Source organism: Pelmatolapia mariae, linkage group LG22, assembly GCF_036321145.2.
Source record: "Pelmatolapia mariae isolate MD_Pm_ZW linkage group LG22, Pm_UMD_F_2, whole genome shotgun sequence".
Classification (NCBI taxonomy): domain Eukaryota; kingdom Metazoa; phylum Chordata; class Actinopteri; order Cichliformes; family Cichlidae; genus Pelmatolapia; species Pelmatolapia mariae.
Window position 1 is genome coordinate 30747860 of NC_086245.2, and position 72089 is coordinate 30819948.

At 39.8% G+C, this 72089-nt stretch overlaps 1 long non-coding RNA gene across 1 annotated transcript; it reads left to right on the forward strand.

Moving 5' to 3' along the window:
• The first annotated feature begins 30396 nt into the window (after positions 1-30396).
• On the forward strand, positions 30397-32438 carry LOC135932435 (uncharacterized). The gene is made up of 3 exons (XR_010573524.1): positions 30397-30576; positions 30915-30991; positions 32272-32438. It is a non-coding gene; the product is annotated as an uncharacterized LOC135932435 (long non-coding RNA).
• The last annotated feature ends 39651 nt before the right edge of the window (positions 32439-72089 follow it).

The window sequence follows — 72089 nt, forward strand, 5'->3', positions numbered from 1 at the left end:
GCATGACGGTCTTTGCAAGTATAAGGTGTTAATTTAGGGCTTGGATACCACTTTCATTTTGAGAAATTATTCAGTGATAAAGTTTTAATTTTTGAATTTAAGTATCAATTTAGGTTGAACTTGAAATGCGATTTTATTGATTTTGATATGATTTGCTTTAACCATAACATTTATACTTTTACAGTTGCACACGACCACAACGTAGTGGAGGTGGCAGATCACCTCCACTACGTTCTTTAGAGTAACTTATACTTGGGAATTTAGGCATTCCTTGCTACATCTGTGCTCCACTAAAAGTACAGAGAGTAAATTAAATAGAATTCTGAGCATGCTTCTACACAGGAGATAGCATTACAGTTGCTGGGAAGAATTTTGTCATTTTTAAAATTTCACTCAGTGACTTCGACATAATTTCACAAAATTACACCCTGAATGACTTTTAATGGGAATGGCTTTTAATAGCAAAGAGCATGCTTTGCCAAAGATGGGGAATAAACCACTGATTTAATGTGTTATACAAAGCACTGGATTTATAGATGAAGTGGAAAAAAATATGACGGAGGAATGTAGTTGGTGGAATTACTCTCACAATAACAAGCAGGTTATTATCCATAGTGAGCCACTGTAAAAGCCTGTGGATGGCTGGCTTCTTTCGCGAGCATGATATTAGAAACAGTCATTATTCATCATGGCAATGCTGTTATGAATGAGCTCCAGCTAGACACAGAAGATTTCCTAAATCCCAAGTCACCATGACTTCATGTAGCAGTGCAACCTACTACAGCATTAGAAAGATAACTGACTTTTGTTTAACCTTAAGAAAAGTGTGCATATGGTAGTTTTTCAGAACATTCTCCCTCAAAACAGTATTAAATATGTCATTAATTTTCTAAGTAAATATAATTGTAAAGGTGCTATTGACACAAAATTCTCCCCAGATGCAGGTAACAACCCAGGAATCAAAAGAACCAAACCACAGTGTGTCCATAAATTAGATTATGTGAAATAAGGAGACATAACAAAGGGAAAAAATATTGAACAAGTTTAATGAAATTGAGGCTACTAACTTATTAATCAATCTTGATTAACCTATTAGATAACATCTTTATATGACAACATCATAATATGGCCATTGGATATGGCTCAAAGAAAACAAAAGTCTTCATTAGGTTTCCCTCATTTAACATCAGCATTGTAAGAACAAAGATAATATCAAATAAAATATATGCAACAGCAAGATGAAACCAAGCTGCTTTACAATAACTTCAAATATTTTCAGCGTTATCATAGACGAGCTCACATTAATTTAATAATGAAAACAAAGACTGAATCTTCTGTAGTGAAAACTGTGCAACTGTATCTGACGGACAAAATAACACTACCAAAAGATGTGCACTCTGTTGTGAGAGCTTATGACTATGAAAGCCACAGCATATAATTCTTATCATTTGGATACTCATCAGACTGGCTCTAAGGAGACAAGCTGCCCCAAGACATCTCAGAAAGCATGCCCCCACAGGGTAAGAGAGCCTTTTTAGTAATACTGAAAAGAAAACAATTGTTTTATATTTTACACTGGTTGGCTCTTTGTGTAAACATAGTAATGAAAGCAAAAACAATGGCTTACAAGATGTTTTTTAAAGTTCTTGGCAGAATTGAAAAAAATGTGTGTGCTAATATGTTACTAGAAGCCTGTCAGTGCAACAAGGGTTGCCATAGCAGCCACTCTTTCACAGTGGGGCTTTTGATCAACATCCTAAAGAAAAAGAAAAAATATTAATAATAAATAAAAACGTGTTTTTGGTTTTATTAAATAATATTTGAATTTATATAACTCAGTCAACTCAGGACATTTTAAATGGCAAAGCCTTTACATACTGTAGAAAGAGAAGGCCACTGATGAAACACAAAGCAAAAATGGCTGCTGTACAGGTTCTTCATGCTAGGGGACAGTTGCATTCACTTTACATCTTGAGAGATTATATTTGCAGCAGCCCTAAGAACTTACTGAATATCAGAATCAGAATCGCATTTATTGGCGGAATTTGGTTCCGGTCGATGGTGTCTCTCAAGCACAACAATGTAAAAAGCATATGAGCGACACAATGTAACACTATATATACAATATACTACAATATAAAAACAATCTAAATCCTTATAAACCAAAAATACAGGATTACAACAATGAATACCACAGAACGTACATAAAGTGCAGTTGCAGTCTGGCAGTGTGAAGCAATGTGACAGTTCAACTATTAGGAGGAAGATGGCGAGGGGAAAGAAACTGTTCCTGTGTCGGGTGGTCCTAGTCTGCAGGCTTCTATATCATCTGCCAGGAGGCAGCAGGTCAAAAAGGGTCTTTTTGAGGATGGAGGAAATGTTAGTCTCCCACTTCAGGTCCTGCGATGCTCAGGAATTTCACAGTAGACTTCACAGTAGACACCGAGCTGCCTGATATGGTGAGAGGGAGCAGTGTTGAGGGATGTCTCCTGAAGTCCACTGTCATCTCTACAGTCTTAAGCTCAGCTATGCTGACTGGACCAGAGTACCAGACACTCAACTTTCTGTCGATATGCAGACTCATCACCATCCTGAATGAGGCCAATGACGGTGTTGTCATCTGCAAACTTCAGGAATTTAACAGCCGAGTTCTTGGAGGTCCAGTCGTTGGTGTAGAGGGAGAACAATAGTGGTGGGAGGACACATCCCTGAGGGACAGAGTTTCAGAGGTGATCTCTGGGGCGATCGTGGCTCAAGAGTTGGGAGTTCGCCTTGTAATCGGAAGGTTGCCGGTTCAAGCCCCGGCTTGAACAGTCTCGGTCGTTGTGTCCTTGGGCAAGACACTTCACCCGTTGCCTACTGGTGGTGGTCAGAGGGCCCGTTGGTGCCAGTGTCAGTGCGCCCCAGGGTGGCTGTGGCTACAATGTAGCTTGCCATCACCAGTGTGTGAATGGGTGGATGACTAAAGCGCTTTGGGGTCCTTAGGGACTAGTAAAGTGCTATACAAATACTGGCCATTTACCATCTCCCCCACCCTTGCTTGCTGCTTCGTATCTGTCAGGAAGCTGGTGATCCACTGAAAGATGACTGGTGACACACTGAGCTGGAAGAGTTTGGAGGAGACACAATAGTATTAAAAGCCAAACTAAAGTACACAAACAGGATCCTGGCATAAGTTCCCGGACGGTCAAGATGTTGCAGGATGTAATGCAGTCTCATATTCACTGCATCATCCACCGACCTTTTTGCCCGATAGGCGAACTGCATGGGGTCTAGCTGGTGTCCTGTAATGTCCTTCAGCACCAGGTGTTCAAAGGAGGTGTGAGAGGTGTGTTGGGGGTCAATGTCTCTGGGTGAGGTGTCACTGGAAAGTCCGTCTCAAACCTGCAGTAAAATGTATTCAGCCCGTCTGCCAGGTCTTTGTTTGCCTGCTCGCAAATCTGAATCATTTAAAAAAGGAAAATTTTATTGAAAAGAGACATTCATGATGTTGGTTGTTTTGTAATTTGGTAAAAAGTACTTTGCTATTAGTCCCAGTTGGACTAATGTATGTTTAATGCAGTGGAAAGAGAATCAAATCAAAGACTGGCTGTTTGGAACCAGCATTTGATATTGTTGTTTTTTGGAGGATGTTCTCCCTTTTGAGAATATTTTTACTTGTCTTGAACCTAACCCAAATTTATTAAGAAAACAAATATCAAAAAACTGGATTAAATCACTGCATCACTGCACGTGTGGCTGAGAGCGGCCGGCCTGGATTCAAATCCGACCCGCAGCCCTTAGCTGCATGTCTTCCTCTCTCTCTCTCCCTCCACTTTCCTGTCACTCTTTTTCTTTTCCTGACACTTGAACACAAATGCCAATATATCTCTGATATACCAATAGCAACCAGACCAACTTTCATTCAATACAGTCAAGCAGGTTGTAAAAATATTGCACAGATTCTGCGCCTTCATCTGAACCTGGCATTCAAACTGTCCCAACTTTTATCTGCTCTTCTCCAAGCTCTGTCTATTGACTCTATTTTCATTAAGAGAACACAGAGCGTCTGAATGCCTGACTGAAGACAAAGTGCAGTTATACCATGTCATGGATATTCTTTTGTACTTCTTGCGGTCACTTTGCTTAAAATCATCAAAGCACAAAAAAAGAGGTTTGATCTTTATCCAGCACCCTTACTTCATTAAATTAGAAATAAAGAGCAAAAGGATTCTAGAGATACCAAAACAATGAGTTCTTTAAATTGCTCATCCCAAGCTATCACCCAAGTTATTTGCACAGCAGCAGTTCACTGTAATTCTAATAGACAAATTAAATACTTGTTAACTGAGTCTTTGGTCTACCCAAACTGAGGCCATAACGCAAGTGACTCTTAGTCATACATAAAGTGTGCAGTTTAGTACAGAGGCGTAGTTGCTAACACACACCCAGGCTAGCTATATTTGTAACAAAGTCAAATTCAAGCAGTTTTCAAGTATTTCTAGGACATCACAACTGTAATATACTACAGATTCAATAGTGTGTAGTTAAAATGATTACCTCACTTCGTTGTCACATTAAATTAGACTCTTTTGTTATTATAACATTCAACAGGGCGATAGATACAGTGACAAAATTGTGAAGTATTCCCAATTCACACTCCTGAATGAGCTTTATTAACATATCAGTACAGGTGCGCCTTAACCAAAGCAATTTTTCAACTTATATTTACACATTAATCTGCAAATACACAAAAATTGAACTACTACCCTGCAAGTAAGCTCTAAAACATAACATCTGTATGATATGAATTATTGTGCTCCAATATGCATGTATACTACTCGTGCTGCTACAGTGCATCACCTTGCAATCAACTGTTTACCCCATTTGCCCTGTAAAAATAACATAGCTCATGCAAACTTCATCAAAAACACCTCACCTTTTTCATGTGCTTGATTTTACCTATTGCAAAGCTGTACATCTTGTTGACTTTACAAAAGGCCACTTCAGGATTTGGGCCTCCTTTCAATAATGCAATAATATTATTAATTATAGTTGTATTTGTCATTTTCAGATGAATGCACTTTCAATTAGCTAAGCTGTGTGACGTCCCATCTGTTCCATCAATCGCGAAATATCATAAAAGACTGGCAGATTAAACTATAGCCACACTATGGTGCTAAGTAAGCTTAAAGCAGAGCTGTCATCATTTTATGCAAGAGGCAATAGCAGTTATATTAGACTAATTCCAACTTATTTTACTTCTTTTTGAAGCTGTCACCATTTTCAAACTATTCAAATGGTGACAGCTTCAAACACCTTCAAGTAAACAAAAACCATGAAAATAGTTTTAAGGATTCTGAGTATCTCTTCAACCTGAATCCTCCCCAACCACCACCACCACCACCTCCATCTGTTGAACTGCTCATATTTTTCCATTTCTGACATCAAAGTGGCTATTGGAAAATGGTGAACAAGAGAAACTTCAGTTACTCTCTTCTGATTTCAGTCTTCATTTGGGTAGAACATGTCTTTATCAGCTCTGTACATCAGAATTTTATCACATTTATATTCTTCATAGAGCCAGTCAAAGTGTGTCATGTTTTGCAAGTCCTGTTTCTGAGAACAGCCTGTCATATGTAAGTGAACTTTAAATGTTTGAGTATTTTTTTTTCAATGCCCGTATCCATCCTCTGATTCGTGCTTGTCAATCACATTTTCTTGCAGGTACATTGATTTTTATCTAATGTGTTTTTTTTTCTTTCAGGAAATGTGTCTTTATGAGTGCCATCTATCCAGCAGTGTCAAGCTAATTTACAGTACTGTCACACAGTCCCCAAAGGGATCATGCCATCATATCATAATGACAATGAGCCAAAACATTCAGCAAGAGTCATTACAAACTACCTTCAGCCACAAGGACAACAAGAAGCAACCTACAATTGTTTTGCTTCCACATATTCCTGATCTTAACATCATGTCGCAACATCAATCCAGGAGAACAACTGTGGAAAGCAGTCTGTGATGCTCAGGATCAGCCTGCCTTCCATGTAGCTTAAAGAACTAGGTAAAACTACCTAGAAGAATTTGTGGTTTTTTACACTTTGTGTAAATTTAATTTATACAAAAGACTTATTAAAGGTGCTAACACTGCTGCAATGCATTCTATGACGTTGGGTCTAACTTGAAAAAAGAGAATTCAGGAACCTTAGCACAGATGTAATTTCTCTGAAATTATTTTGCTTCACCAACCTGAGCTTTTAATGTATTCATCTACCAAAGTGGAATGAGCAACAAACTAATTAAAAATTATAAGACAGATATAAAAGGCAAGATTATGTGATTACAGGATTTCACATTAATTAAAGTTGTAAATTATTCTTAGACCACACTTCTTTTCTTATTTTCAAACACATCATCCCAACCTTTTTTAATGAACTCTCTGAGGACCAGTGTGAAATTCACATGTATGTTTTTCACATAAATGTATTGAGCAGAAAATATTTTTCTTGATCAGCCCACAATTATAGATAATAGTTTGAGCTCATCTTGCTACTTCTCACTTTGCAACTTTATTTCCACGTTTGCCTAAAGTGCTTGTGTATAGATGTGCTATATGGGTCTATTTCAGCCTTTAGTCTCTCAGCGCTCCTTTGCATTTTCACCTGCACATAGGACAGGAATTCATAGTTCTTATTAACTGAATGAAAATAATTCATTTCTGCTCATTCAATATCAGTTTCTCTCAGTCAGAACCCGAAATAAATTACTTGAGAGAGAATGACTTTCACATGCGCTGTTTCAACATGTTGATGTTTTAACACGTGGATGTAATGCTAGCTTCTACAGTTTTTATTCTAATGAGAGATTCAACTAATTATTTTGTTCATTACATTCATTGATAAGGACTAGACAGTGGATGCTTTGATCATTTTCTCTGTCAATCTTTTGGGTGGTGAAATGTTGATCAAAGTTTCCTAGAGATAATAGACTGGTTTTATCAGACACACAACAAACTTCATCTCAAGATCAAATTCTCACCAGTGAACAACACACACGCACACCTTGTATAGAAAGGTAAGATGGTTTTCTTGGCCATACAAGATAGAGGTGGTGCTTTAGAGACCTACAATCCACATGATTAGGTTGGAAGGTTACCAGTTGTAGAAATGTATTAAAATTTCAATTAAAAAATGCAGTGGGCTGGCTCAACAGGAATCTTGCTGGCTGGAATATGGGCCAGCTCCCCTCCAGTCCAAGCGTTAAAAACAAAGTTGGCTAGGTGCTAGTTCCACGCTAACCTCTGCAGAAAGGACAACAGAAACCCAGCCTCTGTTTGTCGCTCTGCCCATGGCTGCTAATACCAGACCTTTCTCTACCTCTCAGTCCAAGGGATTCCAAGAAACTGTTATTTCCTCCCTGCTGGCCACTGATTTCCTCCTGAGCCAGATAACTTGAGACCATGTTCACTGTCAGTGGATCTCCTCACTGAGTTTAATGGTGCTATTACAGCCCATGAGTCCAGAGGTGCCTAAACCGGTTGTGGACCCTGGGTTTTGAGTTTTTCAGTTCATATTTCTTTTTAGATTGTGAGACTGTTTTATGTTTAAGTTTTGTTCCTTGTCTTGTGGGTGAATAAGTTTGTCAACTTCTTTATTTATCGTCACCTTTTTCCAGTGGCCTAGTTGTGTTTTGTTTTTTGTTTAAAATCATTCATTTTTTGTTATCCTTGGGTTTGAATTTCTATATTCCTTGGTTATCCAGTTTATATGGCTATTGAGTTGTTTTATTCTCCCTTGCATTAAGTTTTTTTTAATATGTACAGATTTTTATGGTTTGTTTTTCTAGCCTCTTTAGTGAAGTCTGGTCTTTTGTATATTCCATTGTTTGTCGAGTTTTCAGTTATTGTTACTTTTAGTTACTGTTCAGGTTGCCTTTTGCTTTGAGTTAGTTCACTTTTTGTGTTAGTTTGTGTCCTGCTGTCATCTGCATTTGTCTTTTGTGTGTCTAGGTTCCACTATCACTGTTCCACTGTCTAGAGGCGACTGTTGTTGTGATTTGGCCGTTTATAAATAAAATTGAATTGAATTGAATTGTCTAGTCTTCCACCCTCCCTTGTATCAAATTCTTGTTCCCTGATTAGGTGTCTTCTGTTTTATTTTGGTTATGGTTGTTCTCTATCACAACAAGACTATCTCTCCACTTTGATACATCTTCCATATGTACAGGGAATGGCCTCCATTTGTCAGAGTGCATGGATACCTTAAGACACCCGTTCATGCTCCACAGGTTATCTATAAAACAGGTGTGCAGATGTGAAATCACTGATTATTTGATCTCCACTTACTATCAGGTGCAGTGTGTGTGTGTGCTTTGAAAGAGTGTGTGGTACAGCGTGTGTCTGTTACCTTTGTGGTGGCTCACGTGTCTGTTGGCAGCCTCCCAGGATTATTGTTAGTTTTTAAAAACAAACTTACACATCCAATGGGACCTTGCTGTGGCTGATTTCTGTTGGCTAAGTGAGCAAGATGTCCTCTCTGGCCTGCTAGGAGGGCCCTGGCTGTTTCTCACAGTCTTGTGAGCTTCACTCTATGGCAATCTCTGCATCTGGCTTAGTATAATCTATTGCAAAGCACCCTTCACAAATATAAGCATAAAGCAGATTGTGTGAAAGGCAGTCAGAAGGGGTAACACAAAGAGAAAGAGGAGCTGCTTAGCTTTGCTCAGAAATAATCACTGCTTGTCTTCCTGTTTCTGGGTTAAGACTGCCTCCACTTTCAAATGAGTATGGCAAACCAAGTGTGCCACACCTGTGTGGGATATGGCATCTCTATGCCTGTGGAGGATAAGCCTGATAAGTGTGTGCTGTGGCTGGATCACCAACATTCTGGCCAGGAAAAGTGCTCGCCAGCCTCTAGTCCTCTGTTGACTGTTTTATATTGCTTGTATGTACCAGAGAAGCCCGTGCTCATTATTCTGGCTTCAAGCATGCAGGATCTTCACTTCCCAATATGCCCAAGGCCAAGGGGGAATGCCCAGGCCCTTGCCAGGTATCTCTGGCTCCCCCTGTTGCAAGACCAGTTAAAGCCCCACCCTTCAGCAGCCCCCTGTGGCTCCAACCCCAGGAGGGAGCCAGTGGAGGGCAGCTATCAGGAGGAAGATGTCGACATAGAGACCGTTCTCTCCTCTGATTAACCCTCTGGGGTCCAGGGTATAATTGGCCGTTTTTGACTACTTTTGATTTTACCTCTATATTTCACCTTCAAAATATGTTTTTCTTGCCTTCTTTGGTACCATTATTTTCAGCACAACCTCAAATATCTGAAATTTGAGTTATTTTTTTCATTTTGGTATACTATATTAGCACAGTTGATCTAAATTCAGACAAAAAATTCAAAATCCGAGTAGAAAAAAGTTATATTTTTTACTGTAAAACCCACAAACATGTTTAACGAATCATTTTCATAACTTGAAATGCAAATAGAAATTGTATATTTCTAAAAATTGTGCACAAGTTTTGCAAACAACAAAGTTATATGGTATTATTTACCTAAAAATGCAGCCAAGGCCTCAGGCGTTTTTTATATAACCATTTAAATCTATTTACAGAACAATCAGGTGTTCTGCAACAAATAAGAAGGCACACAAATTATTTGTGCCAGTCCAAAAAATGTAGTTTGTGTTCAGTATAAGACAGAGGAGAACACCACAGGCCTAAACCCTGCAGGTCTGACAGCAGGAGGTGCATCAGTCCAGTTTTCCATGTGGGAACAGCGTTTACACTGGAATCTGCCTTTGACGGCTTTTTTTGGAGAAAATGTGAAATTCAGCAGTCTAACTGACACACAATACAAAACAATAACTGCACAACAAACTAACTACAGCCTCCAAACACGCTAAACGTCACTAATGTCTCACATATGAAAACTCGCTCTCTCTCTTTCTTTCGCTCGCCCGCTTTCCGTCGCCGGTGTCACTCCTAAAAACTTCCCCTTCTCCCTAAACAACCAGGTGTCACATGTTGCCATATCATTTTTTTGATTGGCTGACATGGTAAACTCTAACACCAATAGGGAAGGGGTGTTTTTTCTTTTTTCACTCGCAAAGGGAGAGTGTTTGCTAGCGCTGTCTGTAGAAAACGCTGATTTTACCGTTCTTCCCGCTGTAAACACCACTGTTTTGTTCAGAAAAAAACATCGCGTGTATTTTTTATCATAACTCTGGTTTTACGTGGCTCATCGACACAATTCAAAAACTGGTATATAGTTTGAAGTCCGCACTTTCGACCCAAGTTGAAATGGAGACTCTGAGTCGCTGCATCTTTTAGCTGTGTCGTCTTAAATTGGTCATGTGATTTTGACGCGCCGGCGCGTCCAGCGACCCCAGAGGGTTAATATAACCTGTCCTGTGGACAGCCTCCAGCTAGATCCTCAGGGACAGGACTAATGGCAGGATGTCTACGGCTCTGGATATCGCCCTCCCTGAGAGCCCTGTGGCAAGGGGACATTGGGTAGCCACAGCCTTCAGAAATGTAAATGCCACTGCTGCTTGACTCTAGGGACCTGATGAGCTGACAGTTTGACTCTTCTGCTGCTCTGCACAGGTGGTCCTCTGCCTATAAGAGGTTCTTTCATGTGCATAGTCGGGAACAAATCACATGTGCACACTCACCTCAGTGGTCTCTCCTTCTAGCTGCTTTCTTTGCAAAGTCATGTGCCCTAGCAAAAATTCCAGGATCATCAACTCCCTGCTGGCCAGGCTACACGGCGCCATGTCCACCCAGGCCTGTCTGGCTAATACAGGGGGCATTATGTCCCTGTATATGCGTCACGTATCTCACCAGGTGCAGTCAGGTTCTGAGGAATCCAGCATCCTGTATCCACTACAAGCTGCTGACAGCTCAACTGTCTATCTCTATAACTCTGGCCTTTATCCCACTCGGAGACAGTCATTGATGTGTTCAGGTGTAGAGGGGCCTGTCCAGTCACTCTGCAAGTGCTAGGAGGCTCAGGGCTTCAGTGCATCAGGTGGCTCCTGGGATCCCAGTATGGGGCCCCAGAGACCGCAGGCCTCAGCTGGAGGCCTTTTGTAAGCATAGTAACCAGCCACAGAGAAAACGGGAACACCCACAGAAAAGCTTCAGGTGTCCTCCGGCCACCACCCTCCCTCTGACCTTTCCTCCCGCCAGGGTGGTCCCATTCACTGCCTGCCCAGTGCATGGTAGCTTAGTTGGCTCTGGGGGTGGATCCATGGGTATTATCCACCATGACCCAGAGTTCCTTCGCAGATCCCTGTGACGACCAACTACAACTTTACCTCAGTAAGCAACCTCCAGCATGCACAGATACTGCTGGAAGAACTCTCTGCCCTCCTGGAGAATGGTGCAAAGTGGGAGGTGCATGCTGGGGATTTCCAAGCTTGGTCCTTCTCCAGCTATTATGTAGTTCACCAGCAGGATGGTGGACTTCACCCCATTTTGGACCTCAAATTTCTCAACCACTATCTTTTGCCTCTGAGATGCATCCTGGGAGTGTGACAGGCCATCAACGCCAGGGACTGTTTTGCCAATATCGACCTCAGGCATACCTATGCCTATTTCCAGATACATATCTGGCAGGGTCACTGCCGGCTGCTGAGGTTCGTGTTCAAAGGGAAGGTATTTGGGTTCTGAATCCTTCCCTTTGACATTTCTCTGGCTCTCAGAGTGCTGAGCCACTCAAGGATGCTAATTTAAAATGGCCCCAGAATGGCCCTCAAAACGGCCTTTTTGGAGGCCATGATATCTGCCAAGAGGATTACCTATCAGTGCACAGATGCTGCAGATGGTTGCCGTATGGAAAAGGGATGATCCCGTGGCCCAAGCCTGCATTCTGAATAGGCCCTGTTTGAATTCGACCTGTCCCAGCCATTGAGCTATGATCAGCTCCCACTGGGGGCTTGGACCAGTGGGACCCTGGTTTAATTGCTGTCCCATTGGGTTTTTTCAGAATCAGAATCAGAATATTTTATTAATCCCGAAGGAAATTATAGGTTACAGCAGGCAGCATGCTAATGGCGCATGTGCACTTACAAAGGAACCTTCTGACCAAACTTTACACAAACATCACATTGGGAAGACATGTCAGAGAGGTAGGCTGATAGGAAAAAGTTTGAGAACAGAAAAAACACCCCAGCACAAAAGGCACATGACTGTCAATACACCATAGAAACACAAGACAGGCAACAGGGATGGGCAAGGGTAAGAGAGAGCCGGTGTAGACAGCGCATCCGGTCCTGCAGCATGTCTGCGCTGGTCCAGTCAACCCGCCATCTGCCCCAGGAGGGAACAAGCATCGAAGGCGTTTGGAAAGGGAGGGGGAATGAGTGTGTATCAGTGTATGTGTATGTGTATGCGTGTGTGTGTCCTGAGTTAGTTGATAGAGTGTCCTTCGACCCTGCCAGGCTAAGTAAACAGTCTTCCAGCCGACCCAGGTGGCCTTGTGTAGGATAGGAAGGAGCAGTCTAAACACTGTCTGTTATCAGGGTGAATTTGTTTTGTTCAGCTCCAGCCTTGAGACCACAGCTGGCGCCGAAATGGTAGCTGCATGAAATGATGGTGGTTTTTCCTTTAGTGCGAAAAACTCATGTGAATTTCAAAGCCGTTCTAGCAGTCCGACACTGGTCTCTCAAGCTCCCGTTGGAGAGCTGTGAGCTTCTCCGAGATGTTAACAATCTTGCGCTCAAAGAGCAAATTCTGAGAACTTACGACCACCGTCAGCTTCTCCAAGATGTTATCCAATTTTCGCTCAGAGGTCTTAGTCTGAGTGTTCACGGCAGCCTCAAGCTTCTCCAAGATCTTATCCGTGCTGCTTTCAGTGAGCCCATTTTGAGAAGTCATGACCTTTCATGAGCTTTCTTTAATCTTTGATAAGCCAGGGCCAAGCCAGCTCCGATCAGCAAGAACCCTGTTATCATGGTTCCGAAAAGGTAGATATCTTCAAAGTCCTCAATCGACAGTCCCGCCAGGCACACGACCCTCCAGTTATCCCACCCGTCCATCGTGTATCCGGCAGGGAACGTCCCTCCAGGACACTCAGGCTCACCCGAGCCCAGGCTTCTCGTTGAGAAGAGGGTGTCAATTGCATTCAGGGACCAGTTGATCAAATCCATAATTCCTCTTTTAGGTTTGCGGCTCGGGCAGTGGCTGAAGCAAAAGCTCGGGTATGGGAGTAGTTCGGAGAGGCCATGGAAAAAGATTTTCGGACTGCCTCGAAGAGATTCTGGCAAACCATCAGGCATCTCAGGAGGGGAAAGCGGTGCTCTACCTGCACTGTGTATAGTGCTGGTGGGGCGCTGCTGACTTCGACTGAGAAAATTGTCAGGCGGTGGAAGGAATACTTCGAGGACCTCCTTAATCCCACTGACACGTCTTCCGAGGAGGAAGCAGAGTCTGGGGATGAGGGCGATGACCCGCCAATTTCCAAGGAGCGAGGTCACTGAGGCAGTTAAACAACTCCTTGGTGGCAGAGCACCTGGTGTGGATGAGGTCCACCCCGAGTTCCTGAAGGCTCTGGACATTGTAGGGCTGTCCTGGCTGACACGCCTCTACAATGTTGTGTGGAGATCAGGGACAGTACCCCTGGACGGGCAGACCGGGGTCGTGGTCCCCATTTTTAAGAAGGGGGGCCGGAGGGTGTGTTCCGACTACAGGGGGATGACACTCCTCAGCCTCCCTAGGAAATTCTATGCCAGGGTGGTGAAAGGAGAGTTTGTCCGCTAGTCGAACCTCAGATACAGGAGGAACAATGCGGTTTTCGTCGGATACTTGAGGGCACATGGGAGTTTGCCCAACCAGTCTACATGTGCATTGTGGACTTGAAGAAGGCATTCGACCGTGTCCCTCGGGGTGTCCCGTGGAAGGTGCTATGGGAGTATGGGGTGTCTGGCCCATTGCTACGGGCCATTCGATCCCTATACAACCATTGCAAGAGCTTGGTTTACAATGCAATAAGTCGGACTCGTTCCCGGTGGGTGATGGGCTTCGCCAGGGCTGCCCTTTGTCACCGATTCTGTTCATAATTTTTATGGACAGGATTTCTAGGTGCAGCCAAGTGGCGGAGGGCTTTCACTTAGGTGGCCTCAGAATCTCATCTCTGCTTTTCACGGATGATGTGGTTCTGTTGGCTTCATCGGGTGATGGCCTCCAGCTCGCACTGGAACGGTTCGCAGACGAGTGTGAAGCAGCGGGAATGAGGATCAGCACCTCCAAATCTCAGGCCATGGTTCTCAGACGGAAAAGGGGGGGGTGCCCACTCCGGGTCAGGGATGAGTTCCTGCCCCAAGTGGAGGAGTTTAGTATCTCAGAGTCTTGTTCACAAGTGACCGGAGAAGGGAGTGGGAGATTGACAGACGGATTGGTGCTGCGGCTGCAGTGATGCGGACATCTACGTCCCTACCCTCACCTATGGCCACGAGCTGTGAGTAGTGACCGAAAGAACAAGATTGTGGATACAAGCGGCGGAAATGAACTTCCTCCGAAGGGTGGCTGGCCTCTCCCTTAGAGATAAGGTGAGAAGTTCAGCCACCCGGGAGGGGCTCAGAGTAGAGCCGCTGCTCCTCCACATCGAAAGGAGCCAGCTGAGGTGGTTCAGGCATCTGACAAGGATGCCTCCTGGGCGCCTGATGGGCGAGGTGTTCCGGGCATGTCCCACCAGGAGGAGGCCCCGAGGCAGACCCAGGACACGCTGGAGAGATTATATCTCTCGGCTGGCCTGGGAACGCCTTGGTGTTCCTCCGGATAAGCTAGAGGAGGTGGCTGGGGAGATCGAGGTCTGGGCTTCTCTGCTTAGGCTGCTGCCCCCGTGACCCGATCCCGGATAAAGCGGAAGAAGATGGATGGATGGATGGATGGGTGGATGGATGGATGGATGGATGGATGGATGGTTTTAGAGAACAGACTGTGAGAGAGTGTTCCAGGGCAAGAGTAGAAAATAGATGAGAGTAGACAATGACACAAGAAGCTAAGTTAAGCAGGGAAGATAAGGGAAAGGGAGAGGAGAAAAGTGTGACCGCCTTCATCAAGAGCCAAAGAGGGGGCAATTCGTAGGCAATTCAACAGGTGTAGGACTACTCAGGTGTCCCCCTTCCTTCAAGTGTGGGCCCACTCAACCCAAAGGGTGGCCATCTCATGGACTTCGTGGAGGGGTGCCTCCCTGTCAGACATCTATGCGGCTGCAATAGTCATGTAAATCTAATTTCACCAAGTTCTATGTGTCTGTTCAGCTTTTCTGCACTCTTATGACCATGAATATAAAAAATTGTGATCTCAGCTTAGTAATTGGGATAGTGGACAATGTACTGAAAAAAAGATATGGGAGGACATGTTAAATTGGACATAGGAGGGCAATACGGCCTAATCAGATGGTGAGGCCTTTAAGATCATTAGGATGATCATTAGGATCATTCATTACCACACTAGGTACAGAAGGATAAGAAGGCTCCAGAGCAGGGAAGTGGGATGTAATCAGTCAGTCACGTTGAGCAGGCCATTGGCCTCCATCCAAGTCTCAGGAGGTGTCAAGTCCTCCCCATCACCAGCCTCCAGAGGGACAAAGTTTACATCACCAGCATCCAGCCAAGTCATCTGAAGGAATCTGCCATCTTCATTGCCTCTACCTTGCCTTCTTGTGACCAGCCTCTTTCCAAGCCTCCAGATGGGTCCTGTTGCCCCCTTACCCTAACCACCTAACAACCTTGCCTCCACTCTTGGCTTCCTGCTTGCCTTCCAGTAAGGATTTGGTCAAAAAGGAGTCCTCTAGAACAATCCCTTTGACCTGTGCCACCTTCAGGTTCACTCACTAAACGAAGCTTCTACTCTGTCCTGCATTCGAGTCAACTCTCTGAATTAGTATTCTGCTATTCTTGGCCTCTAGACTGATTCCCAGAGTTGTTTCTTGGCTCTGGCCTGTGGCTGGCTCGATGTCTTAAACCATTATTACTACTTTTCTCTACTCTCCTGCTCTGTGATTTTTTGTTTTTGGTTCCAGTGTTTACTTTCTTCCTTTTTTAATTTTGATAGTGATTGGTCTAATGCACCTTTTAATTTTACTTCCTTGGCTTGTATTTAAACCCCACCTTTCCTTTTAGTTGTTGTCATAGTGTCTGTTTTAATTGCAGTTTGTTCCACTCTGTTTTGGATTAATTTTTCCTTTGCATGGATGTTTGTGGATTTTATAGTTGTAACAAAGGGCTGGCTTTTTGTTATTCTGTCTGTCTCAGAGTCTGGGTTTGGGTCCTAAGCCCAGAACTGTTGACAGCACAGTCACATAGTCTGCAACAGCCTCTGCCATCTGTTGTTTTTTATACTGTATAGTGGGGCCTTTTTTAAAGGCTGTTGCAGCTGAAAACAAAACTATGAAAATATTTAAGGTAAAGAATTTGATTGTTGGTGGAAGAAGCCAAAAAACCAAACAAACAAAAAAAGTCTAGTTTAAAAAAGAATTGCTCATTACGTTTTTAAGATTGGGGAAACCTGCAGTCAGCTGAGACTGAAGAAGTCGCTTGGATAAGTGACGAAACGTTTCTCCCACAAAACGCTACGTCCAGATGAACAGAATCAACTTTTGGAGATGCTCATTAAGTTATATAATGTTAATATAAAAAAGATACCATTAAAAATTATATTCAGGGGTAATATTTGAGACATTTTTAGGATAACCTGCTTTCAACTCACACCAAGAAACAGCAGACTTTTTTCATCAAACTAATTTAAAGCACAAAATTCTCAAGAGCCTTCATTTCACACATAGCTGTGAAGTCCTCTATCTTCCTCCTTCTTTGGTTAGTTTTGCTCCCTTGTTAGAAGAGTACCAGACACACAAAAGCAGATAAAACTGTTTTGCTAAACTGCTTTTCATTTCAATAATGCCAGCCAACCTGCATAATTACCTTCATCACAGGCTGGGAATAATTATTTTGCAAACATGGTTCAAAGAACATATTTTTCTTGTATCTCTTCCTCTTTAGGCTTTCACATATTGTTCATTTGCAAATCCCATTTGGAATATTTATAAATCTGAGGACAGCCACAAATTATCTTGAAACCTTTTGATGGTGTCATTACTGCAATGCTCAGAGATTGTTCACTGGATTTACTGCTATCATTGAGTTTCCAACACAAAGACAATACTCTACCGCCATGAAAGCTATAATATGTGCCCATGGCCAATGCTGGCTACAGGATTTGTTAATGCCACGACTAATTGGCTTTGAAAGGATGCCGTGTCATATACAGGATATACAGATACACGCCACTCTTGCAAAGATATCTTCTCCTGCCAAGCAATTTCCTTTGGGGCATCATGCATGATAAAAGTAAATCAATAAGGGGAAAAAATACCAGCAAACTGTTCAAAACAGTCATGATGTTATCGCTCTGAGGCACCTCAGTCATTTCTTCAAATGTCATCATCAGAGTCTGAGCTGTGATAGTGCTGTAAGGCTCCCTTAAATTTGTCTTTAAAATGAAATTCAAAGCTAGGATTGAATGAAGGGTTACAGCTGCTCCCCCTGCTGATAACTACTGATTGAGGGCCTAGCTATAAAAATTAATCTGACTGGTGTGCGTCATGGCACATCTGACATGCAGGCAGTTCAGTTTGTCAGTTAAAGGGTGAGAATGAATAAATACAGGCCATAAGTGTATCTTATGGGGTGCAATTTCTTTACAGTGGAAAACGAAAGAAAAAAAACTGCAACAACTCTCTTTTGTATATTTTTTGCAAGGTGCCTCATTTATCTGTCATGGCAATATGGCATTTCAACTTGATCGTGGCATTTTAGAAGTATAAAAAGCAGTCACATCTGTTTGATGAGGTAAATGTTGTTAGGGAGAGACAGACTGCCCCATGCAGGCACAACACATGCAAGTAAGGTACAACATTTCAAAAGAAATTAGCTATTTCATGATTTTTTAAATAATGCATGCTCATTTTCAAAGCAATATATTTTTAAAAAGACTGAAATTGTCATGGTCCTGAGTCTGGAAACCCAGTGTGTGTGTTTTCTGATTTATGGCTATTCTTTGGTTTAGTGTTTTTCATGGTTTAGTAATTTGTATTTCTAGCTTCCTTAGTTATTTTCTGATTCTATTTTGTGGTTTCTAGTTTTTCAGTTTTGTTCCTGTGCCTCCCCTGTGTTTCTCGTTGAGTTAGTTATGTTCTCATGGCTGTTCTTCCCCGGTCCCAGTGTCGAGTCTGTGTCTTGGCTTGTTTCTCACGTTTCCTGTTTTATTTTGATAGTCCCAAATCTGGTGTTTAGTGTGTTCAGTTTTGCTTCCTCCCTGTCACATTGTCTCTGATTAGTCCCAGCTGTGTTTCCTTCCTGTTTCCCATCCCCTTATTATCCTTGTGTATTTAGTCCCCTGTTTTCCCTCAGTCCATCTGCTTTTCTTCCTTCATAGTCCAAGTGTCAGGTTTTAGGTCTTAGGTTTCTAGTTCTCTGTTTCAGGTTGCATGTACTTAGTGTTTTGTGTTTTAGCTTTTCCCACTATAGGTTTTGTTAGTTCCATCTTAGTCCTTCTTTGCTAACCCTTGTTAGCCAGAAATAAACTTCTCACTTTCTGTTCACTTCATCCCGTCTCCGTTGTCTGCATTTGAATGCGCACTCTTCACTCCATGCTGTCTGCCGCAGCAGACGTGGGAGAAAGAGAAAGAGAGTTTTGTGGTTCTCAATATTGTCAATTTGTAACAAGCTTCAGTATAAAAGAGCTTCCCAAAGTGATGCTCTTCAAATAAAATACATGGGGAGAGGTTTATATGCTGTTAAAAACTGTGGAGAAAGAGTTACGCTATTTAGTGCTTCTTTAATTCTTGTAGAATGGGTTCTGGCGTTTTGTTGTACAATCTCCTTCACTTTATATCTTAAAGTGTCCCTGGGCAAGATACTGAACCCTCGCCCTTTATATGTGTGTGTTAAACATTAGTTCTTTGTTTCATTTCCTGTTTATTGATATTAGTATTCTGGTTGAGTGTTATTTACAGTTGTACACAGTAGCTGTCTCTGTTATTAGCCATTTTTCTTTTGTCTTTCTATACCAGTTTTGATTGTTTCTCATCTGTGTAGTCTGTGACTTTCTGGTTTATTTTGGTTATCTGTTCGTCTCCTGTCCCTTGATCGAGTTATACTCAGCCAGTCTCATTGTTCCTGATTAGTCTCAGCTGTTTTGTGTTACCTTTGTGTTTCCACTCCCCACTGATTTCTGTGTGAGTCTTTTTACTGTTACCCACCTGTCTGCTTCCCTGTGTCTTTCTTTGGGCTTTTTGGATTTTGTTATCTCAGAGTTTAGGACTCCCTTTTGCTTTCACTTTTATTCGATATTGCTGTGGACTTTCTAACAGCCTAAATAAGCATCTCAAATTTTGTTCCTGCACTTTACCTTTCAATTTCTTGCATTTTGATCCAACCTTGTTACACTCCAAAATGTGACAAAAACTTTAGGTTTAAAAAAAGTACAGCGCAGAGGCCTGTACTACAAAGTAGGAGGTGGGCTTATCCAGATGACTTCAAGGTTAACTTTGCCTTGTCTATGCTGGACGTTCACTTCTTATTGAGGTAAATTGCCATGGTAACTTATGTTAACGTAATCTGTTTCGGAGCAGGTTACGATGAGTTCCAGATGACAGTAGATATAAAATCATCATCTACTGACAATTCAACAATTTTACAATAGTTTTATTGTTTCATAAGCGTTAATATGATCATAAAATGTGTGCGTGTGTGTGTGTGTGTTAAGCCCCACGCCCCCGGTACCGGGGGCAAAAAGGAGGGGATCACGTTTAATCGGTTATAACACGGGGTGAGAAATATAGGTCCAGACATGTGTGGTATCCACAGAAACCTCTGAATCTCAGCTAAAATGTCATATAAACCATTTCTACAACCACCAAACACACCGAAAACAAGCCACGATTAAATGAGCAGTTACGTAAATGCACAGAATTCCGCTAAACAAAACCAAACAAGAAATTCTTCAGACTTCATGTAACCGGCTAAAGAAAGGCTGGTTATCTTCCAGAGCTATTACTGACTCCAAACACCAAGTTTCATCACGCTCTGACCAAAATTCACTGAATGAGCCGCAAAAGAAGACCACAAAAACACACAGCGGCGCAAATGCGCTAAGACAGAAATTGGTGTACCGTCCCGATTTCCTCCGTTATTTTTGCCGGTAGCCTGCAGCCACGTGATTATCAGCAGTTACCATGCCTACCTAGCCGCATCAGAGCTGTTTTCCGTCAACAACCTCCATTTTAGACCCACCTACAGACACGTGACTGGACAGACGCCACATGCAGTAAATTTGGGCCCACGTGGGTTTTGGCCTTGCAATGTCTGATTGGTTGAAGTGACACGAATGTGGCATTGTTACTGTGATCCTATTGGCTCAAACTATTAAAAAGAGGTGTCAATCATGCAAATTGACCAAAAGAAACCAAAGTTACACCCCCTCAGAGTTTAAAGGGCCAGATGCCAATTAAACGCATGGAGCGTTTAATTGGCCGAAAAGGGCCATTGCCACGTGTGTGGTTATTTCTTCAAAAATATATTTTTTTAAAAAAGAATTTTTAGGCCTGTTAATAAAATTAATTAATTTCTGCTCTTTAATACCTAAAAAATTCAACTGGCATGGTGTCCAATTGTGTGCCAAAATTGGACATTTGTGTACAATGTCTAGATATTCATGTACTGACAGGGCTGTAATTTTTCACTGTTTCACTTTAGAAACATAAATCTTTGCACAGATGATGTTTATATGTTGGTTACTGAATTTCTGGAATGAAATGTGAACTGAGGCATATTTTTAAAAGGGTTATATGCTAAAAATTAAAAAAAAAAAAAAATAGGCGAGGATAAAATCTACTTACTTTTTCTGTGTTCCAGTCTCAGTAACTTTGACACAGTAATATCTGCTTCAATATTTACACATCTGATTAAATTTCACAAGTGTTAGCTTTATTTTGATACCAAGATTGTAAGCACAGAGTTTGTAATTGCAGAGAAATAATCAATTACATTTGGGCATTACATTTTCGAGCAGGAAGCTCAGAAACCCCTTTGGGGCTTAAGAGGTTAAAAAGAGATGAATAAACAAAGCGCCTATCTACCCCTTTTCTTTGCTGCCTTGTCATTTTACATTTGCGTCAATAATGTTTTTGTAATTTGTACACTTGACTTGACTTTGATCAACATCAGGTGTATCAGTCTCTTTGTCAACTTCAGTATGATTTGCTTGTCTGAGAGAAACTCAATTACGCTCCCACACATGCAGCCCAGACAACTGATAGAGAACAGATTTCAGGGCACTCCAATCACAAAAAGCTAAGACCTATTAAGATAAGACATAGATGTAACGATAGATATAATGAAATTTAAACAATCCCCTTTGGGAAATTAGGTCAGAGAGAATTATGTGGAGATATAAAACTGAAAAGCATGAAATTTGTGGATAGCAGCATGATTAAAGCGTGCCAAAATTTAGACAGTACAACACTTGGAGAAATAACTTTTCAATAGGTAATATAAGGATACATGAAAGTAGCCCTTTGTTCAATTAGTGTACAGTATTGGTCCCTAAGTTCTTGTTGTGCTGTCCTGCCATTTCTGTCTATTTTCCCTCTCCTGGTTCTATACATTGTTTCTCCTTTCTCCCCTGTGTGCGTGTGTGTGTGTGTGTGTGTGTGTGTGTGTGTGTGTGTGTGTGTGTGTGTGTGTGTGTGTGTCCATCTTCAATAATAACCTTTCAGAGCTTTCAAGATATCTCAGCAGCAAGAACCAAAACAAAATGGACTTTATTTTGGTTCTTGCTCAAGTAGTTTATGCAGCTGCACTGCAGTCATGGTTAAAAGTATTAGCAGTAGTGCTGGAGCAGTCATTTTGGAGATGGCAAGACTTTACAGCACACAGGAGGCTCTGTAAATGGTTATGCACTGTGAGTGTGAAGATGGTGCCTCATCCTCCTCTGAGGACTCTGAGGCCTCCTCCATGTCAGCCTCAGGGGTAGAAACAGACCAGCGTGAGTGTGGAAAGGAGGTGGTTGAAGAAGTGACAGAATGAACTTCTTCATCTCCATATTTTGGTCATCCCCATATTTTGGTCCCCCACAAACACTGCAATGTTCTGCTATGTCCCAGCAGCCAGAAGTTTGATCCCGGGACCTACAAACCATGCCGCCAGCTATGCACTGCTGCTAATAGATGAAATTTTACAGCCATGACAAACCTGCATGTGAAACACTCAGTGGCTTATGAGGACACAGAGGAACTGCAGGCTTATGTAGAGATGCTCATTTTCGATGGTGTTTACAGGTCAAAAAATTAATCAATTCAAATCTGCTGGGTGCTGTAAGGGCAGTGTGACTTTTGCACAGACAGAAAGAGAAGAGCTGGCAGCGCCATGTGGGAGGCTTACATGCGAAGACCATGGTCTGTCCATTTGCACTCTCTGCTCCACCTCAGCTGGAGTCCCTCTTCTTTAAAAGGTTAAAATCCAAAAATTAGCTGAAGCAGTTTTAAAAAACTGAGTAATTTAATTACTAAAATGTTATAGTAATATTTTTACAGCAAGTTTTGGGAGGGTGGCATTTTCTTTGTCCTTAGGGTAAAAAGACTCAGGATTTTTAAGGATCATCTAGGGGAAAAAAAAAGAATGCTTGGACACTGCTAGCATAATGGACAGGCTTTTGATGGGGCTCCCACACAAACGCAAAGCAGGAGATGAAGCATCGCTGAATATGTTTCCAAACCAACTTCATTCTAAGCCAAAGACTAGAAAATATGATGAAGCATGTCTTCCCTTTGACTTCACCTGCACAAGTGCCAAGGTAGGTCTCCCCTGCAAAATTGGTGTTCCCTGCGTCGGGAGCATACGCTGGGCTCTTCAAATCACGGACAAACAGTATCCCACATTCTGGATTTTTAGGTCACAAACACTTCTTGTAATGACTAACTACTCCTGACATTTTGGAGATGTTACTTCTTATACAGTAAAGTTACAGCGGGATACAAATAACATCAGGCCGTTCCTGCCACGATTTGTTCCCTTGGTTCAAATCCCGGACAAACAGTATCCCACAGCTGTTTATGTTTTTGAACCCGTTTTGCACAGAGAGGCATTTTTTGAAAAATGTATTGATAGCAATGTTGAATATTATTACACAGGAAAAAAACAACTACACTTAAAATAATTACACCGTGACGCCTCTGCCTTTCTAAATGGAGGGACAGTAACTGCGTGTGTATATGTCAGCGTGTAAAACCTGAAGATAGTCAGATTGACAATAACAGTATTGTGTCTCTATCTGCCATTCTGCAATTCATCTCATGTAAACAATAACGTGCGCACAGCGTGACGTGAAAAAGGCACATATCTTTGACGTTGTGTGACAAACTCTGTATTCCTCGTCCACACGTAAACGCAAAAAAGGTGTTTTAAAAAAATTTCCGTTTTCGGTGATTCGAAATGGTGATTTACGTGTGGACGAAAGGTCCAAATGCACAGAGACAGCTGCGTTTTCAAAAATACCCGTACGTAGCGTAAAAGAGTTAGTAGTGTATTTTATTACTACCTGTAATTTATTGAAGATTACTTGTATTTGCTTAATTGTTTACTAAATGTTTGAGGTGTGAAATAAACCGCAATGGAGTTTGAAAACAAAATATGGGTGTGTGTGGTTGGAGGATGTGTTTGTGGGGGGCTGTGGTGGGGGGCGCGAACATTTTTCTTGTAAAACAAAGGGGGGCCTAGCAAAAAAAGTTTGGGAACCACTGATCTAAGGGTTAAAAGAAAAATTGAAATTAAGAAATTCAATATTCTACCATGAGCCATGCGTAGAAATGATGTCTCCTTGGATGGCAAATCGCAGGAAAAAGTGCTGAAGTGTGCTCCTGTTTGTTGTCTTCAAGGTTATTCCTTTATTCGCTGTGCTCATATTCCATTTTAAACTGACACAAGTCACAACATGAAAATCAGATGAGAGCAACTCAAACTTCAAACTGAGACTGGAGTTATGATTTGAATGCATTGACTCCATCCTTTCCATCTCCTGAGACTCTTGATAATTTAGTCAAGAAATTGTTCTGTGTTTGTTTGTGAACCCTGCAGTCCAAGGTGGGGTTATTCCAAAAAGATACAACACAATAGAAGGTTGCACAACATCAGAAATGACAATTCTTAAAAGCAGTTGTTGTATGCTGTTGTATTCGCCCATCTCCATTTCCACTTCAGAAAATTAAGGTATGGTTATCACACACACAAAGAGTGGCCAGCTCAGGATTCTGAAATTACTCATCACCTTTAAATAGCATCCAAGCTTCAAGGTCTCTTAGACCACCATCCTTTTTATTATGTAGATCATAATCCCTCATCTGCTCATGGAGGGGCCTATTTTCTTGTAATGCAGACAAATGGAAAGGTGATCATAGCACTTAATCTTCGCAGGGATTTCCTCTTGTTCTCTATGTCTGTCATTTATCTTCAAACACCAGAATGACCTTTTGGTGTTTGGGCTTGAGGGAGGATTCATCTGTCACCCTATAAATGCCTCCTTTCTGTTGATTGGAACACTATTTGCATCTAAAGCTGAGCAATAAAACTTGATATTGTACTATATTGGACATAAAAAATCCACTGAAGTATTGCTAATGAGGGCACCAAGGTGGTTTGCACTGTTGCCTGACAGCAAAAAGGTCCTGGGTTCAATCTGTATGGAGTTTGCATGTTTTCCCTGTTTTTGCGTGGGTCCTCTTTAGCTACTCGGGCTTCCTCCCACAGTCCAAAGACATGCAGTTACTAGGGTTAGGTAACTCTAAATTATACCCATAGATGTGAATGTGACTGTGAATGGGTGTCTGTCTCTTTGTATTAGCCCTGTGGCAAACTGGTGACTTGTCCAGGGTGTAACCCCCTCCTGCCTTGTGGTAGCTGAGATAGACTCCAGCCCCCCTACAGCCCTGATTTGGATAAGAGGATGGATGGATAGTGCTAATGTCTTTTATATACAAGATATTTCATTAAAGTGATATAAAAAAAAAAAAAAGATATCTTGATAATACCAGAGAGGAGAAAGTGTGGTGCATCCCAGTACAAGATTTGTTTATTCTGGATTTATTCAACTAGATCATTGTACACACATTATAGCACCTTTACACAAATAACAATGTAGGTTGATGAATGGTGCACTGTAAAATGTAATTCTAGCTGTTTGTTATTTAGTGTGAATGCTTGTAAAAGCATTCACAGTATTGTTCTTCTAATCTTTATTATTCTATTTTATTAGTGTGAATGCTTGTAAAAGCATTCACAGTATTGTTGTTGTAATCTTTATTCTATTTTATTATCTATTCCGTACGTTTTTTGTAGTCCTACTACTTCAAAACCGTTCAACTTAGAAAAACCATTCAAACACTGTTAGATTCCTCTTCTTTAGGACATGACTGCTTCTATTTTTCTCATTTTTAACATTTATATTTTTAATTTTATTCAACTTTTTTCAACAAAAATTTCCCATGTATTTCAATGGGGAGACCCTTCAAATCCTCATTCAACTTACTCATTTTTAAACTCCTACTACTTCCACATACGTTGACATAGAGCCACCATTCAAACTTTAAAACGAAGACAAGACATTCAACTATTCAACTTGTATTTATCTTTTCAATATCTTTTATACTTTTTCTTCAGTTCCAGTTTAAGTTTCATGATGTTTTTTCAGCCGTTTCAGAGTTTATAATGGGTGTGTATGGGACGGAATGTTGGGGCCAGAGTGAGACAGCTCAACTGCTACAGTGAGAGAAGCAAAAAAATTAATCTTAAAATCTTTTTTAAAACTGCTGCTGTGTCCGCAGCGTTAGCTCTACCGGTCTGATTTTACCCTCAAAACGTAGCCATCGCTGTCCTCTTTCATCCAATGTGTTTACTATTGTACTAGGTGTTATGGTTCTTTCATAAATGTCACCAATGCGCAGCCTACTCCCTCCAACTGCTCCATAGACTCCAATGTTAAAATGGCTCAGAAGGTTCGTTTGAAAATCAGAAGAGCATGGTGTCTTTCCACTGTCACCACGTCCATATAATAAACTCCACCGCCATGAAAACCGAGAATTAGGTAGACTAGACGTTGCCGTCGCTCACGGTGAAAGAATTTTGTCAATACGACCTGTACTTTTCATTTGGGAGCGATTTGTTTCGGCCTGACTTTTCTGTTCATTTTAAGCAGCAAAAGTGAGGTGCATGTCTGTGTCCGTGTGTATGGAGCCATTGGGTGCAGTCACTATAGCAACCAGGCTCACACCTGCCTGCTTAACGAGCTCTGTCTCTCACTGTGCCAAGATTCATCTTAAACACTTCTCTTTCAACTGCTGCTGTGTCCACAGTGTTTGCTCTACAGCCATCATTTTACCCTCAAAACGTCGCCGTCGTTGTTCTCTTTCCAACACCGTGTTTTTCAAAGCTCAGACATTTAAGCTTTTTAAACTGTGTGGATCCAAGTGGAGGGATCACATTTTAGTCATTCAGTGATTTAAAGAATATGATTTTTTAATATTCATTCAGATGTTTTCTGACTCTTAATAGTCCTTTCTCATTTCTTATGTTTTTCTAATTTACAATTAAAACGTTTTCAGCTATTTTCCAACTTCTTCTGTGTGGTTTTCAACTTTTAGCAGTTCAGCACTTTTGTTTTCAGGTGAAAAGTTCTGTATTTTTCATCTCATTCAACATTTTTAACTTAAAATTCAGCAATTAATTCATTTCAGTGCATACATTCAGATTCAAGCATTCACACTGCAGTTTCTTCAGAAAATGCACTTTCTAGTTATTATTATCTATTCCGTACGTTTTTTGTAGTCCTACTACTTCAAAACCGTTCAACTTAGAAAAACCATTCAAACACCGTTAGATTCCTCTTCTTTTGGACATGACTGCTTCTATTTTTCTCATTTTTAACATTTATATTTTTAATTTTATTCAACTTTTTTCAACAAAAATTTCCCATGTATTTCAATGGGGAGACCCTTCAAATCCTCATTCAACTCACTCATTTTTAAACTCCTACTACTTCTACATACGTTGACATAGAGCCACCATTCAAACTTTAAAACGAAGACAAGACATTCAACTATTCAACTTGTATTTATCTTTTCAATATCTTTTATACTTTTTCTTCAGTTCCAGTTTAAGTTTCATGATGTTTTTTCAGCCGTTTCAGAGTTTATAATGGGTGTGTATGGGACGGAATGTTGCCCCCAGAGTGAGACAGCTCAACTGCTAGAGTGGAAGCAGGTCGAAAATTAATCTTAAAATCTTTTTTAAAACTGCTGCTGTGTCTGCGGCGTTTGCTCTACAGGTATGATTTTACCCTCAAAACGTAGCCATCGCTGTCCTCTTTCATCCAATGTGTTTATTATTGTACTAGATGTTATGGTTCTGTCATAAATGTCACCAATGTGCAGCCTCATCCCTCCAACTCTTCCATAGACTCTAATGTTAAAATGGCTCAGAAGGTTCGTTTGAAAATCAGAAGAGCATGGTGTCTTTCCACTGTCACCACGTCCATATAATAAACTCCACCGCCATGAAAACCGAGAATTAGGTAGACTAGACGTTGCCGTCGCTCACGGTGAAAGAATTTTGTCAATACGACTTGTACTTTTCATTTGGGAACGATTTGTTTCGGCCTGACTTTTCTGTTCATTTTAAGCAGCAAAAGTGAGGTGCATGTCTGTGTGCGTGTGTACTGAGCCATTGGGTGCAGTCACTATAGCAACCAGGCTCACACCTGCCTGCTTAATGAGCTCTGTCTCTCGCTGTGCCAAGATTCATCTTAAACACTTCTCTTTCAACTGCTGCTGTGTCCACAGTGTTTGCTCTACAGCCATCATTTTACCCTCAAAACGAAGACATCCATGTTCTCTTTCCAACACCGTGTCTTTCAAAGGTCAGAGTTTTAAACCTTTAAAACTGTGTGGATCCAAGTGGAGGGATCACATTTTAGTCATTCAGTGATTCAAAGAATATGAACTTTTATTATTCATTCAGATGTTTTCCGATTCTAAATTTTCTTTTCTCATTATTTAGGTTTTTCTAATTTACATTTTAAACATTTTCAGCTCTTTTCCAACTTCTTCTGTGTGGATTTCAGCTTTTAGCAGTTCAGCACTTTTGTTTTCAGGTTAAAATTTCTGTATTTTTCATCTCATTCAACATTTTTAACTTAAAATTCAGCAATTAATTTATTCCAGTGCATTTATTTAGATTCAAGCATTCACACTGCAGTTTCTTCAGAAAATGCACTTTCTAGTTCAACATATTATTCTATATCAGTTTGACGATAGATGACTGAAGTTGTTGTTATAACATAGAATTACAAGTTAAAAACGTCCCAATTACACCAAAAAAAGCTAACTTGAAAACTCATGTCCAGCTAAATCAGCAACTTATGTGAACTTGACAATGTGGGTAAGTTGAGCACAGCAGGATTCAAAACTGCCTCACGTGACTGCTACCGAGGTGCATCATGGGGAATTGGCGGTTAACGACATGCTCACTTTACTTGGACGTTTTCTAATCGTCTTCTTTGGAATATGCTTTCAAGGTGAGTAACATTGGTTATAACTATAAGGAAAGAGAGCTACAAAAGTTGGAACATGTTTTGAATCTATGGCATGATGTGTGTTTTTCTCTTTTACCGAAATGTTTGCTTTAGCTAATGTAACTTTAGCCGACAAGGTCCAGCTTGTGTGTCATGACCAAACTTGACCTAATAAACTGACACATGGCCTTTTTTATGGGTTTAATGTGGCACTGACCAAATCACAAGTATTGTGCCGCTAGCTTTAAGGTTGTGCACTCAACCACTGTTGCGATATTAGCAAGCTAACTCAGCTAATTAATAAAGCTTATTTCATATTGTCTCTGTACTTGTAAATTTCTTTCAAGTTCACAGGCTGTTGTATTTTGGTGGAAGTTCATTTTGGCAATATTTCCAATAACTGGCTGGGTTCAAAAAGAACTTTTTGGCAGGACTCCGATGCTTGTTGTCATCTGTTTACCCCTATGTAATCACTTAAGTTGTTATTAACTGCTGCATGCTAAGCTGCAAGAGTGCACTGAGGACTGAGACAAAATATGGTCTACAAACCAGCATTATATTAGTTTTTATCAGATAGTCCTCCAGTGTGCTTATTTTTTGCTTTAATTCTATTGTGCAGTTATTTGTTACCCTGAAATGCTTTATGCTTAACAACAGTTCACTATTTTGACTTATTTTTGAACTCTTGTGATCAGTATGACTAGATTCTGTGAGTTTCCATACTAAAAGAGCTGTAGTGATAAAATAATTGGCATCAGAGACACTGATTTTTGGCATGGTATACTGCAGAAGTTTTTTTTTTTTTTTTTGCATAATTTACCTTTTAATTAAACTGCATTCTCTGTATTGTAACAAAACTAACATTGTTTATATGTCAGAAAATTAGCAAACATGAATAAATGGCGAAAACAATATAATTATAACATATATTTTTATTTTACTTATTTTAGGTCTGTGAAGCCAAACTTGATGCTGGGGATTTATTTTTGTCAGTGGAGTCAAATGGTAAGTTACAATTTGTGCATTTTGTCATACTGGAAACACCTCAGATTATATTGTAACTTAATAGCTCTGTAGAACAAATGATATAAAGATTGTAGTGTCAGGGTACTTCTTAAGAAGTAATATGGCACTATTGATGATCACATGCAGGTGGCATAAACTAAATATTCAGACGTGTTACCAACAAATGATTCATTAACAAAAGCAATGGAGCAGACTGTTTAGGTTCTTGTGGTTGTAATAACATCCATAACTGCAAGTTTGTCATTAATTTATTTTCACAGGTCTAGATGATCACATCTGACTTTGTCATTTAAATGAGGTGGACTTGCAAACTTTGCACTCTTTTGGGTAAATTGCTGTCCACTACATATACACAGAATCTGCACAGTATTTCAGATCTAAAAAGGGAGTATGTAATGGACTTGCTGGCTTTAATGTAAAAAGCCTGTTGTGTAACTTTAATGAGGCAGTTGGACTAAAACAGTATTGCTCATCAAGGTAAACATCTGAGGAATAAGGAAACTGTTACTTGTCCTTTTACTCAGTGTTCTTTTAATCGCACGTTTACTAAAGTTTTACATCACATAAGTCATTTTCACAATCATTCTACTTTAAAAGATTTCAAGACAGAGCTTATTGTTCTCTGAACTTCCTTGTTTGCTGAACGGCAGGTAAAGTGCATCTTTTTGTTTGTTTGCTTTTGTGCGTTTGTGTTTTCTCTAATGGGCCTCAGATGACTGTTTGCTTAAATTTGGGTCTCAAAGAATCTTTTTTTTATTCTGTCTGTACTCTCCACCCCTCTTCTTCTATTGCTCAGGTTGAAGCAGAATTTGCCCGTCTTACATCTGTTGACCTGAAAGGGTTCCTTTTTGCTGTGCTTGACCATTATGGAGAGGTTCGTGAAGCTGTACAAAATCAAGAGCGGCATAGGAGGGCTAACTAGGCTCATAAGATGCTTCGGAGATGATGTAAGTGTTCAACTGCGAAATCTAATCCTTTGTTTAAGTTTTAGGTTATCCAGTTCAACTGATGAACTCATTGAAAGAAAGCTGATAAGTAAAGTCTGTCATCATATTTCACAACTGGACATTTAGTGTGGTAACTTTTACAGAATCTGTGTATATTGGTGGTAGGTTGGATATCATATTCTACTTGAATGTCCTGATAAGCCTGATTCAAAATCTCCAATGATAATCATATATTGATGGAATTATGTATCAAAAAGCTGTGAATTTGGAGCTGTCTACATGCTTCATAAACACTGTTTAAAAAGTGTTTTTGTTTTCTTTTTGACTTCTTTGACCAGAGCCCTACACAAAGGAAGAGGACAGAGGACCTCATTTTCTAAAGGAAGATCCCTCACACACTTTCAAGACTGTGAAGGTTAGCATTGTTTCTTTTAGTAAATTTAATAATGACAGCACCACAGTGGATTTTAAATTAAAAAGTACATGTGTACTTTTTCCTCACCAAATGTATTATTACGAGATCTTTGACACTGGAGTTGGTCTGGGTTTCAGAGAAACTAACTGGCAAGCTAGCATTGATATTATTAGTGTCTTGTGTTTATTCATGTCTTCACCAGGGTCTTTGACATTTCGCTGCTGTACTGTTCACTTCAGCTTTACGTTTGATTTCTCACATTGTATATTGTAATGGCAGAGATATTAGGATATTTAAGGGGCTGCAGTGGCTGCTACAGCTGTGGGGGGCAATACTTTGGTGAAATGTCCTGGACCCTGGAAAAGAGACTGTGTAGACTGGGTAAGCAATTAAAGGTTACTGGCCGAGAGTCATTGGGCAGCTGGGTAAAGGTGGATGTTGATATTCAGTGCCAATTATGCAACCTGTTCAGCCATGTCTATATGCTCTTTTTTCATGCTGTTAATATAGGGGGAAAAAATAAACTTTAATCAATAAACTGATTAAAGAAACATTGTCTATGGAGCCACAATCTGATCCTGTAGTGTAGCTGCAGTTTGCACATTTCATGTATTCTCAGCCAGATTTGGTTTAGAGCACAGCCAATATTTAGCATAAGTAGATTTAAATTCACACACTGGTGATGGCAAGCTACATTGTAGCCACAGCCGCCCTGGGGCGCACTGACAGAGGCGAGGCTGCCGGACACTGGCACCACCGGGCCCTCTGACCACCACCAGTAGGCAACAGGTGAAGTGTCTTGCCCAAGGACACAACGACTGAAACTGTCGGAGCTGGGGCTCGAACCGGCAACCTTCCAATTATAAGACGAACTGTCAACTCTTCAGCCACGATTCAGTGATCCACCCATGCGTGTGAATGACTGAATGTGTAAAGCGCTTTGGAGTCCTTAGGGGACTAGTAAAGCGCTATACAAATACAGGCCATTTACCATTTAAATTGAAAATTTTGTTTGAATTCTGCAATTGAAGACATGCTCAGTTATTTATGAACATGGTCTTTGTTTAAAGCAAGAAATGGATTTGTAACATGGGGGTGCATATCTCATTCTGAAAAAACCTTTAACAACTGATAAGTGTTACCCAAAGCCAATCACCATCATCCAAAGCATCAGTATGGCTCTTCTTTGGAAAGACATGAATTGTTAAGCACACGGGATATTGTGTAATTGTAATTGTGTAATTATTATTTTTTTTTTTTGTCTTTGAACCCTTTTATAGCCGACAGGTATTGAAGACACGTTTTCTAAGAGGATGAAAGTTGGCATTGCGATGGTGAAAGAAGAAGACATCATCGATGTGTTGGTTGTCCTTGAGGCGGCAGTAATCCTGTCTAATCTGAGCGATGTCTCAAGTGCCATTTCCATGCTGATGGGCCTTCTTTTTGCCCTCACCATAGACTATCCAAAGGAACTTAAGGACATCTTTGAAGTCATTCAGAACATCCTAATGAACATTGGTGGAAGGCAGTGCATCTCACTAGTGCATGGTCTAAGAAACAGACTCTTGGAGAAAGCCATGCAGAACTGTAATTGTATGCTCCTTAGTGTTAAGGACAGTTTTTATTTTACTGTTTGTTTTTTTATTCTTGCAAGTTCTCATTCTCACTTTTGTATGTCACTAAATGACTACACTTTACAAAATTCCAGATTAGACAATTACTCATTTGTTCATGGTTTAAGAAACTTATGTGAACAACAATATGCTGGACTTTGCAGATGCTTATCTCATGCAAGTCAGTAGTTTTTCCTTTGTTTTGCAATTGAGCAGACTCAAACTGATGTTTCTGAAATATTCATATTATCAAATGTTTCAGAAGCATGCACTCATTTTCAGAGATATTGGTTCTGTGGAATTTGTTGCAATTGTAAACGAAGACAAATACAAGAGTTTGATGTCTTACTTGTTATAAACTGATCTTTACTGTCACTTATCAAAGGTTTTGTACTATTTTAATATTTCAAGTTTTATGCTAACAGGTGTGACTGAGCACAATGAAGTTTAAAAATTTTGTAAATGTAAAGAATAACTTTTCTAAAATAGCAAGTGTTCCGTTGATACATTACATTAATGCAGACTTTATGTTGTTACTTCACAAGAATCACTACTGCTCCTAGAGTATTGGTCAGAATTTAATCTTCACCCAAACTGGGCTCAAGACCAAGTTCAAATTTACTGTTTCACAGGGAGCAGCCTTTGAGTTTTGATGGATTGTGAGCCTGATGAGCTACGTCACTGATTTTTCTGTTTCTCAGATGACTAAGATGGCACAATAAATGGTGAATGTTGGGTGCTCATGAGTAATTGTCTTGTCATGTTCTTAAAACAAACTTTCTGTATGAAATGATCAGATAGACTTTAATGGAATCTGTGGGGTTTTATTTTTTTTTCTGTAAACAACAGAAAATTAATTTAAAGGAATGTAGATATTTAAACCTGAGATCTAAGATAAACCTAACAGGTAGTTTTGCTGAAATGGATGTTAGAAAGCTAAAAAAACAAAACAAAACTTAAGATGTTTAATACACATTTTTCTTTACATCCAGTCAATCAACTCTGATAATTAAAATGAAACTGATTTACAAGTTCACTCAGCTACCTTAAGGAGCTCAGGTAATTAATAAACTTAAATCAACTTAGCTAACAGATTATGTTAGTTAAGCTAAAATAGATTCCTAAGTTAAAAGAACTACTAAAGTATTTGAATTAACTAAAAAACCCAAGTCAACTGAACTAGGACAAGAGTTTAAACAATAGATTATTTTAATTTAGCTGAAAGAGTTTTCCCAAGTAAAAATGACAATTAAAGGAGTTGAACTGACTAACAAATCTCAGTCAACTAAACTAAGATGAAAGTTTAGACAACATGTGATTTTTCATTAAGATAACAATTGGTTGTGTTATAAGAACAAACTCTATTTCTTGACTTAACTTAAAATTTTAAGGCAGCCCTTTACCTCATATTTTTAAGTTGAAACAACAAGTTATATTTTACAGTGTGGGCTGAATCAGCTCTCTCGAACTGCCTCCAATGTGGGGATACAGATGCATAGATCAGTAGCTGAAGACACTTTTATAAAGTTGTGATTCCTGTTATAGTTCTTTAAAACTGAATTGAATGAAATTCTGTTTAATTAAGGTTTAATTATAAAGCACAAAATCACAACAACAGTCACTTCCAGCAGCTTTATTTTGTAAGGTAAAGACCTTAGAATAATACAGAGAGAACTCCAACAAGAAGAATACCTCCTATGAGCAAACACTTTGGCGACAGTGTGAAGGAAAAACTCCCTTTAACAAGAAGAAACCTCTGGCAGAACCAGAGTCAGGGAGGGGCTAGTTGGGGTGAAGGAAGGGAGGAGAATAGACACACTGTAGAACTGATTCAGAGATTAGCACATAGTGAGTAAAAGAGGTGACAAAAAAATCAACTCAAAGTTTGATTGAAGTCTGCTTAAAGTAAAAAATGAATAGTTGGTCTATTGCGATACTAGAGCCAAGCCTCAGGCTCATTGTCTAATGACAAAGTTTACATTACCCAGACCCAAGGTGGTCCTGTAACAACAAGAAGGTGAACGATACCCATGTTTTGATGAATAATGTGTACATGTAGATGGAAAGGTCTGGGCTAGAAACAGTGGGAAAGCAATTTTTTCACGCTGCATGATCTCAGTCGTGGCAACGTCACCCTGGTGTAGAGATTCAAGAAAAAAACTCAGTTTTCCATACCCTTAAAAATTCTACTGTGAGAAGAAGGAAAAAAACATAAAAGATACGAAAGAACAAACCATTTTTGTAAATTTGCCTGTTTTACTACCACAGAGGATTAAAAAAAAAAACTTACTGTTTGCAGTAAGTGTCCTGATTTCAGCCTGATAGAGCATGCATTTAATTTTGAAGACTGAAGGTAAAAAGACACACAGAAAGTAGTAAAAGGATGGCAGAGCATCTCAAAGAAGGAAACAGCATTTGGTCATGTTCACAGGTTCTAGACTTAAGGCAGATATTGACTGTATAATCCTCATATCTAAAATGCTGCTAGTTTAACAAATACTTTTTTAGCCTCTGAATTTCATATTTTGTATAAAAATGAGTTTAATTTCTAAACAGTTAATGCAGTAGTTTTGTTAAACACCTTGAATTAAAGCTGAAACCAAACTTAAAATTATCTTGTTATTCAGTCTCTCTGATAGCTTTGGTGCCAAAGTCCTTATGGCAGCTCTGCAGCCACAGATGTGAGTGGTTATAAATGGGGACACATTGCAAAGTGTTTTTAGAAAGTGTTTTTAGATGCAGCACATCTTTAATTTGTGCTGCTCAGCTGTTTGCTTCTCATGGACAAATCTCTTTCCTAAGTTCCTTAGGTTGTTGGTTATATTTGTCACAAATTTGCTTTGCCTCGAGTGACTCTCAACACAGTCTGGAAGTGTTTCTGAGAAGCGGCATAACCTCTATCAATGCATTGTTTACTGGTCATGGCAATGGTCCCATCTATGCATTCTGTACACCCACACACTGAGGCAACTCAGTTTGATTCAATTCTAAGTCCTTATCTAAAATTCAATAAATCATTTCGCTTTAGTTCTACCTTGAATTGCTTTGCAAAATAGCTCCACAAAGTCCTTCTCATTCACTAAGCAACATGTAAACTATTGTGTAGGATTAGATGAGGAAAGAAAAGCACTGTCTGTGCTTTCATCTAGCTATTGTGCAAAAAACACTTGGACCAGAAGATAACATAACATGTCTAGGGTCACTTTACAGAACAAATTTACTAATTATCACACCATCAGCTGAAGGTACACAAAATGAAGAAGGAACAAAAAAATTTATATGGCGTTTTTCTTGGAAAACAGCTTAAATCACTGACATGGTACTTTATATTACCACCGGTAATATAACTTGTGGTATCCAATAGCAGCTAATAGGAGATAGACAAGAGATAGATAGATAGATAGATAGATAGATAGATAGATAGATAGATAGATAGATAGATAGATAGATAGATAGATAGATAGATAGATAGATAGATAGATAGATAGATAGATACTCAGGTATCTGACTACCTTTTCTCCGTTTTTCCTGTCCAAATGACACTCTGAAGTCATTGCTCAAGATCCTACTCATGTGAATCGATGTCTGTGTCACTCCTAGCATACAGCTTGAGTGGAGGAGGTGGTTGCTCTGTACTGTAGTCAGTATCTGTAGTCAGTCTTGTTAATGATCTGGTGTGTGTGTGTGGGGGGGGGGAGGGGGGGGGGAATCATTTCCTTGGTAAATCCTGTGCTTGATGGTGACTTGTGCAGTTTACTTGAAGGCCCCATCAAATTTCTGATGGTGGCTCTCAGGGTCTGCTAATCATTTGCATTTCTAGACATTCAAGTATTCATATTGGAGGCATTGAGTCATAATCTTTTTCTTTACTCACAATGCAAAAGTGTGCTTTATTGTAACGGCATGTCATTATGTGTGATAATCAACTCATATAATCAACTGTGGATTTATAAATCAGCCACAGTCAAGTTTATGATTGAAGGAATAATCTCTAAATTCTGCTCTCTATTGTACAAAGTTTGATTTTTATCTTGCTGTGCTGTGTGAACTTACGTGTTACATAAACCCTCTGAAATTAACACTCTGATACCTAATCAGCTGTGATTTAATTTCTGCTAATACATTTCAAGGTAACAAGTAGTGGTCTCAAATTTGAAAACATTTACATTATAATTACAGTTAGGGTATGGCTCACACATCACGCATGCAAGCAAGCTTGTTGTTTTTGAGCCGCTGATTAAATTAATTATATCTTGTGAGAGACTAAGACATCATAACTGTGCACCTAACTTAAAAAGGATTCCTTGTTCTGTTATTGATGAACAGAATATAGATAGGTGTTTGGCTATCCAATTCTCCGTCATCTGGTGGTGGAGATGAAGGTGGCTTAAATGGACCTTGAGTGATGAGAGGTGGAGATGGGGAGGAGGTGGGTTGCACAACGGCGTCTGCAAAGGAGAATGACCACTGTGCAGTGAAATTTAAAGTACACAGCATGAATGCTGATTGGCCTGGAGAAGGCCGGGAGAATGTGAAAGGGCAGATGTGAGACCATAGATCTTCCTTATTGAACTTACACATAAGCTTAATTAATTTTATTACAAAACAGAACTACAAAATTCACACAGTAAAGTCTATTCTAACTATTGATTAATAGTTTTATGTTTACATTGCCATATCTTAAACGATATTATAATATGAAGATAAATATACAGCCAAGATAGTACCATTTTTAATATATTGTGAGTGTATTTGAATCTTAGTATGTCTATCCAGTCATATTTGTGATGTACATATTTTCAGTATTTTATAAAGTAGAGGGTCAGGCTTTTGCATAGGGAGATCATATTCTTGTCAGTCAGTCACCTAATGTTTTTTTTATATATATATAAAATGACAGATCACAATCAGTAAATTTGGACATTTATTCATATCATGTTTAAGTATGGTCCTGACATTTGAAATTGTCTGTATACATGAAACTGTCACCTGACAACCTGTAAAAAGAACATGTAATACTGCTTTGAAGTTTCAGATCATTTCAGTCAGATCATCAATCAGATCATTTTTATTTTTAAAGGTGATCTGATTAAAAAATATCTAAACACAGGAAAATACTAGCATGAAAATAAAAAAAATCTAAAATGACACAAAGATGATCTTAATTATAAAATGAATGTAAGTATTATAGTATAAGTTGGCAAAGTTTTTTTCTTTGTGTCAGCAAAGCTGAATATTTGTTAGAGAAAGTGTCCAGCTGTATGTCCAGTAAGAGATGCAAAGGTGTGCTGCATTTGGAGCTTCAACTGCCAGATAAATCCAGACTGTGTCTTAACTCAAACTGGATTCAAACTGCAACAGCACTGACAAATTCTGCTGGCGAGGTATTCAATGTGCAAAAATGATGATAATGTAATTACTTTTCACTTTAACAGGTCAATCTATGATGGCTCAAATCAACAAAACTCACCAATAATGATCATATTCATTGCTCTAAGTTTAAAAATAATTATTAACAAACCTGAGTGTGTTCTTTTGAGATTATTACATAACAGCAACTTTCCATAAACTTCTTTAACGCCAGTAAGCAGCATGCATTTATGCATAAAAAACCAAAAATCCTCAATTACTTATAATAAATTATCCCTTAAAAAATAGAGTCAGGGTCAATCATGAACCAGCAGCAAATGGCAGCTTACTCCAGACAGGTGATCTGTTGAACAAGTGCCTGAGGCATTGGCTGCATTTTTATGTAAATAGTTTTATTTAACTTTAGTGTTTGTAGCCAAGTTTTTGAATTTTACCATTTATATTTATAAGTTATGAAAATGATTGTTTAAAGAAGTTTGTAGTTTTCACAGTAAAAAAAAAAATCGTACTTTTCCCTACTCTTATTTTATGTTTTTTGTGCGACTTTTAAGGTCAGTTTTGTTTTTTTAGTTACAGCATGTCAAAATGAAAAAAAAAATAACTCTAAAATCAGACATGTGATCTTGTGCTGAAAAGAATGGTACCAAAATAGGCAAGGAAAACATCCATGCACCCATCCATCTTCTAACGCTTATCAAGTGCTGGGTCGCGAGGGCAACAGCCAGGCTACGTCTACACTAATCCGGATAAATTTGAAAAAACGCTCTAAAAACGGTCCGCATCCACACTGTCATGTTCAATCGTTTTCATCCATACTGAATACACTACGTTCCTGTACCGTGCATGCGTGAAATGCAAGACGATTGACCTGCGTCATTTCCGTCTGCCTATTATTTACTTTCCAGCTCTTTGAAAAGTCGTGCAAAATGTCAAGGAAAAGTGCCGAGTTTTATCTGGAGCATGTACAAACTGATATTAATCTTTAATAGGGCTGTCAAAATTGACAGCAAACGGAAAAACTGCTGTACAATGCCATCCACCATCTTAATTGAATTGGTGACATGACTGCATCATATGACTAAAATGTGTCATCATTTTCGCAGTCCACACTGCAATGCGAAAACTGCATTTTCAAATGTATCCACTTTAGAGAGCGTTTTCAGAGAGATCAGTTTTCCTTGACCAAAACACTGTCTCTGTTTGGACGGAAGGCCAAAGCGGAGAGAAAAAGATGCATTTTCAAACCAAAATGCATCAGTGTGGACATGGCCTAAGCAGAGAAGTCCAGACCTTCCTGTCCCTGGGCTACCTCCTCCAGCTTGTCCGGGGGAACACCAAGGCATCCACAGGCCAGCCGAGAGGTATAAAGCCAAGAAATATAATCTGTCCAGTGTGTCCTGGGTTTGCCCCGGGACACCCTGGAACACCTCACCCAGGAGGCATCCTTATCAGATGCCTGAATCACCTCAACTGGCTCCTTTCGATGTGGAGGAGCAGTGGCTCTACTCTGAGCCCCTCCTAGGTGGCTGAACCCTATCTCTAAGAGAGAGGCTAGCCACCCTTCAGAGGAAGCCCATTTCCACCTCTTGTATTCACAATCTCATTTTTTCAGTCACTACCCACAGCTTGTGACCATAGGTGAGGGTAGAGATGTAGACTGGTAAATCAAGAGCTTCGCTTTTACACTCAGCTCTCTCTTCACCACGATGGACCGGTACAACGTCCGCATCACTGCAGCCGCAGCACCAATCCATCTGTCAATCTCCCACTCCCTTCTCCCGTCACTTGTGAACAAGACCCCGAGATACTTAAACTCCTCCACTTGGGGCAGGAACTCATCCCTGACCCAGATTTGGCACTCCACCCTTTTCCGGCTGAGGACCGTGAACATATTTGGAGGTGCTGATTCTCATTTCCACCGTTTCACACTTGGCTGCGAACAGTTCCTGTGTGAGCTGGAGGCCATCACCCAATGAAGCCAACAGAACTGTACAATATAAAGCGCCTTGAGGCGACTGTTGTTGTGATTTGGCGCTATATGAATAAAATTGAAGTGAATTGAATTGAATTGAATTGAATAGAACCGCATCATCTGCGAAAAGCAGAGATGAGATTCTGAGACCACCCTAGTGAAAGCTACTGGGCTATGCCTAGAAATTCTGTCCATAAAACCTACGGATGCGAGTGCAATCCCCCTACACTTGGAAAGTACCCTCTGGTCCCCCTTCTTAAAGATGGGAACCACCTCCTAAGCCTGCCAGTCCAGAGGTACTGCCCCTGATCTCTACACAAAATTGTAGTCAAAAACGGTCAGTTGTACCGTAGACAATTTAGTAAAAGTAAATCTAGTATAAAGCTAAAACCATCACAGATTGTATCCTTGATAAGTAAGAATATGAACAATAAAATTACCAGATTTAAATGCATGAGTTTTAGTTTACAGTACCATACCATACAATACCATACCACCTTTATTTATAAAGCACTTTAACAAAAAACCAAGGTTCACAAAGTGCTGTACATATACAAATATCATAAACAAAAAATAAAATCAAACATGTTTTTTTTTTAAAAGTAGCAGTAGGATTAGAGGATTTGCATTTTCAAAAGATATTGAATTTTTTAGATTTCAAAAATGTTTTAAATGTTTAATTGAGATTTTGTATTTTTTTTGTCTTAGGCATAATTCATTTAGAAATATATGTTTTTAATAAGTCCTCTTATCCAACTTTATAAATGATTAAATAAATAGATAACATTAAAAGGTAAATTATACATTAATTTAAAAAAATATGTTTTCTTGCACATACATACATATTTTTCTTTAATTTACTATCAAATCAGGAAACATTTCATTTCAGTGCAACGCTATTGGTTCTCCATAAAGGACAGCTCATGGAACACAACAAACCACTTAAGTTGGCTCTTTAGATTACTTCAAAAGATTGAAAGGACAGGTCTGTCACAGTGGCTATGATTCCAAAAAAACAAACAAAAACCCCAAACAAATAAACAAAGAAAAAAACAAGAACAAAAAGTAAACACATAATCAACAATGACATTTTTTTTATATATTATATGGTCTTTATGACTGTGTTTCATATTACCATTTCAGATTCAGATGATCACAGGAGGAAACGTATGAGTGAATGAAGAAATTAATGAGTGAATCTGTCACTAACATGTTTTCTTCAAAAGATCTGTTCTGTCTAAATTACAGAACCTTTTTTGGGGGGGATAATACATGTTTAATGCAAGTGTCTAGAAAGAAATAAAAAGCATGGTGGATGACTGGTCTCTCTCTCTCACTCACACACGCACAAATCTATTCCACCTCATCCGTTTAATTCTGTGATGGAATAGTAATTACATTTTTTAGATTGTTTTTGAATGAATGAATGAGAATTACGACCAGACAAAAACTACTCATAAATTTGCTACGTATTCTTTACTACATAAAAAATAAAAATACATATTCTTGTTTAAATTATTCACTCCTAAGAAAGAGCCTGGTGTCAAAAAATGCTTTCAAGTAGATATGACCCTGGAGAGACCATTATTATAATATTTATAATTTTATCCTTTTAGTGTCTCAGCTCTGCCTGTTGTCTGAAACCTATCATGTCATTTTTAAAATGCACTATTTTGCTTCCAGAAAATGCATTTCAAAAAGCTTTTCTCACTTTTGTTAACAACCATGAGGTATAATCCCCCTCTAAAACTATTCTGTATACAGTGTTTTGTACAGTTCAGCTCTTTTCTTCAGGGAGGTCACATTTAGAGATGCATTTTTCAGAGAACAACATTCTTGTCATGATTAACTGACTTGGAACAAATCAATATCGCCCACAGCGCGAGGGGGAGAAAAAAGAGGAGGGAAGAGAGACATGCAAGAGTCTTTCTGAAAATCTGTGACCTTCAAATTACTGGATAGCTCATACCATGTGACAGAAATCAATTTATATAGATGAAAGTTGACGAAGATGGAGATTTGTGGCTCAACGGGAAAAAGAAAAATGTTCCAAATCATTACCTAGAGGCTGTGTTTGCTCAAATGTGTAATTTCAATCTATAAAAACTGAGTTTTTGTTTTTTGTTTTTGTTTAGATTTTTTTCTGAAAACACTGTACAGTTTTCCAAATGCATTGCATAACCCATAAAAATTTATCATAACCTGTTATTACTGACAATGATTTAATGAATCATTAGCTGAAACAAACTTCTGTCAGGTGTCATATTATGCCATCTGCCATTTGGCTGAACATCTAAACATCTTGAATTCTCTGGTTCATTTTTGTGCACACTAGTTGATGAATTTTAGTCCTAGTCTGTTTATGGAGTTTATTTAGTTCCTTCAGTGTTTACTTCTGTTTCATCCTCCTGTGTTTTATCCTTCATGTTCACCATGTTTCTCTGTTTCAGTTATTGTTATTCATGTCCTGTTTTACTTTGTTAGTTAACTCCTGTGTTTTGCATTTAGTTCTATTTCCCCATTTCTCATCATCTAGATTCACTTCAGCTATGTGTTGTTACTCTGATGTTTCCATGTAGTCTTAGTTTGCCTGTATTCTTTGTTACCCTGACCCTGTTTTTAGGCTGTTTGTCTGCCTGTGTTTTGTATTTTTTTTTTTTTTAAATCTAGTGCTAACCTTGGTTTTTAGTTTCCATTTTTTGTCTCTGCCTTCAACTTTTGTTATCATGGGTTGATCAGCCAACATAAATGGCTTGCCTTGTGTTTAGTGATGTCAGTCAGGAACGAAACAAGTCTTAGAGCCAGCTCTTTGAAGTGAACAATGGGATCTGGTTCCTGCCTTGGAGCCGGAGATGCTTTTTGGGTTTTTTTCCTCTCTATTTTTTTCTGTTCAAGTTAACTACATGACATGTACTGATGTCTTAGTGCCTGCACCAAATTGGTCTGCACAAAGCAGGAAGGAGTGGAGATGGGCTACAGACCCAGCACAAACACAGGAACAGAAGAGAGGGAGACAAGCGAGAGAGAGAAAGAGATCAGCCGATACAAAGACAACAAATTGGAAAGGTGAGAAAATGAGTGACAATAGCTGTTATCTGAATGTTGCTTTTTTATTTTTGTTTCACATATTTTATTTTATGTTTTATTGTGTGTTTCTCTATGTTTTTTAACTGCAAATAGTTAAAGGTTTATAAAAATGATACAATCAGAGATTGGATTTTTTTTGTCAAACTGACAGGAGAGAGGGAGACAAGTGAGAGTATTTGTTTCTTTGGATTATTATTCACATTGCAACCCTGTTAAAAATGCACTGAGTTAAAATGTGATTATATATCTATCTATCTATATCTATCTATATATATATATATATAGATAGATAGATAGATAGATAGATAGATAGATATATCTATATATCACATGTTAACACCTTTGGAAAGGGAGTCGTACATTTTACTCCCGACTGAGGCGTCTGTATCCAGATAGGGTCCCTAGGCTAGACCCTCCATGCTAACCAAGCCTACATCGGACATAAGCAACAGATTAATAAGGTCTGCGTCAGGTGTTAAGGAACCAGGACACACTGATGAGAAGTGGGCAACTGGAACAAGAAGGCATAAGTGGGCAAGAGATGTTGGAATGCTACTAAGCAAGTAACCCCAATGGAAGGGGTAACATGAATATGGAATCTCTGATACCCAGCATCAAGACTGACGGCGAAACAACTAGTTCACTGGTTCACTGTTCTAACATTCAGAAGAAGAAACTGCTCTCATTGCTAGAGATTGACGAGGTACAACACCACTGCTACAGCAAGGGGGAGCCACAGGTCAGGGAGGAGATATTGTCATCACCCTTTCGGAGATTGGGTACAAGCCCCAAGTGTGATGGAAGAAGGATCGTTGAGTGTGAGAGGAACTGACCTGAAATATAGGATCACGGCAAAGCTTGTAAGCTGGATCCTCCGTAGCCAGTTACCAAGACTAAGTGACGTACCCTCTGAGGATCTACTAGATGATGTGAATACAGCACTATGGACAATACCAGTGATCAGTGAGATGCTTGGCTACAAGTTGAACAACCACAAGGAGCAGTAACCTCCATGGAGAAGGAGACTAGATGCCAAGATCAAGGAAGCACGGAGGGAGGTTAGCCAACTATTGGAGCTGCAGAAAAGTGCAATGAAGAAGATGCCTAAGAAGTAGAGCAAGCTGTCCATACCTGAGGCCTTGGAAACTGCCAAGCAAAGACTGACAGCCTTGGCCAGCCACATGAAGAGGTGTACCAGAGAAAGAGAAGGCAGGAGAATAAACCAGTTGTTCTCCACAGAACCATCCAAGGTGTACTTTCATTGGCAGGTGAACAAGATGAGAACAGCACCACAAGGGCTGGAAACTGAGCAAACCTTCTCCCTCTTTGTCTGTGTAGGTTGTCAGTCATCCAGGTCATAGCAGTCTAAGCAGCTTTGAAAGAAAGTGACTGAAACTTAAAGAAGTCTAGCTGCTTTCTTCCAAGCCTTTTAGACCATCTCCCTCTTTTTTCTTTTCTTTTTTTCTTTTGTTACACATTGCACCTTGCTTGTATCCTTGTTGTTGCTAGGCAAACAGCTATTTTCAAGACCAGCTGTAGCAGAGAATTATTTAGCTCTAAAAATATTTGGTTTGGTAAGGAGTCCCGTAGGATAATCTAACACATTTTAAATTTAGGCCCACACCTATCAATCAACAACAAATTCATGGTGTTTATTCATCCCTGAGCATTAGGTTTTATTTCAGCAGTTCAATGTGCATCCATAATAATATCTGATGTATTTTACGGTGAAAAAAACTTTTTGTTACCAAACATTTTATCCAGTTGTATAATTCTGAAAATATAATTACCTTGACGTAGTTAAATCCTAACTCAAAGCAAAACCAGAGTAATGAATGTACTGCTCAGTGCATCTTCCACTTAGAACAAAATGACTGGACAGCTTATGCAAAACTCAAAGTGAATGAGGTATGGGTATGCATCAAATTACTTTCTTGAGGATATATCAGTTCCTCAACAAAAGTTTACCTTCTTTTTTGTACTTTTTTCAATAGCACCTGCCATTCCTCTATAATTGACTGTTAAAAGCAGTTTGTCTCATCTGTGAATCACTTTGTGGCTTATCACCCGCATTTTACCCGTTCTATATATGAGCGCAGAAAGTCAATTTATTTCCCAAAGACTGCAATTTCTTTTGTTTATAGAATGGAAATGAGTTTGTATCAAGATGAAAAGGAATCACATTCTAATTTTATTGACGCTTGCTTGATTGTGATAATGAGATTACATTGTACACCAGCAATTTTAAGATATCTCCAGTGACAATGATGGACAACAAACATAAAACAAATACCAGGGCTGTGATGATGTCATTGCATATAAAACAAGGTTTAGGAATTTTTAGTCCCTTTCAGACTTTCTATTAATGTGTTGACATCTTAATGTCTCAACTTAATGCACACTATATGGACAAAAGTATTAGGCCAAAAAAACATTACTGCTAGAGAACCTTTCATTAAACTCAGCTCAGTGTTTGTGCTGATGTTAATGCCAAGAAACTCTGAACTCTGCAGTTATTGATTCATCAGAGTGCTGACTGGGGTCGCCGAGTTATACAATGCAACTGTTGCGTCATCCCCATGCTCTTTTAGTGTAAAATTAATTATATAAATTGACTAGAATTACCACATTGCAGTTGTATGCTTTTTCATGCTGGTAGGTTGCAGTGTATATCCATGTCTGTTAGAGTCACGTAGTACTTGGAAGAATGTTAAAAAAAATGTGTTATTCAAAGGTTGCATGAAAATACTCAGCTTAGAGCAGGACTACAAGGTTAGCTTGGAGTACTGTGTTTAATTTTCCGTAATGCACTGTGTTGGACTGGTGAGCAATGGCTCTGGACTCTGAATGTTGTAGTTCCTGTGAAAAAAGCCTCAAACCAGAAGTACACAACTCCCTGGTATAACTCTTGCACCTGAAAGCAGATAACTTGTAAGCTGGAGAGAAAATGAGTTCTCCCAAATTAGAAGATCATAATTTAGCCTGGAAAAATAGCTTGTTGCTTTATTTAAAAAAAAAAACCCTTAGTAAAGCTAGAACATCTTATTTTCTTTAATTAGTGATGAATATTGAGTGATGAAAAGTTTGCCTTCAGCACTGTAGCCAGGCACTGTTGAGCCAACCATTCCTTTAACGTTAACTAGTAATGACTTCATGAATTTCTTCACAAATAAAATTTTAACCATTTGAGAAAAAATTACTCATAATCATCTCACAGATGTAACATTACATACAGCTACTTTCAGTACCATTGATATTTATTTAGAGTGTTTTTCTCCAATTGATCTTTCTGATTTTACTTCAGTAATTACTTCTGCCAAACTATCAATGTGTCTTTTGGACCCCATTCCTACAAGACTGCTCAAAGAAGTCAAAGAAGCATTAATTAATGATTCAATCTTAAATATGAGCAACCTGTTTCTAATAATCGGCTACACCACATGACTCCAAGGTGGACTCCATTACCTTAACCATTACCTTAAAAGCTATCTCATGACCCAGCGGTCTTAGCTAATCATAGGCTAATCTCCAACCTTCCTTTTATCTCAAATTCTCGAAAGAGTAGTTGTCAAACATCTAACAGATCATCTTCAGAGGAATGGCTCATTTGAAGAGTTTCAGTTATGTTTCAGAGCCCATCACAGCACAGAAACGGCTTTAGTGAAGGTTACAAATTATTTTCTTATGGCCTCTGACAGTGGACTCATCACTATCCTGCTAGACCTCAGTGCAGCCTTTGATACTTTTGACCATAATATTTTATTAGAGCGATTAGACCATGCTGTAGGCATTACAGGTACAGCAGTGGTTTCATATTTATCTAATAGACTCTGGTTTATTCATGTAGAGTTAATTATGGACTTCCACAGGGTTCTGTGCTAGGACCAATTCTTTTTACATTATACATGCTTCCCTTAGGCAGCATCATTGGAAGACCTAGCATACACTTTCACTGCTATGCTGGTGATACCCAGCTTTATCTATCCATGAAGCCAAATAACACACAGCAGTTAGTCAGTTACAGATACTTCTGATCTTAGCTTTTGTGTATAAAGCACAGCTGTCCAGAGAATAAATTTCATCCTTTCCCACCTAGACCAGGGAGCCATCCAGCCAAGCCTACCCCTAGGGCAGCCCAGGAGCTAAAAACAAAGAGATTCAACTGCCCACTGGATCGCAAGGCACTCTTTTTCTACAGTGCGGTACCAGGCTTCTCACTCTGACAGTTTCCTGCTGGACTCAACAGAGCAATTAACCCCCATTACCTCCTGGACCAGGTGGCCCCCAGCCCTCTGTCTGAATCGTTGGTCAGGAGAAAGAAGGGGAGGGGAAGGTAGGAGTGTGAAGCAGGGTTTCCCACAGAGATTCTTCTTCACCTGCGCAAACACCCCCTGGCACTTCTGGGGGGACCATTTCGCGTGAGATCACTCAAGGAGCTGGTCAGGTCTGTGACCCCAGGCACAAACTGGGGTAGTCATCCAACTGCACACTTCTTCCCTGCCTTAAGGGACTCCAGGACCGCGGCCACTCGCGGCACATGCTCCACCCAGGTATCACTGTGGATGATGACCCCCAGTATATGCAGTATGTAGATGCAACACCCAGCCCACAAGGCGCTGGAAGGTGGCAGGGGCTCTGAGACAAATTGCTACAAACTGTACAGAGTGGAGAAGGATTTTTTTCTGGACTATGCAGACAATGGTATCTGCCAGTAGCCCTTGGTTAAATCTGGTGTTGTGACACTTCAAAATAGGACTACTGTAATTCCCTCTACTTCAGCCTCCCATATTCTTCTTTTCACCGGATCCAGTTATTTCAAAACGCAGCTGCGCATCTCTTAACTGGTACTAGAAATTATGATCACATCACACCAGTTTAAGCCAACTTACATTGGCTCCCTGTTGAATATTGTATTCATTTCAAAATTCTCTTGCTTACCTTTAACATTCTAAACAATTTGGTTCCCAGCTATCTATCTTAACTCCTCCATTAATCCTAATAGAACACTAAGATCTTCCAGTCAGATGCTCCTGACACAACCGAGGTCTCATCTGAAGTCCAGAGGTGATCGGGCTTTTGCTATCATAGCACCCAGACTCTGGAATAACCTCCCTCCTTATATTCATTCCTCCGAGTCCATCCAGTCTTTTAAATTGCGTCTTAAAACTTATTATTTCAGTCTGGGTTTTGAATCAAACTAGTTGGTTACTTCGTGGCTAGTTATGCTGTTTACTCATACTGTTTCTTGCCCTCCTTTTAACTGTCTTTATTCTAATTGTCTTGTACTATTGCTCTGACCGACTGTGAAGCACTTAACTTTGTAGTATTCTTATGTGCTATAGAAATAAATTCTCTCATGACAACCTCCCCAACATGTATAGTTTTCCTCTCAGGTCCAGAATGTGCTAAATTTCATTGTTTGCCGAGTTCAGACCTTCATCTATGGGCAGAAATCTGTGCCATCAGAAACTGAATTTGAATAAGTTAAATTCGAATTTGAATTGCTCGGATTGAATCTGAATTGTAACTTGAATAAATGCTTTTAAAAACTGAATATGAATTAGCCTAATTTGAAATTCAATTTATTGGTTTGAAAATGATCATCACTAAATTGAAATTGAATTTTATATTTTGAAAATGAATTCATATGCTTTGAAACCGTATTTTATCCTTTAAAAATTTAGCTCTCGAATAATTTCAGATTCACTTCTCACCATTCAGTTTCAGTTCTACAATTCAGTTTCAGTTCCAAAATTCAGTTTTTTGGAACATACATCCGGTTCCGGCTCAAGCGCAGATTAATAGAACTACGTTTTACTAGCGGACCGAAAGTGTTACTGACGGGAATCTACAGCATCTTGAGCTGATTTAAGACTTCAGAAGTCATTCGTCATGTCGAATGACCAGCGGATAAACTCTCAGGTTGGTAATAAATGTATTACATGTATAAGAACAAGCGTCATGTTAACAAATGATAGCCATACAGTAACTTTTATGCTTATTGTAGCTGTTAGCTAAAAACGCTAATTTAGCATAGTTTGCCATGGATTCAGCTTTGACAAACAAATATGATCGACTGTTTCTAGTAGAATTTCATAGTTGTCATCTTGTACCCTCTCAGAGCCCTGTATGCTTGCAGAGACGCCTACAGTAGGGAAACATGCAAAACTGTGTCCAAACCTTTGTATTTTAGCTTTATTTATGTCTTACACAGCATCCCAACTCTTTAGCTAACTTAATAACTTTAGCTAAAGTGAATAGTTAGTCTAATTCATTAGTGCAGCATTACTGGATCACCTCTGTTTGAAGTGATATAATATGATATACAACTATCACTGAAACAGCAAACTTTGTAAATAAACAAACAACACTTCTCATTCTCTAAACCAGTGGTTCTTAACCTGGGTTCGATCGAACCCTAGGGGTTCGGTGAGCCGGTCTCAGGGGTTCGGCAGAGCCTCCACCGCAGAGGTCACAGAGGTCCAGACACACCCGAATTATCGTGTAAATTTGTGATGACACGCCCCCTTCTGGCCATCACTGGCTGCAGACTGTCATGCTACACTGCTTGGCCAATCAGGGCTGCGGGGAATGTAGCGCGCGCAGTAGTCAACAGGTGAATGTAGTGGTAGTACTTCGTGTGATTTATTTTAACATTTTAATCCATACTAACTATGTCGGGCAAAAGAAGAAAGTGGTCGGACGAATATGTACAGTATGGATTCACATGTATCACGGAACGTGATGGGAGTGAGCGTCCTATCTGCATGATTTGCAACGCCAAGTTGAGCAACTGTAGTCTCGCACCGGCAAAACTAAAGGAACACTTCTTGAAGCTGCATGGAGACGGGGAATACAAGAACACAACACTTGCTGAGTTCAAGGTGAAGAGAGCCAGATTCGGTGAAAGGCCCACTCTGCCTGCTCTTGGATTTGTAGCCGTTAACAAACCGATCCTCACAGCATCGTACGAAGTTGCTTACCTGATCGCAAAGCAGGGCAAGCCACACACCATTGGTGAAACACTCGTGAAACCAGCTGCGTTAAAGATGGCAAATCTGATTCTCGGAACAGCGGCCGAAGGTAAATTATCCCAAATTCCTCTTTCAAATGACACCGTCAGCGACAGAATAGAAGACATGAGTAAAGACATCTTGGCTCAAGTAGTCGCTGATCTGATTTCAAGCCCGGCAAAATTCAGCCTTCAGCTCGATGAGAGCACAGACGTTGCTAATCTAAGCCAGCTTACTGTTTTCGTGGACTATGTGAAAGATGACATGATAAAAGAAGATTTTTTATTTTGTAAGCCTCTTACAACAACAACTAAGGCAGCCGATGTGAAGAAGCTTGTGGATGACTTCTTCAGAGACAACAATCTTTCATGGGACATGGTTTCTGCAGTTTGTACGGACGGAGCTCCAGTCATGCTAGGAAGAAACTCTGGCTTTGGTGCGCTAGTAAAAGCCGATGCACCACACATCATTGTGACTCATTGTATTTTGCACAGGCATGCATTGGCAACAAAAAACTTTCCTCCAACAATGGCAGAAGTATTAAAAACTGTGGTGGAATGTGTGAACTATGTGCGAAATAGTGCTCTGAGGCACCGCATTTTCAGCGCATTTCAGCTAAGAAAGCCCTGGATTTTTTTATACCATTTGTTACAACATATCTTTGCGAGCAATCCTTTTCGACGATGCTGGACATAAAAACGAAGAAAAGGAACAGACTTTTCTGTGAAAATGACATGAGACTGGCACTTGCCAAGGTGAAGCCACGCATATCTGAACTGGTCTCTCAAAGGCAACAGCAGAAGTCACACTGATTTGCAGGTATGTAATTTCTTGTAAGTTCATGCACTGTGTTGGTTTTGTTCTTTGAACAAGGTGATGTTCATGCACGGATCATTTTGTGCACCAGTAAAAAAACATATCTATGTCTTGAATTTGAAAAAAAAAAATTTCACTAAAGAGGGGTTCGGTGAATGCGCATATGAAACTGGTGGGGTTCGGTGTCTCCAACAAGGTTAAGAACCACTGCTCTAAACGTTTGGCCACAGCTGTAGATTACACTATCAGTGCTTCATCAGTCTTGACAAGAATTACATTTCTAAATTTACTTTGTGCATTTACAGGTAAACAATATCTAATATTTTATCTAAATGACTGCTTTGTCTTTGAAAAGGTGAAGAGCCTGAGGCCGGTGACAGTCCAGTTCTACTCCAAGTACATCCTTACGGTGGCTCACAGGACAAGGCCACATTCCTGTCCTGCCAGAAGAGAAGAGAAACTTCATAGTCTTCACACAGTTCAACCACACATGTCATATTTTGTATGACAGGGGTCTCAAACTCCAGTCCTCAAGAGCCGGTGTCATGCAACTTTTCCATGTGTCCCTGGTGCAACACACCTGAATACAATTAGTAGGTCATTAGCAAGAGTATAGAACTTGACTGCATGCTGAGGTGGCAACCCATAATCCTACTCAAGTAAATTTAAGTAAATGTATGTATTTGGAAACATATACTTCTAAAAATACTTTTATTGCACCATGTTCATTCACTCATGAGCTGCTGTAACATGAATCAAATGGCTGAATTGCCAACTCAGCATGCAGTCAAGGTCTATAGTCTTGCTAATGACCTACTAGGTGTGTTGCAACAGGGACACATGGAAAAGTTGCAGGACAGCGGCCCTCGAGGACTGGAGTTTGAGACCCCTGCCGTATGGTGTTCATGCAGTTTTCTACCCCACAGTTACAGCATGTCTGACTGCCTGTTCAGCATATGCAAAAATATATGAGTTTAAGCATGTGATGACAAAGGCCTTCCATTATGGTGTTTGTCATCACATGTCACAGACATCTGGATGATCATTTGGAATAAACAAAAAACTAAAAACTTGTCACTTCATCTTTTATCTTTATTATTATTATTGTTCTTATTTTACATTTTTCATTGTTAGGCATTAGGTTTATTTGTAGTAGTCCTTTCCAACTTCTTTCCCTCTTCCATGTTACTGTGTCAGCTTGTCAGCATCTATTTGGGGTTTGGGAGTGGAACAGAAAGTAAGGAAATCCAAAGTGCCATTAAAACCAGGAGAGGTTCTTATATTTCAGAAGAAGGGATTAATTCAAAAGAAATGACCTCAATGTCATATTTTATTTAGGAACCCTAGAGAGCACTTTGCAAAATAACACATTCTTATAATTTCACCCTCAGATGAGCCAAGCTACGACTGTCAGGGAAGGTGATGCAGGTACAGAGCATGTGAGAGTGGTTAATGTCTCTTGTCTAGATGAAGGCACAAGAGGGATCAATGGCAAGGCGTAGAGATTCAGTATCTTCAGTCTTCAGTGGACACTCCATTTCTGGAACAAAACACCTGTAAAAGATGGTCGATTTAGGAGGTGACTCGACAACTTCAGCCTGTCAAACATAGCAATGGAGTGATATGTTTAAAAAAAAAACTAATTAAGCATGCACTCGGTACCCTAAGAATTATTATGGTAGTTAAACACAGTGATAGGTCACATATCATATCACTTCAAACAGAGGTGATCCAGTAATGCTGCACTAATGAATGAGACTAACTATTCACTTTAGCTAAAGTTATTAAGTTAGCTAAAGAGTTGGGATGCTGTGTAAGACATAAATAAAGCTAAAATACAAAGGTTTGGACACCGTTTTGCCTGTTTCCCTACTGTAGGGGTCTCTGCAAGCATACAGGGCTCTGACAGGGTACAAGATGACAACTTTGGATTTCTACTAGAAACAGTCGATCATATTTGTTTGTCAATGCTGAATCCATGGCAAACTACGCTAAATTAGCGTTTTTAGCTAACAGCTACAATAAGCATAAAAGTTACTGTACAGCTATCATTTGTTAACATGACGCTTGTTCTTATACATGTAATACATTTATTACCAACCTGAGAGTTTATCCGCTGGTCATTCGACATGACGAATGACTTCTGAAGTCTTAATTCAGCTCAGGATGCTGCAGATTCCCGTCAGTAACACTTTCGGTCCGCTAGTAAAACGTAGTTCTATTAATCTGCGCTTGAGCCGGAACCGGATGTAAGTCCCAAAAAACTGAATTTTGGAACTGAAATTGAATTGTAGAACTGAAACTGAATGGTGAGAAGTGAATCTGAAATTATTCGAGAGCTAAATTTTTAAAGGATAAAATACTGTTTCAAAAGCATATGAATTCATTTTCAAAATATAAAATTCAATTTCAATTTAGTGATGATCATTTTCAAACCAATAAATTGAATTTCAAATTAGGCTAATTCATATTCAGTTTTTAAAAGCATTTATTCAAGTTACAATTCAGATTTAATCCGAGTAATTCAAATTCGAATTTAACTTATTCAAATTCAGTTTCTGTTGGCACAGATTTCTGCCCATATTCATCCTAGTTTTCTTTAATGAGGTCGAACAAGGCCACGGATTCCTGCCGAACAGAAATTCAAAAGGAGAAAATCCAGTGGAGGCCTCGGGTACCTCCCACACTTCAAACAACAGAGGGTTTAACCAGCGATCCCAGTTGGGTTCATCCTCATGACTTAAAGTCTTATTCAACCGCTCCACCAACCCGTCAGTCTGAGGGTGGTACATGCTGGTCTGAACAGATTTAATGCCCAGTAATTCATACAGTTCTTCTATTGCACTAGCGATCATTCCACAGTTTTATCATAACCTGTGACCAGCCATGGAGTTGTAATGAGCCACTTGGAAAATCATTTCTCGGCAGCTTGTAGGCACCAATAACTGTGTGTGTTCTCCATGTGTGCGAGCATTGCTGCTCACTCTGTCCCTAATACAAAGTGCAGTGCAATACAAATTGTGGAAATGTCCGTGCTGCTTCAGGGCCATCAGTTTTCATCACTTGGTCAAAGACTGAGCGTAGGGTGTTATCACAAGACTCTTCTAGTGGAAAATCTTCTGTGGAGCGAGTTGCCATGACCAACAGCACCTCCTGTGAAGGCCCCTCCATTCCCTCCTTCCCAGGGTCAGCAGCAGATAACCCCACGTCACTGTTGAGCGCGGCAAAGACCCCGCCTGTCCCTACCAGTCACCACGACACACTGTCCCATTGGTCTCTACTGAATTCCCGGCAGAAATGCCCCAGTTGCCCGCACCTCCAACAATCCTGTCCGACATGTGGTTGACCCCCAGTGAGCTGGGTGTGGTTTCCATAGCCCCTGGGACCTGTGAAGAGACATAGGAGAATGGGTTAATGGGATGGAACACCAGTCGCTGGTGAGGAACCAGATCGAGCGAGGTTTTCCAACACCTCTGTCTGTCACTCGGCCTGGTCCTGCAGTATCTCCAGTTGTTGGTGGAGATACTGCACCGCTGCCTGCTTATGATGCATTGCTGCATGCTCTGTCAACATTTGAGCCAGCGCTTCCACTGGCTGTGTGGTTCGGGGCTCTGTCATGACTCCCCAGTTTCAGCACCAGTGTAGCAGTAATGACCCACTCTCGCCAGTGTTTTATTTACAGTGTGCTTTTCAGTACTGTTGTGTAGCTGTACTGAAAAGCATACTGTTGCGTGCAGCTTTTGTGTGTGTATGTGTGTGTGTGTGTGTGTGTGTGTGTGTGTGTGTGTGTGTGTGTGTGTATGTGAGTCTGTCTGTCTAGAGATATGTGTTTCGACAAGATAATACAAATAGGAGTGGATAGAAAAAATAAGTTACATGTTTTACCCACTCACTTAAGGTTGGTAAAAGGAAAAAATGTGACAGTTTGCAAAACACATGCTTGTGCAAAAATATGTTGCCAAAATCCTAATTAAATGTGTTAGTGGATATAACTAAAATTACTTGTATCAGAATATCAGACATAAATCAGCATGATGAGATAAACTGTTGAATGTAGTTTCTGTATTTTCAGAAATATCTCTGGTTTAATTGGTCAGTGGATGATTTTTCTGTATAAATAATAAACCCAATCAACATGCAAATGTTAAAAATTATCATATTCAGAATATGTCCAGTACATTGTTGGCTGTCACTAGCATTATTACATTTATTTTCCTGAAAAGGAAGTGTCTGGGATAGACACCAATGTTTCGTGTAAACTTTTATTTGAGGAGAAAAAAAGAAGAATGCTTGAATACCTGAAATCATCAGGTAAACCTTTGCTACTACAGTGTGCGTTATTGGAAAGGAATGTCTGTGAGGCTAGGGTTCTGGTTAGTAAATTAGGATTAGATAATAATATCTGTATAAGAGTTGGTTGTAGGAAGAATAGTGACTAGATCTTCCTAGAATAAAGATGAAACAAAAAACTGACTCTTCCTTTGTTCATAAATGAAAAACAGCAGAGGGCAAAATACATTTCTAAACCTAAATGACACTCTATCACAAGTTGAGATAACATGCCTTTGACACTAGGGAAAGCAGTGGTTGCAGAATGTGGCACGACCAAAATTATTGCAACCATGTGCAATGAGCTTGCAATCTCCTTGCCTTTGAAACAATTGCTTTGAAGTCAGGAACCAGGTTTGCAACCACAGAGTCTGTCTGTTATCAGTCTGGGGTCAAGCCACATAACCGTGAGCTATGAAATATTCAAGCACTGAAAAGGTGCCAAATGCAAGGAATAAACCAGTGTTGTATCTACACAGGACAGAATTCTGCTGTTAGGAACAAAGCATCTGAAGCTACACCTTAAAAATATGCATTACTGTCACAAAAATACACTTAAAGAAAAGTGAATACATTTTATTCCTGTGTCTTTCATAGAAACTTTGAAGAAAAGCCAAAGAGGACACTGTGTGACTGGAGTAAAATAATATTTCTGCACTAACAAGGTGAGTCCCGAAGAACTATTAAATAAAAATTTGGCAGATCTTGACGTGGTGTGAAGGGAATCCCTAAAAAGATTGAGGTAATTGGACAAGTGAAGGATAAAAGAAGAAGCCTATCGACTGCATATGAAAAGTCAGGTCCTTAAATCAGTAGCGGTTTTTTGATGGGCGACATGGGCGGTTGCCCAGGCGGCATCGTGGTGGGGGCATCATGGCATCAGCAAAAAAAAAAGTTGCTTCCACCCACGCTGACTCGAAATCATGCCAGCGCATTTTGGGGATTGTATGGGCACAAATCGGTTTTCTATTGCCTATTTGTGGGGGGTAAAGACGCCCTCCGTTTGTGAGGTGCGCCTTCTGCTTGTCACACAGGGAGGAGAGGGGGGATTCTCTGACTGGCTGGAGCGGCATCTAATAACCAGCTCACAAAATAAAACAAAATAAAAACAAACCAACAAACTAGGGCTGTCAACATTAATGCCATCATCACGATTAACGTGATTAAAATTAATTAATCCATCTGGTGCGGAGAATGACTCAAAATCCCTGAAATGTATCTGTCAACGCATTTTGGGCAGTTTGTCCAAAGTTGTCCAAAAATTGAATCGCGTTAATCATGATGACGGCGTTAACGTGTTAACGTTGACAGCCCTACAACAAACACAAAAATTGAATTAGTTTGGTGATATAGATATACATTGGTGCAAGTTATAACTTGCACCAATGTATTTTCTAAATACTTGCTGCTGTTGCTCACACACAACCTGTCAAAAGGGGAGGGGACGGGCTGCTTGCAAATAGTGCACATTTCATTCATAATATTGTCAATCTAAGCCCATTATGTATTAATTATTATTCCTGGGTTGTGTGAAATCCTAGAAAAAAACACTCTGGTGTAGGTCTATTACTCTGTTAGTTTATGTTGTGGGGTTGGGTGTTGATACTGGAGTGCAAAATTACTGATGGAAGATGGAGAAGAAAAGGTAAAAGCAATCACGTCCTCAGTTTAGAAAAAGGAGAAAAGGAGGAGAAACAAGCAAAAGATACAGGTAAGCAGATGTATCTTTGGATAATGGCAGGTATTATGTATCATGAAAACAAGACAACATTCATTAGTATGGATCGGGAAAACTTCTGTTTACCTTTGCTAGCCACTTGGCTATGATAGTAAACAGCAGACAGACAGTAGACACTGATGTGGCTTACTGATTCTTTTGGAGTGTGTTCAGCATAATATTATTAGCCATTAATTGGAAGAGGTGTATTGTTGATTTGTCTCCTATTCTAATGTATGACAAATTATAATGGCTGTTTGTTAGCTATTTGTATACTCTCTCTCTCCCTCTCACTATATAAAATATTTATCTGGTTAAATTCAGTATGCTTCTGACAACAGTTTTTACAATAACATATGTCAGTGTACAGTCCTTAATATATTATGTGTGTAAATGGACTGATTCTTATATAGCGCTTTTCTACTCTCCCGGAGTACTCAAAGCGCTCTATACAACATGCATCGACATTCACGCTCAGATGGATGCATTGGAGAGCAACTGGGGGTTAATATCTTGCCCAAGGATATTTGGCATGCAGACTAGGGGGAGCCAGGGATCGAACCACCAACCACCCCAAGGGGGTGCTAGGGGCAGAGGGAGTGTTAGCCCATGGCACCAAACAGGCCAGGACCGCCCCTGCCTTAAATAATATTTTTTTTAAAAAAGGCCTAACGCAGGAGCTGAGATACGCATCTGGACCTTCAGTTGAACTATTACTCGTTTGGCTCTCAGCGAAGGCGGTCGCACTTTTCTCCTCTCCTCCTTTCCCCTATCTTCCCTGCTTAGCTGCTTATGTCCTTGTCTTGTCTCGTGTTTTTTTTTCTTCTCACCTCCCTGGAACACGCTCTCACAGTCTGTGTCTAAAACCTAAAGAGAACTATGGATTTGATCAACTGGTCTCTGAATGCTATTGACACCCTCTTCTCAACGAGAAGTCTGGGCTCGGGAGAGCCCGAGTGCCCTGGAGGGACTTTCCCTGCCGGATACACGATGGACGGGTGGCAGAAATGGAGGATCGTGTGCCTGGCGGGACTGTCGATCGAGGATGCTGAAGATATCTACCTATTCGGAACCATGATAACAGGGTTCTTGCTGATCGGAGCTGGCTTGGCCCTGGCTTATCGGAGAATTAAGAAAGCGGAACCGGCTGTTCAAACCCCCACAAAGCTGCCCGCTGAGATTGAATTGACGGGACGAGGTGCGGTTTCTCAGAAAGGGCTCACGGACGGGAGCATGGTTAAGAGCTTGGAGGCAATTGCGGCTGCAGTGAATACTCAGAATAACATCTCTGAGCGGATATTGGGACACATCAGGGAAGAATCCGCTCAAATCAACACCTATGGGCGGAAACTGGAATACATCACGGATCAGTTGGCTGCGGTCGTGAGGTCTCAGAATCTGCTCTGTGAGCAAAAGAGTGACAAGACCACGGAATTGAGGGTAAATAACATCATGGAAAAACTCGCAGCTATCCAATGGGAGATGGAGAGACCAGTGTCGGAATGCTAAAAAAAAACAGCTCGAAATTCTCATGAGTTGTTGGAAGAAAATCGCCATCATAATGCGGTACCCCTCCGGCGCCAGCTGTGGGCTCAAGGCTGGAGCCGATCAAAACACTCCCTGATAACGACTATGTTGAGACTGTTCCTTCCCATTCCATGCAAGGCCACCTGGGTTGGCGGGTAGACTGTTTACTTAGCCTGGCAGGGCGAAGGACACTGTCTCCGCTGAACTATGGACACGCACACACATACACTTACACTGATAAGCACACACTCATCCCCCTCCCTTTCCAAACGCCTTCGACGCTTGTTTCCTGTGGGGGAACACAGCGGGTCTACGTGCCGCGCTGGAAAGATAGCGCTGTGCGAGGCGGCTGCTGGGTTCGCTTCAGATTACTCCTCACCCAACACCCAACCCTGTGGCTTGTTATGTCTTCACAATGTTGTGCTGTGGACATTTATGTGCTTTTTTGTGCAGAGGAGTTTTTTTGTTTCCTGTTCTCGTGCTGTCCTACCATGGAAGCACAGCATTAGAAGGGGTCTCTTTTTTTCCTCTTGTACTTTCCCATTGTAATGTACATTTCAATGTTTTTTTCTCCAACGCTACCAATCTCCGACTTGTATCCCCACGTAATGTCTGTGTTGTGTATGTAAGGTCGGGGGGGGGGGTCCCATTCCACTGCAGGGCAACCTGCATGTGACGAATAAAGCTTTGAATGATTGATTGATTGATTGATTGATTATTATTTTGGAGAGATACCAGTGGCCTTTTGTTTTAAAAGAGATAAATTGTTACTCTCTTGTCAAAGGCTTCTTCTCCTTGTATTCTTCAAGTAAAAACCATTGTTTTCTGTTCGTAGTCCTCCTCTAGTCATACCCAAAGTAATACCAATTCCATATCCTTCACAATATCAAACAATAAAAGCACTTTGGCCTTGCCAGTCTGTTGACCACACATAAATCTTTACAACAAAAAATAATCTTAGTGTAATGTGTTTTTTCCCAACTGGTAGAAAAAGTTAAAAGAAAAGTGCATTAAAACTTGCATCAAATCATTCGTCAAGTCAAGCTGTTTCAGTCAACTTTTCTCTCTGTAAATAGCCAAAGTACCACATGGAAAACCTTTTCAAGCTCAGAATCAAGACAACACTTTTAGGTTTAGAAAGGCTGTTGCTGTAAAATGTGGTTCACACTATTTTTTTATTCATTAAAAGTCCTTTCATTTTGAGTCATATATTTTTTGTACATAAAAAAATTATCTATCCAGTGTTGAATCTGTGTAGAGTTGTATAGTGTCAGGGAAGAAGCCTGATCCAGCGTGTGAGGTTGAGAAATATTGGCGAGATATGGTTCAATTAGAAAAAATGAACAGAACGGAACCCCATCTGTGAAAGGGATTAGAGCAGGACCCGCCAGAGCCTAGACGCTGGTGGTGGAGAAACAAAACAAACAAACAAGCTTTATTATTTGGCACATACAGAGTACAATGTGTAGTGAAATGCTCTTGTGTCCGTTCTGCGGACAGGTTGCAGACAAAGCCACGCCATTCCAGGACTTTTTGGTTAGCATGAGAAGTCTAGCCAGGACCCTTACTGGATACTGGGTGGGAATTGAACTTGCAACTGCCGCTCCAAAGACGTGTAGTCTTACCATTACACTATCCAGCTGCTCAATGTGGTGGCTTGAATGGAGCTTGAGGATGAGAGGTGGAGATGGGGAGGATGTGGGTTGCACAACGGCAGATGCGCAGAGAAATTTAAGGTATGTGGCATGAGTGCTCATTGGCCTGGAGAAGGCCAGGAGAAGGTGATTGGACTAGACCAGTGATGACACAAACAGCTTGAAAGCACGGAAAAGTATAAGTGATAAAGTTTAGATTTAGCTGGCAGTACCTGGGAGCGGACAGATGTGAGACCATAGAACTTCCTTATTAAACTTACGCGTAAGCTTCATTTGAGCTCAGCTCAATGCACAGGGCTCTGGTGCCAGTCTCTTGGAGGGGGGCTGGAATCCTTAGGATCTAATCTCTGCTTTTTGTCGATATGGTTCTGTTGCCTTCATGAGGTGATGCCCTCCAGCTTGCAACAGAGTGGTTCGCAGCTGTGTGTAAAGGGGTTGGGATGAATTGAAGTTATCTCTTCCAAGTCTGAGGCCATGGTTCTCAGGAGGAAAAGGATGGATTGCCCACAGGGTCAGGGATGAGTTGTTGCCCGAAGTGGCAAAGTTAAAAAGTCTTGGAATCTTCATCAGTGAAGGGACAGTGGGGCGGTAGACTGAAGATAGATTGGGGTCATATCTGCAGTGATCCTGACACTTTACCAGTGTTTTGTGGTGAAGAGTGAACTGAGCATAAAAGTCAAGCTGCCAGTTTATAATTGATATAGGTCCCTACCCTCATCTATTGTCATGAGCTCTTGATAATGGCTAAAAGAATAAGATCATGGATACAAACTTCATGATTCTGAGCCTGGTTCTGCTGGAGGTTTCTTCCTGTTAAAAGGGAGTTTTTCCTTCCTACTGTCGCCAAAGTGCTTGCTCATAGGGGGTCAAATGATTGTTGTTTTTTTTCTCTGTATGTATTATTGTAGGGTCTACCTTACAATATAAAGTGCCTTGAGGTGACTGTTGTTGTGATTTGGTGCTATATAAATAAAACTGAATTGAATTGAATGATTTCAGTTATTTGGGAGGATCTCAGAGTAGAGCCACTACTTCTCTACATTAAAAGTAGCCAATTGACATGGTTAGACATTTGACTAGAATATCTGCTGGAGAGATTATTGCCTGGCCATGGAATGCGTCTGTGTTCTATGTGTGCTGGAGTAGGTGGCTGGGGAAAGGGAAACCCAGGCATCTCTGCTAAGGCTTCCTGCAACCCAGTCACAGAATAGTGGTAAAACATGAATGGATGATTGAAAAAAAAGCACATTTACTGTGGCTTGCCAACATTGTGATTGCACGCCTAAAATTGTAGCACCGATGTAACTTCTCAACATTAAGTTCTTTTGGATATCCAAGGCACTTGAATGCGTGTTTTTTCACATGCTCATAAATCCTACAAAGCAAGGGCAGCCCGACATATGTCTGAGCAAATATTCTTTTGCTAAAGTGAAATTTCTTCTCTATATGCATCACAAATGACCAGCTGAAAAGGAAAAAAAGCTGAGCTGGGACACTAAGCTGCAGCTCTAACACGATCCACTGGGGGTGAGATCTTTCATGTGTTGTCCCCTTAGAGGAAAAAAAAAATCCCACCAACATCAAACTTTCCACAGATAATTGCTAGTTTGTTTTCCAAGCTTGCCTACTATGTTAAACGATTTCCACATTTGCAGTATTAAAAAAAATCAGCAAGCTGTACTCAGAAATTACATGCTCAGATATTAGTTTTTCTGCACTTAAAGAAAGTGCATCTAGGATGTAAAATTTCACAGCTGAACTTCAAAGTTCCTTTATTTGCTAGAAATGAGTGACTGAACCAATGTAATTTGTAGAAAACAAACTTGGCTACTCCAGCTGATGGCAGATAGATATACAGGAACATGCAATGGCTGCAATCTGTCGCTTACAAAGCCATAGTGAAAGTACTGAGCTAAACCTCTATCTTTCTATATCCCAGTTACTGATATGATTATTTATATTATAGTATTGTTGATATCTTTAAACATTTTAGAGGTCCAGCTTCTTGGGAGGCCAATCCATGACTCATAGTGTTCCATTGTGTCCATTCTGTACACTGTTTTTTCTTTTTAGGATCATTGTTATGCTGAAAAATGAAGTCATCCGATTGGATGCTTACAGTTCTTAATGCTTCTATTACTGTTGAGACTACGTTGAAGATCTTCAACGTGATACATCAACTCCGGTTGTTCCATCGTTCCCTGGTAAGAATTGCATCTGTATTTTCTCCTGCTTCTTTTTTCTGCAGTCGTCTGCTCCTTGTTAGCTACTACTGTGTCTAATTGGTTGGTCAGCAGCTGCTTCTCTGTCTGGAACTCTGATGTTAGCAGCTCCTTTATTTGCACCTCAACCATCCAAGGCCTCATGATGTCGAAGGTTAACCCGAGAGAACACTGACTTAAGGTTGGATAACTCACGAGCCGGAGGTGACACGGGAGCAGATATGACCAGGTAATCATCAAGAAGATGGATTAAATATAGTAGCTTATGGTTGTCGGATAGAACCTAACACAGGCTTCAGCTTCAGCAGTCAACTGGATGTGCTACTTGTAAAAGCCATTCCCACCGAATCACTGAGGAAGATCAAATATGATAGTCATGTAGTTGTCACGTTCGTGTCTTCAGGAGGGAAAAGCAGTGTAGAAGACATCTCCATACAGTAAAATGCCTAACTCCAGAAGAGTGAGCTCTTTAGCCTGACATGAAACCGAACCATGGAATATGATAAGACCCACGTGGCTGTCAATCACTCTGAGTGGTGCGGGCTGGTTAAGTGGTGGAAGAATGAGCTCTATCCATTTACCAGCAATGCAAAACAAAGATGAACGCATACTGGGGGAGGTTTTTATCCGTTGGGTTGGAAGGAGGAATTGATGTAGCCAGCAAAAACTGAGCAGTATTTGATTGGAAAGAAGGGGCCTAAGCTATAAAACTTGGCCACATGCAGCTTGAAGCTGATGTGAGGAGGAAAAGATTCTAAGTTAGATGAATGTATAGCTGGATATGCAGTTGTAAGAATGTTAGCTTAAGTATCGTGTAGAAGAGGAGCTAAAGTGAGACAAACTGGCATCCCAGTGCCAGGTGCAGAGGACTGTAATGGAGGAGCAGCTGAGAATGGAACTGAAATAACCCTTCAAAGAATGCATGATATGGTGGTTGGAAGCAACTGTGTGGAGTGATGGATGGATTTTGAGAGGCTGATGGCTCGAAGGAACAAGGGCTTCTTCTGATACTTGAGTTTGTCACTGCTGCCTGTTGCTGTTTGGTGGGCAGAACTGCAAGGTGTGGGGTAGCTTTGCTGTTGCGGGCGGGGTCTTCATTTCTGTAGGGAACGGGATTATTATTGAACAGAATCAACTTTTGGGGATTTACTTACCTTGATGATTGATTATGCATCATGAAGCTTAATCAATCCTTTATATATAAATTTTCAAGCAAGGTATAGCCAACTAAAATATGTCTAAAATATGAGGGTCCTCCTGCAATAAGAAACATTTTTTGACAAAAAAAAAAAAGACTCACCTGTTTCTTCAGGTTCTGGTACAGTGTCAGGAATGTTAGTATGTAGTGTAGTAGTAGTGTGGCAGCTAAGCCTGAGTCACAGGTTTGATCTGTTTGGCCTGGGAGCAGGAAATTTTGGGGGAGGAATATTCCCTCCTTTCTTGTCTGAGATATGTTGCTGCCAAATTAAAACTAATCTAATTTCTTAAGGTGGTACATTTTCCCAGTTCAAAAATATGTTTTATTTTCTACTGTGAAGGAAATATAATTTTACGGAAATTGCAGAAGAAAAAAAAATACAGCAACATTCATGGAATTGGATTTGTATCTATTTCTGCTGGGACTTTTACCAAACAGGTGTAGATTCAGCTCTACAGTCATGTATTAGGTTACAATATAGGCCATTTTTTAGCCATCTAGATAAAGACTTATTTCCTTGCAATTTCTCTCACTGTTAATTTTAAATGAACTGAATTATATCCTGCCTCCATTTCATCTGGTCAGAATAAAATTGGTTTTGAAGAAAATGTTAATAGGATATCCCAGCATATCAAGGATACCAGAAAGAAAAATTGCCATGAGGATTAGAGGACTGTTTGTAGACAAGCAACACAGGTTTGTAGAAAAAGAAAACCTCTGCATCAGTGTAAGTCCTAAACAGTTTTTTTTTTTGCACCTTTCTAGTACTATTATGCTATTTATACTTTTATTATACCATTACACACAGTTGGTGCATGGTAATGTGAAGTTTCTATGAACAAGTTTGTACTGTCACAAGAAAACAGCTAAACAGCATTCTGAATTTGGGGATTTAAAATAAATTAAATGTAAAATATGTACCATCAAAGGTTGTTTGTCTTGCCATCACATTCTCATTGTGATGGCAAGCCACACATGGTAAGCTCCACACCTCCCCACCATTTGATTCACTTTACTTTACTTTGCAGTCACTACTTTAAATATATTCTACTTATTGTCAAATATTGTCTCTTTATTAGATTTTTTTTTCATTACACCTTCCAATGTTTATATGGCTTGCACAGATTAACACTGCAAGGCCAAAGTTCTGTTTTATGTTATATTAATACATTTTTCTTTGTTTGAGCTACCTGGAGTTTGGCTTCTCCTTCCTGTCTGGCAAAGGGTTGGGAGAGCTGAAGTAACACTGACAGCCTAATTGGATGAAACTACATGCTTCATTGCCTGGGGGGTGTTTCAAGTTTGTTTAATTGTTTTGTATTGGTTGGTTATATGGCAGCCATTTTGTTTTTCCCCGTGTGTATCATTTGGTTTAGCTAAACCAGTATTTAAAGTGAACACCTTTCCTCCATTCACCTTCTTTTATATCCCATGCATTGCTATACAGCAACTGCTTGCCATTTACTTTCTCTTTTTTCTTTCCTTTCACCCTTCCAGGGTGACTGTAGCTCAGGTGGTAGAGCAGGTCAGCTGATTGGAATGTTGGTGGTTCGATCCCTGGCTCCCCCTAGTATGCGTGCCAAAGGTCGGCAGCCTTAACATGAAATTTCCCACTCGTGGGACTAATAAAGGTATCTTATCTTAAATATCCTTGGCGAAAATACTAATCTGCAGTTGCTATCCGATGCATCCATCGGACTGTGTGTGTGTAATTGTTAGCTAAATAGCAATGAAGTATAGCAGAAAATATATAGAGCGCTTTGAGTACTCTGGGAGAGTAGAAAAGTGCTATATAAGAATCAGTCCATTTATCACTAATTATTGTAGATGACTGTCTGCCATAGGTGTCTTTTAAGGGAGTTCTTCTTGTTAACAGGAGATCTTCAGATGGTTGAGGTTTTCTTTTCAACACTGTAAGATCTTTATCTAAACCACCTTGTGTTGTGAATTGAATCTAATAACTCAATTTTATTTATATACTGCCAGTTCACAGCAACAGTTGCCAACAGCTGAAAACACCAATAATCACACAACCACCTATGAGCAAGCACCTGGAGACAGTGAGAAGGAAAATCTCCCTTTTAACAGGAAGAAACCTCCAGCAAATCCAGGCTCAGGGAGGAGCAACCATCTGACGTGACCAGTTAGTGATGAGAAAAAGGAGACAGGATGGAAAACACACTGAAAGAGAATCATGGATTGATAATAACTTCTAACTTTCTTTCTGTTATCAATTTTGAAATGACTAATATTATTATTCTGCCAGCACTGATCTCAGGTTTGGGCAAAAGTTTATAAAAGACAATGACCTGAAGCATACCACAATGAAAACACAGGTTTGGCTTTGAAGGAACTCTGTGGAAGTCTTTGAGATGAGATGATGATGATGATGATGATGGGATAGCCTTTATTTGTCAGTTGCAGTTGCCCACAACCGAGATACATACAATACACAAACATCACATTGGGGAGACAGGTCAGGCTAGGTTAGTAGCTACACCGCTATTTGAAACACACTATCAAAGGAAAGTTGAAACAGCTTGTAGAATTATTCCCAGTAAAATCTGAAACTGTCATTGGTGCTATAATGAAGCACAACGTTTAGGGTCTGAATATTTATGAAAACTGGATATTTATATTTTAGTCATATAAACAAAGTAAAAATCACTGTGGAGTATAGTGTATTTATTGATAAGAGACAAGTGGAATCCGATCTCATTTTAAGATGAGTGGAGTGTAAAGCATAACAAAAGGTGTAAAACGTTTCTGAGTGTGCTATATTTTAGCATTCTGAATGGGACACCTCAGTCAAGCAGACAGAACAAAAGCTTATAATTGCAATTCCGGTTAGAATTAAGTGTAACCAGTGTGATGTGCCTCAATGACACATATTTTACTATTCCCTGAAGACAGGGTTTTGAAATTTCCTTTCCTGGACACGCTCAATGGTAACACTGGTCTGCCCTCACTGATTAGAGGTCCTCAAATGACAGTGGAGGTGATTTGGACTGGAGGTGGCCCTGCTGCAATCGACATCCTACCAGAACAAATGAACAGATATGCAATTTGTAGCTCTGTTATAATGGCTACTCATTACACATATTGTGAGGATCACTTGAAATGCAAAATGGGGAACAAATACACATGTTCACTGCTGAAAAGGAGCTTGGTCATCATAGCATGGTTTACGAATTTTATGATTTTTATTCACTGATTTTTCTGCACTTGAATAGCCAGGAATGTGCTTAATGTTTCAGTGCAAATTAGGATAGCTTTTTCTTATTTTCCCATCTTCTAAGGCAAAATGAATGTTATTTCCTCCGTCACTTTTTTTTTTTCTAAAGTAAACCTCGCAGTCTGGTGTTTGCATGGACCGTAAAGGAAGATGTGTTGTGAGTATTTTAACAAGGTCACATTTGCATCCCTATAAATGCATACACTCACTGATCATATTTACTGAACCTGAAATATTACTGCAATAAGAGCATTATCTTTAAAAGGAGACAACATCCTCAGTGAATAACAAGTTAAAAGTAGATTTATGTGTGATATGTGATAGGACTGAGTGTGGATGATCAGCCACAAACAGTATATTACTTAAATAATTTCAATTTAAATAACACATTGGGAAGACTGTAAAGACTCCCCAATCATGTCCTTTAAGGTATGTATGACATCCTTGCATCCTTGATTTGGTTTTCATGCCCTTTATGGTATTTGAGTTTGACATGGATAAGAAATTTGACAAAAATGAATATATAAGTTGGACTTTTCTATCATTTTAGTTTTGTTATTAAGATGTGGAACATGTACTTGGAAATATTTTACCTGAAAATCTTGGTCCTCCTCTTTGTCCAGTATTTCCACCATCCATCCTCTGCACATGTTCACCCCCTCTTAGTCTTGCCCTCTAATTTTGTCTCCAAGCATTTAATTAATTTAATTAATTTGATTTGCATTTAATTATCCAAATATTATCAGATGTACTTAAAATATCTTGTTCAAATTAAAAGTATCATACATTTTACATTTCACTAACCCAGTTGAGTGGAACCAGTTGACATAACTGGGCGGAGTGAATACAACATTTTATTTCTTAGATTGTACTGAGATTCTCCTCCTTGTTTTTTGGTATATAAACTTATCTGCCTTCACAATCTCAACTGCATTTTACTTTTACACTTAACTGTAACACATCAATTTTTTTACTGTCCTAATCTCTACATCCACAAAGACAGTGTGACTCTGACCTTCTCCAAGTGTTTCTAGGATGACTGTGATATGAGCTCACTGGTGTCAGTAATTCAGGGAGAATCATGTTCTTGGTTGGGTGGTTACCTTGAGTTTAGCCACAATCTTTATCCTCAACTGAGTACATACATCTGTCATTGCTGGTGGATGTCCATCATCTTGTCTACCAACACTGGTTCATTACATCCATAATGCTCCCTACTGTTCCTGTTGTGCTGATCTCCATCTTCAGTAGTAGCCGTCTTATATTTATGGCACTTGGGTTTTTACTCATCCATGGTTAAGCCAACCTTAACATTATTTATTCATTCACAGCTTTTGGGGTGGAAACATTATACCTTGAGTTGCAAAAAGAAAACTGGGGAGTTATTGTTTGTTTGTTTTTTACTCATTTATTGATTTATTTTTGAAGTTAAATAAAGCTCCTCAGTACATAATAAGAACTAGTTGGCTGACAGGTACTAAGGGCCTTAATAATCCAAAAGACAGCAGTAAGATGCTTACCTGATAATTACCTTTGTGTTGTGGGAATAACTGTCTTTTCAAGCTTCAAATGTTTGACTCTCAGGTGCATTGGGGCCATACTGCTTTTTTCCCCCCTTTCTTTTGTTTTATTTTTCTATTTCATCAAATTTCATGTTCCATTCAAAAAAAGTTGGAAAAGCAAAATAACATATTACTGCAACAACAGCACCATGGGCCCATGGGCATGAACTTCTACAAGAAATTATGCTGGAGAAAATTACATTTCCTGGCCTCCTGAAGTGAAATAACAGTTCTCTGGTCCATGGCAAGCTGAGGTGTTAAGACCTCCTACTGCATGAAAAAACAGTTCTGCCATCCAAATTGTAATGAGATCTATCATCTAAAAAAGTGTGTAATTACTATGAACACTGATGCAATATTATATTGAAGATATAAGACATTACACTAAAAACAAGTTTAATATTTATTATGACATCATACAGTGAGCATCTGGTGTCAGGAGCAGCTGCAGGTTGTGACACAGCGCAGACTATACTCCTGTGACTCTCTTTCTATCTTTGAGACAGAACTGCACATTTCCACCTGACTGGAGTCTTCGCATAACCATCTCACATATTTTTAAATTTGGCATCTTTTCCTTTGAAGCAGTTGAATGACTTCTTATTTCCTTCATTTGGGGCAACAGTCTAATGTCTGTGTTAATAACCTCACTCCCTCTCTGAGGCTTATCTTCTCTGAAATGCTCCAGAGCACAGATGACTCATATGATTCTTGTTCCTCATTGTTTTTTTTTCTTTAAAGACATCTTCCCAGATGCATTTATTCCCGGGGGGTGTTTGACAGACTGCTGTTTAATGGCTGACTGCAACTGCTGTTGGAGGAAATTTACACATAATCTGACATATTCATTATTTTCTGCGGGCAGCTTCCACTGAAAATCTCACTGATGTAAGGTTTATCTTGTAACTTAACCTAATCAAACCATTTTTGTGCAATTGTACCTGTACATATAGGGTTGTGACAATACTAGAAGTTCAAACTCAATACCAACATCCAGGTACTGTGCTGACTTTCTGTAAAAGTCAACACACACACCACTTATTGAATTTATTTTCTCTAATCCACCACACTTGGGGGCGTGTCCCATTTTGACCTCGGAACTTCCAGGCCATATTCGGCACAGATGTTTCTGTATACTATGCCGGCCACTTGGTTATGGCGTTCCATGTATGCCCTGCCTGCTAGCATCTTGCACCCTGCTGTTATGTGCTGGATTGTCTCAGGGGCATCTTTACACAGCCTGCACCTGGGGTCCTGCCTGGTGTGATAGACCCCAGCCTCTATGGATCTTGTACTCAGAGCTTGTTCTTGTGCTGCCGTGATTAGTGCCTCTGTGCTGTCTTTCAGTCCAGCTTTGTCCAGCCACTGGTAGGATTTCTGGATATCAGCCACCTCCTCTATCTGCCAGTGGTACATACCATGCAGGGGCGTGTCCTTCCATGATGGTTCCTCGTCTCCCTCCTCTTTCTTGGGTTTCTGCTGCCTGAGGTATTCACTGAGTACGCTGTCAGTTGGGGCCTGTGCACTGCCTGGATTGATTACAAGAAGGCCTATGACTCAATGCCCCACACCTGGATCCTGGAATGCCTAGAACTATATAAGCTCAATAGGACCATGAGAGCCTTCATTACGCTGAAAAAAAATTGGAGTGACATTTACTTAAAAAAAGCTAGGCAACTTTTTCCACACAGAAAGTGCTTGTAATCTTTACTCGGGCTATTTCTAAGTAATATTTACTTACTAGAACCATCTATTTTTTATGTGAAATACACAAGTAAATTGCACTGGCAATACTCATCTATAGATTGTAACTTTTACTCAGAATACCATTGCATCCAATTACAAAACCCAAGTGAACATTGCTGATATTTCTTTGTGTTTCTTACTCATCTTTTCTTTGTTATATTCTATGTAATTATTAAGTAATATTTATTATGAATGTACTAGTTAATATTAATTGAATTGAATAAATATTTTTATTATTCTATTAAATAATAAATCAATATTTTCCAAAACAAATATTTGCAGCTTAAGGGACACTTTTATTTCACAGTTGAAATGGCATAGATATATTTAAAATATCTACATAACATTATAACCACAAAAAACATGGCCACAGAACTTCTTGCTCGCAAATTTCAAAACATATACAAAAAAAAAAAACATGCTATTCAAAAACTCAGTGTGCACTGTCCCCTTTCTTCTAATCAACTTTCAGAACACATACATCAACTCTGTCCATTAACAGTTGCAATCACTACCTTTGCAGACATTCTCAGAACGTTCAGGACAGAAAGAACTTGTATAAAACTGAGCAACACTTGAAATTACTGTCAGAAAACAGACAAAATGCAAACAAATTAATTGTGCTGGACAAAAGCACAAATAACACTGGAACACTCACGCTAAAAGTTTCTTGTGGAGAGACTGGACCTTTGGTGACATTTTAAGGATGTCAAGCTCAAGAAACAGCTTCTGAAATACCTCAAACGTATATTTCAGTTTCAGTGGGTAACTTAAGTTGACAGCATAGATGACACCCATGAGCAGGAGGCAAGCGTTTGTCACACTTCCGCAGTCCTCCAGAATTTCTGTCCCCTCAATGATGACCGACACGTTCACAGGATCTTGGTTTTCCTGTGCCACATTGGGATGGATTACGATGATCTTCATCATGTGATTACTGCAGTCCTCTTTCAATGCTTCTTGGCTGACGTCCTGTGAAAACAAACAAACCACAATTAGAAATAACTAGAATAGATTCCAAGTAAAAGAAAAGGTTAAGAGAAAAAAATGTAAAAATAAAAAAGAGGTATACTCAATTTAGTATACTCAAATCAAACAATATTCATATGGCACTTTTCATACGTAAAGTTACAGAACGTGCTTCACAGAGGCTGACCCTGAGACAAAGAAAATCACTTTTGGGGGCCATCCAGCCTGGAGCTGTCCATGGGATGGCACGCGTGTTGGTAGACCAGAACCATTAAATCATTAAAATAGGTTATAAAGGTATAATCAAATTAAATACTCTTTTGCTCATAAAATAAAGTTAATAAGTGATCGTTAAATAGTCAGAAAAAAATCAGACAAAAGGCAAGTTAAAGTTTAAGGCAGATAAGATAAAGATTAAATATGATTTAAAAAATAAAGGGTAAGAGCATAAAGATTTAAGAAATTAGTTAAAAGCCTGATTAAAAATATTAATCTTGAGTCTTTTTTAAAAAACATCACAAGTGTAGGGAATCTTTGACCTTCAATATATCATCACAAGTGAAGACCAGATTATAAGGTTAGACAATAATTTTAATACAGTCATTATGATCATCAGATACCTGATGGTCTTTGATCAGCTCCTCTCCACTCTCTCCAAGATACTCAACTAAGCAATGAATGATAATGTCCCTTCTGCCATCGACATGATGCTATTAAACACAAAAAGAAAATTTATTGCAGAAAATACACAACATAACATATGTAACTTACATACATAACAGCACATACAGATGTAAACAGAAAGTTACCCATGGAGAATGTAAGCCTGCAGCTACATTCTAACGTTGTGAAGTGTGCAACTTAACATGAATTTCTCAACGATGTGTGTTAAGACAAGAGTCCAGTGCATGTCATAATCTGTGGGTCCAGAAACTGTCTCTGCCCAGTGAGGAAAGTTTTCTGCCTCATCACTGGACATGCAAATGAATTTTTCGCAACATATCAGTACCTCCTATCACAATATTAACCAGTCAAGGACAGGAATTCCCACACACAAGAGTAATATT